Raw genomic sequence first — 72,089 nt, 5'->3', positions numbered from 1 at the left:
AATGAGCGAATTTTTCATATTTTCTTACATTTTTTGAAATCTCTCATAATTATACATAGGACCTGTTCTTTGTGATTTTAATTTTGATGCAAAATATTTCCTAAAAAATCAGAGCTTTAAAAATTAGGGTTTTTTATTGTTTTGATTAGATCTCGCAAACAACTTTGAATTTTGGCATCAAATTTGTTTTTCAGGTCAAAAACATTCTCAGAGATTGGCAGTAAAAAAATTAGATTTTTTGGAGCATATTGGAAATTTATATGAATTTTTTATGTATTTTCTTGAAAAATTAATTTTGAGAGAAAATGAGTGAATTTTTCAGATTTTCTTACATTTTTGGAAAGCTCTCATAATTATGCACAGACTCTGTTTTTTGTTATTTTAAATTTGATGCAAAATCATTCCTCAAATATTAGATCTTTGAAAATTAGGGTTTTGCATTATTTTGCTCATATCTCACAAATTGTTAGGATTTGTTGCATTTTTTATGCAGGTTTGGAAGACCCTCAAGACTGTCCAGTAAAAATTTCCGATTTTTTGGATCAATTTTGCATTTTATATGAATTTTTTATGATTTTTCATAAAAAATTAATTTTTGGAGCAAATTAGCAAATTTTTTGGATTTTCTTACATTTCTGGAAATTTCTTGAAATTTTACAAGTGGTCTTTTTTTTATGATGAATCAGATCTTTGAATTGGTCCAAAAAAATGCATTGTTGAAGGCCCCTATTTCACAAAGTCTTTTGGATCTAAAATTTACCTAACTTGTGTGCTTGCAAGAAGGGGTGATCATTTGGAACAATCCAAACTACTAATAGATCTTTGTTGCAGGACCTTGGCAAAGGTTTTTGATCTTTCATTGTGTGTCTTGTTTTCATAGATTAGCAAACACTTCAATTGGTGCACTAAAAGTGAACCAGTGTCTTTTGTGTCTTGGGCAATGGGCTCTTTTTGTTTAATCTTTAGAGGGTCTGTCTCCCCGTGTGGTCATTAAGACTACTAGTGAGGAGAGAACGACCCAAGTGGTAGCAAGGAAAACCCACCTCTTCTGAACCACTATAAACAATTGTATTCATGGTGAAAACTATGGATAACGTGTGTTGATTAGTTCATACTGACACTATGTCTCCCCATAAACCAGTTTGATCAAATTTATTTGATCAGTTGTAGGGCGTAACCCCTACCGGCTGGGAGCCTTCTGTATTTACAGAGCTCAAAGTGCCGCATGTATGGCCACACGAATGGATGCCCTTACTAGCACCTTTTTATTTTAGAAAGCCAAAATCCTTCTAGTTGTTGGGGCAGGAGGTCGGACCTCTAGAGCGGCCCACACACATACGGTTCTTAGTAGAGATACAAAGTTCCCCACGGAGAGTTTTCGTGGGGATTGATGCTTGGCTTCCCCGAGAAGTGAGTGTCGAGGGTGGACCCAGTGGGGTCAATCATATAAGTATACACTCTGAATAGCGTAGCCTCATGTGGGATCAACAACTATTGTCCTGGCCAACCATAATAATTGTGTTTGTCTTATTTTGAACTATCAAACATTCAAGATCAAACATCAAAACATAGTGTCTTTTGTGTCTTCAAGTGTATGCAAAACATTTTTACATCAAACAACACACTTTTCTTTGAGTCATTGCAAACATTGAGTCTTCATCAACATTGTGTCCTCTTGTAACGGAAATACAGTCAAAATTTCAGATTGGGTCACAACAAAACAACTTCACAAATTGGATAAATTTACAGTCCAACAAACAAGAGCAATCAGTTTCAGAATTCTTGAGCTTCCTAAGTTATTTCTCTAGATTCTCATATAGCATTTAGCCTATTTCTGGGTCTCACAAAGTCCATCATTGTTTTACACCTTACATTACATTCACATTTGTCTAAACTTGAGTCAAAAGGTCACTTGCTTGTCCTCATCATACTTTGTCAACACATTACATACAACAACATTTTGCTAAGCGGTCCCTCATCAAGGTCTATCACCTTTGGGTCTCATTTGGTCTTACTTAGAGTCTAGGTCAACTTACCTCATCAAGAGAAACTATCATCTCTTTGGAAGTCACACCTACTCTACTACATACATACTTGGTCTTACACTTTGGACATTGCAAGTACACCTCATATTCATTTACATTCCATCCAACTCTTGGTCTTTCATACTCTTTCCATTTTCATCTAGTCTCACACATCTTGGTCAAGACCTAGTCCATGGTTGAAAACTGTTACCAAAAATCTAGGAGAGAAGCTAAAGAGGCTCAAGAGTCCACAAACATGAGTGCCTATGAATATGACAATGATATCTTTTTCAATTCTGATCATACTACATTACCTCACGTGGATGCCTATAGAAACATTCCAAATGTTGAGAACATGGACACTATAAAAAACAATGATACACACAATGACAATATGGACAACTTTTCCGTACATTCAGCAGAAGTGGAAGACTCCATTATGGATCCCCGTTTCAATCGATTGGTTGAGGAAATAATGAGGAGAGATAGACAATACTTCTTACAAGTGATGGCACAAAGTGGAGCCAAGATTCCTCGTGATTTTGACATGTCTCAAATAATGGAAAATCAACCTTTGCAACAACCTCAACTCAACATGGATCAAAGGAGGCCTAATAGTGGAGGCAATAGAGGACCACATCTTGTGCCTGAATCACCATCATCATTGTTTGAAAAACCAGAGGTCCCATACACACATGGTCAAGCATTTGATACTCACCTTCGCAGACCATTATGGAAGTCTTATGCAGAAAAATATAGTCAATCACATACCAATACTAAGGATCAACCACCAAAGCAATTGGATATTCAAAGCCATGTTCAAAATTTGGACACAAGGAAACCCGGTGTCAAATTTGGGGGCAACACATTAGAACAAACTCATGACATGCCTGTAGAGTATGGTATACATGGACAAAGTAGATATTCCATTCCTCGCCATGACTCTATACCAAGTGGTTCATATACGCAGCAGCATTATAGACCTCCTCCATATGAACATGTGTATGATCAATATCATCCATATATGCAACATGCTCCTCCTCCACCTGGTGGTTCAGGCATGGGGTATGGTCCAAGAAGTCGATCTCCACCTAAGAACAATTTGGAACAGCAAATCAAGGACTTACAAAAGAAAATGGACATAAATACACCAAAGCCAACTTACACAATGAGAGACATATGTCCCTATCCATTTGATAAAAGCATTCCAATGCCTCCATTTCCTACACACTTTGTGACACCTAAGTTCGATAAATACAGAGGCAAAGGGGATCCTAAGGCACACATAAGATAGTTTTTCACAGCTTGCATTGAGGTAACAGCAGAAGCGACATATTTGATGAGATTATTCCCACAAAGCTTAGGTGATCAAGCTATAGAATGGTTCTCCCAACTTCCACCTGGAATTAAGTCTTGGGGTGATCTAGCAGAGGATTTTATCCAACATTTCTCATACAACATAGAGATAGACATATCAGTCACTACCTTGTGCAACACCAAGCAAAAGGATGGAGAATCTTTTTCATCATTTTTACAAAGATGGAGAAATCTAGCCAGCAGATGCTCTTGTGAAATTCCACAAAAACAAATGGTAGAGATGTTCACCCAGAATGTTAACAAGGACATTGGTTATGACTTGAGAAAAGCTTGTTTGTCCACCTTCAAGGACGTCATTGAAAAAGGCAGCAACAGAGAAGGTCCTAATTGAGCAAGGCATCATCAAAATATTCAAAGAAAACAAAGAGGACTATAAAGGAAAAGCCAAGCCAACATTTTGGAATAAAAACAAGAACACAGTCAATGATGGTGTTGTTGATGCCAATACAGTGCGACCCAAAATCATTTTTTTTGGATCAAGTTCTACAAACAATCAAGTGAATACTCAAACAACTTCCAAATCACGAAGGAAGTACACCCCATTGGGAGAACCACTTGAGTCCGTTTTCAAAAAGCTAGTGGAAAACAAGATAATCACAATTCCATATTTTCCTCCATATGAGCCAAAGGTTAAACCAAATTGGTGGAATGATGTTGAATATTGTGAATTTCATAAGAGAAAAGGACATAAAACAAGAAATTGCCATCGACTAAAGAACATCATACAAGTTCTTATTGATAGAGGTGACATTGAAATTGAACGGCACTCATCCAATCAAGAACATGAGATGTTTAAGGAACCATTCCCAAAGCATGACAAAGGAAAAGCTAAAGCCACAGATGACCAAACCAACTATACCAGAGCATCCTGTAACTATGATTCAACTATCAATCACATTTCGATGGACAATTATGTCTCTACCATTATCATCAAGGACAAAACTCCTGACAATTCTACCCAAAGACCCAAGATTGTCCTAAAAGGCATTGGATCTTCTTTTGAACCAACCTCTGAATGTAATGTCACAACTCGTCGAGGTAAATTCACTTTGCAAGGTGCTCCAACTAAAAACACCACTTCCGCATCAACCAAACCTGAGTATGACCTTGTAGAACAATTAGGGAAGACACCCGCACTCATCTCCATCCTTGAGCTCTTACGCATATCCCCCGCACATAAAGCCATTCTTGACAAAATCTTGAGAGACACTTATGTCCCTACTGATCTAAACGTGGACCAGTTTCAAGCCATGGTGGGATACATTTCCATTCCACACTCCCTTACATTCATAGAAGTCGATGACGCCTCCGTAAGTCAGCCACATAATGCATCGTTACACATTGAATCCTTCCTACACAAACATCGAATAAAATGAGTCCTGATAGATGGAGGAGCTGGTCTTAACATATGTACATTGAGCACTATCAAACAATTGGGATATTTGGATAAAGCTATGAATTCTACAAACAAAATTACCTTCAAGGCATATGATGATGAAGAGCATTCATCCAAAGGCACAGTCACCTTGCCCCTCAAAGTTGGGCCCGTTACAAAGGATGTGGTTTTTTAGGTCCTTGTTCTAGATCTCACATACAACATACTCTTGGGATGTCCTTGGATTCATGAGATGAGCGTAGTACCATCTACATATCATCGATGTATCAAGTTTCCACATAATGGAGTTGAAGTGACCGTCAAAGCGGATCCAAATCATTTCATATATTGCAACAATCTGCAACCTCGATCAGAAATAACAATCCCAGTCAATCGAGAAGCTATTCCTTCATCAGCATATGTGGATCTAGAATCCTTGAAACCTTCTACATCAAAGCAAGCAGAGCTCAAAGAAAAATTCAAGATTAAAGATCTAGGATGTGGTGAGTATATCTTTCATGTTGATCAACTCCCACTATCTCCTAAGGTATTCAGCCGACAGGAACAATATATAAATAATTTGCAAGGAATTGGATGTGAACCACCTAGTGTTGTGGCTACCGAGTCTGAATGCAAATCTCCTCTAGTGGTGCAAGCAACTCTTGATATCAATAGTCCTAAGAGTGGATCCAACAAAGAATCTATTGAGTGTATCGCCAACCCTCTTGAGAAATCACATAGCTTTACCATTTCATCCACTCATTCCATTTCCACTTCGCTCCTAGACTTGGATCAACAAGAATTAGAAAATCCCTTACTAATTGGGGATAAAAAATCAAGCTTTGAAAAGAAAAATCTAAAAGTCAAAAATAAAGAGAAGTCCTTTAGTCCAAATCAAAATCAAAAGCTATTGGACTCTGCAAAAATCAAAGTCAAGGATAAAAATCCTATGAAAGAAAAGGAACAAGAGTTGATCTCCCCTAATATCAAAATAACTGGGGGCAAAAGTTCTACAATTTCAAGTAAAAAAGAACACTTGTTGATCCTAAGTCTCCATCATGCTATCCTACTTTCACTTCTTTTCACAGTCATAAGCCTTCATAACTCATCCACTTGTTCCACACATCCATCCCCTTTTGGTGATACATCATGGACCTTTAATGGAGCTTCCTTGAAGGACTTTGTTATCTGGGATGCCCAAACTTCTTCATGTGACACGCATACGGGCTTGTGTAATCCACACACTAGTAATTATATCTCAGTTTCTTCATCAAGGAAGACAGTCACTCGAGAAACACATCATTCAGTCAAAGAACGTTGTAGTTACAATCATAAGGTTAAGCCTTGCACATTTGAGGTGGGTGACTTAGTTCTCAAAGAAAATCCTACAAATCAGCAAGACAGAAAGAAGAAAGGCAAGTTCGAACCAAATTGGCTTGGTCCTTACATCATTACAGCAGCCTATGGATCTGGTGCATATCAGCTCTCAACTACAGAGGGTGAACCTTGGGAGGATCCTATCAAGAGCATGCACCTTCATAGGTTTTACACATAGCTCTTCAGAGTATCCTAATTCAAAAATTACAAAAAAAAATTGAAAAAAAATTTGAATAAAGCAAAAAAAGTAAAGATAAAATATTTCGTCCAACGATGAAAACCACTTCAATGGCGCCCTGGGCAAGTACCATGGTGAAAACCGGGTCACCGACGCCATGCGTAGAGACATTGCTCCTCCCTCCTTCAGAATTCCATTTCATCCTTCACTTTGCACACACTCACAACCTATCCATTCATAATAAACTTACCCATTCCCATCATGGCTTGTTGTTGAGCTACCCAAGATTGGTTTGCCATTCATATTAATCCCTTCTTTTCACCCTTTCCGTCCATAATAAATCAGCTCCTATCTGTGGCTAAGGCAAATCCTACATCTAGTGATGGGTGTGGAATTGAGAGCATCGCTTGTTCTGAGGAGTACAGTTTCTTCCAGTCTTCTTCAGTCTATCCATGCACAATCCACAATAAAGTAGCATTTGCATCACCAGTCCGCAATAAAATTTCATATTCTCCTCAATAAAGTATCAGTTTCATGGATTCAGTCAGTTTCAGATGAGACACAGCAGCAGCAATGGGCTTCAACAAATCAAATCTTTCAACAAACTCAAACAACATTATGGTTCAGTGCTATCTATACTTTTGTGAAAGTAAACATTGTGACCACAATCAAATAAGACTTATACAAGTGACAAGAGACACTAAACTTGAGGGCTACAGAGGATGTTGGTGTCGAGTCTTGGTTTTCTTTTGATTTTATCTTTTGGTGACATGTCTTTTAGCTTTTCTAGGATGTCTTTGACTAGAGATTCTATCTCTAGGATGTCTTTGACTAGAAAGGCGAGGATGGGGTATTGTCACCTATTTTTCTTTTGTTGTCTGTGGATTGTCTCTTAGTAATGCTATGACTTGTCCAAGGATATGAGGACACTATGAGTCTAGTATGAACTGGGGCATTCCTTGTTTGAGACTGTCTTATCTCCATGCAAACAGGTACAATGACTTTCTGGGTCGAACATATGCCTCGATTGTCATAACCTACTTGTCATAATAAAGCTCAATGATGATAACGCACAAGAAGCTCTTTCACTTTCATATCTTCTATCTTCCATCCCCCTTTCTTGATTGACCTCCATCATCCTTCTCATGTCCATGTAGCCTGCTATCACACGACTGAGTATAATGACACGCCAAAAACATTTGCATTTCATGTAGTTTGCACCTGCATTACCACATATCTCATTTCATACATACATATAGATATCACAATTGCATCACATCCTGCACACAAAACATGTTAGCACATCTTACATTTTTATCATGTAAATAGTTATTTGCATTATCATATTCATTTGCATTTCATACATTCACATTTGCATTGGCATAACATATTAAAAACATAAAAGAACAAAAATATTGCATGTCATCATGTACATATTGGCATCCATATCATAACCATCATATAGAAACATACATCATGAAACATCTCATCACATAGGTACACATGCATATAGTTGCCGCAAAGATGAATCATCTCATATATATCTCAAAATCATAAGTGCCATGATACAATGATGTCAAAATCATATGGCTAAAATCACCCGAAGGTGTCTACATCATCATACAAAATGGTACAAAACCGATACATAGGGATCCCTCTAAGGCTATGATGAACTCCCTCCCTAGGAACTAACTCCCCATCGATTGGTATCCTCAGAATCCTGTAAACATCCTCTAAGGTGACTGTCATCTCACCCATCGGCAAATGGAAACTACAAGTCTCTGAGTACCATCTCTCAGCCAACGCAGTCAACAATCCCATGTTCACCTGAAACTCAGGCACATACAGAATATGGGGCAGGCCCATAGCCTGAACCACTGCTCTCTCCTCAACTATCAGCTCTTCTCGCAAGCTATGTGTCGACCGAAATCTCTCCCGTGACTCCAGCATAGGTAGGTCCTCTTGCAGTCAAGCAAATCAACTGTGTCAATCATAGTGGCATTCCTTGTTCATTACAAAATGTTGCTTTTTATCTATCATATGGTACTCTATCCTAGTGGAACTCCCTGTTCATCATAAAGTGTTTCTTTTTATCCTAGTGGTACTCCCTGTTCATCACAAAGTACTACGTTTTTGCACTCCTTGTTCATCACAAAGTGCTGCTCTTTTTAGTACTCCATGTTCATCACAAAGTACTATGTTTTGGCATTCCCTATTCATCACAAAGTGCCTTGACCTATCTTATCCTAGGGCCTCTGCTTGAGTGTATCCTTTTGAGTAGTTTCCTAATTGTCAATGTATGTTCTATCACATAATTGTCAATCCTAGCCCTATCTGCTATCGTAGTCTTCCTTAGAGGACCTTCTTGAGTGTATCCTCTCAGCAGCTTATCCAATCGACAACGTATGTTCATCATAGAACTATTGATTTGGCCTAGAAGACATAAACGCGCTTTCAGACTGCACATACGCGCCTAGCTTACCCAGACGCACCTGGCACCAGCACAGACACACCTTAGCATTTTTTTACCCCCACTTGACATATCTAAAATGCATTTATTGCACTACCTAACATGCATTTATGACAACATTTTATGCGACAAAGTACAAGGAGGTTTTGTGGTACTCACCATCTCTCCTGCATCTGCTGGCCTCTGAAATCGATGAACGCGATCAAATCTATGCACCAATGCCATCGCTATTGACTGTTGCTGCTCAATTCTCTCTCTGCACTCTGATCTCTTGGATGTGTGGATGACAATGAGGATGTGTTCCCTCGTGGTCTATCTTATAGACTACCCTAGCCCTAGCCCTAGCCCGAGTCAGTCTTCTTTATCCCGTGACTTTGTCACTCTATCTTGTCAGTCCTTTCTATCCTTTCTTTCTTATCGAGAGATTGTCTGCAATCTTTTCAGACATTTTCATCCAATCTCTCGAGGGGGCATATCATTCCTATCTTGGGGCAACTTTGTATCAGTTCATGTTATCTTCTTTGAAACAACGCGACAAGTTGCATTGTCTCAAAGAGGGGAAAAATGTAGACACCTAAAATTGTCATGTCTAATTAAATAAATATTTTTATTTATTTAATTATCTAAGCCTAATTCTTCTATTAATTAAATAAATCTTTATTTATTTAATTAATTCATTTATCCTCTTCTAGCCTTATTTCTCATTTAAATAAATACATTTATTTATTTAAATTATCCTTTTCTTAAATTAAATAAATATGTTATTTATTTAATTGATCCCACTTTCTCTATTAATTAAATAAATCTTTATTTATTTAATTAATTCATTAACCTTTTCTACCTATGACATGTGCCATTCATCTCTTAATTCCTACACTACCTACCCTCTCATTATTTTCTTATTTCCTCTACCTACCCTCTAATCATAGCCGACCATTTATCTTTTACACCTCTTAATATTATCCCTCCATTCCTTATAGTGTCTTCTATATAAGGAGATGCTTCCTTCATTATCAACCCTAATCAATCAATCTACACACATCCTATGCATTCTATTGAAGCAACCTAGCATTCAATCTTTCATATGCAATCCTACTTGCAACCATATTTCCGTTCTTTGTTGAGCTCTTGTGCACACATAAAATCTAAGAGCAAATATATCAAGCAAGATCAATGGAGATAGGAAGAATGGAGATCCAAACCCTATTGGACATGTGATGGTATAATCTTTGTGATTTCATTTTATTTGCATTGTCTTAGGTAATCTTCATATGTTATGGTGGATCTTTGTTGTTGTTAGGCTAGGGTTTTGTGGTTGAATTCATTTAGTCTTTCAATATTAGTGTTGTATCCATTTTCACCATATACAGGTTCTTCGAATTGTATTGCAATGGAACTTGTGTTCACTAGTGTGTGACGGTGTTTGACAATGTTTCTATGTGAAATGCATGCTCCACATTTCTCCACTTTATGGTTCTTTTTGATTGAAAAATAGGTTTTAACGACCCGAAACCATTACAACATAGATAAAATAAAAAGCTGAGAAAATAGAGTCCTCATACAAAGCGACTGGTCCAAAAAACCAGAGAACAGAAAAAACAGCTAAACAACAAAAAACAGCAAAGAACCCAAGGAGACACTACATAGTAATTTTCTTCAGCAGATCCTCTGCCTTAGTCACCAACTCATCATAGGTCGCCCCAACTGCTTTTAGCTCCTCCAGGTCCTTATTCACTTTCTTTTCCTTTTCTCCACTTTATGGTTTCTAGTGTTGCGGTTTTGGATATAAGTTGGTAATGTCCTTAGCTTCATTTTGTTTAGTTGGCACGAGTTCTTGGGCTTCAGAGGTATAGTTTCAAAGTTTGATGGTGTTTACTCCAAGTTTGGCCGACCTCGGGTGTTTACACTTCACATTGTTTCTCCAATGATTATGGATCAATGTGTAACGTGTATGATGTTTTTTTTGGTCTCAGTTAAGATGTGTTGTGGTCCACTTTACATTATTTTTCACCTTAGAAATTTTTATTGTCGACCTAATTTGAATTGTGTTTGGTTAAGATGCTTAGCCGACCTTGGGAGATTTTGCATATGTAAGGATGATATAAATAAAGGATAATTTGTTAGGGAAAAAAAGGCAAGAAAGTGTGAGTCGTGGCATATGTGTATCGGCGTATGCGATAAAGATGTGTGAAAGAGGATCTATCTCCCTGATTGTTTGAGTTGGTAAAAAATGTTGACTAGTGTGGACTTTCATGTGTTAGCTATCAGAAGCAGTGAACTGAAGGTATCTACATATCATACGGTTGCAAAGGTGTATCAATGGTAGATTCTTTCTCTTTTATTCTTCTTCATATGGACAGTGAGCCCTGCGACAGTTAGCCTTTGTTTCTTTCAGGCAATGAGCCTTTATTGTAAAAATCACCTTAACTGGTGTCACCCTAATAGGTGTTCATATATTGAGAATAATATTCTATGATATTTATCTTAATAGGGTTTTCCATGTCAAATCTGGTGTTTCATTGTGTATGATGTGTTCTTTTTATGTTCTTTCATGCTCATCTTTATGTGGATCAAGTGATAAAGTTAAGTTACTATGGATCTGATTTAAGGAAAAGTTTTTGTAGTTGTGTGGACAATTGATTCATTCCCTCCTCTCAGTTGTCTTGTGCATAAGAAAATTCAACAAAGGCCTCATTACTAGCATTCTAAAAGTATAAATTCATATAGGGTAAATTATGTTGCTCTAGGCTTTGATCATCACTAAATTCCCTAATTAAAAGTTCTATCAAGGAAGTTCTTGAAGTTTCATCATATTTGTCTTCTCCTCTTCCAAGAAAGAGACCTTCTCCTACTCCTTGAAGATTTCATACTCCTAGAAGATCTTCTACTCCTCGTACTTTAATATCTCCTCCGACACCACTTAGTATTGCAAAGGATCATAATGTTTTGTGACAAGGTCGGCAAGATACACACAATGAGGAAAGCACCCAATAGGCCAAGGCATCTACTTGAAGTAATCCGCAATGATTTTGTCAAATCATTAAACAAAAGAAAATATTACTCAAACCTTTGTTAGATGACTTAGCTTGATTGCTATCAATGATTTGAAGCTTCCTCTAAAAAGATCAAGAATGGGATTATAGATTCCCAAGGTGTTAGATTAGAATGGATTATGACCCCTCTATCGAATATGTTAGAAGTGGAGATCTCACCTTCATTTTACATATTAACAACTATTTGATTGGGAAACCAACCAAGGAAGAAGGAAAGTAGATAGAAAAACTTTTGTTGAATAGCTAACTCAAAAGATGAAGAAAGATAAAACTTCTAAGAAACAATTGAACCAAAAATTAACATATCTTATAGCCTTCATTGAGAACTGAGTCATCATAATTGATCCTTTAGTTATAATTCCACAATCTCAATTTATTGCTAGCATAGAGAACAAATATAGCAGTGATTTGAGAAATGTGGTGAATTGCTTGCATTGGGACATAAGACCATTAAATAAGTGATAAGTCAATGCAATCAAGTTAGTAAAGAAGAAGATGCAATGAAAATGATAGAAAAGAATCTTGGTAAGGATCTCAAGTCTATTGAAACTATTTTTTCATATGCACTAAAACTCAGTAGACTTCATTTTTAAACTTTGGTTAAAAATCTACACACTAGGAAAACCCTAAAGAGGGAAAAGTCTAGCCTCCAAAGACATCCACCGCTCATGTATCATTCAATAATGAAATAATTATAATACATCTTCAAAGTCTCCATGAACAATTTTGAGACATCAAGCTCTCTAAATGCACTCCATGTGAACAAGCATGTAACCACACATTCCATGCCATCCTTCAAAACCTCACAAATGCAATCAAGAGATGCTCTCACTAATCAACCCCTTAGCTAAAATAACAAACCTTAGAAAACTACTCATTATTTAGCTTTTATAGACATAAGTTTGCAAGAAAACATGCTTTCTAAATGCACTCCATGTGAACAAGCATGTAACCACACATTTCATGCCATGCTTCAAAACCTTACAAATGCAATCAAGAGATGCTCTCACAAGTCAACCCCTTAGCCAAAATAACCAACCTTAGACAACTACCCATACATTAAATTTTATAAACATCAGCTTGCAAAAAACCAACCTATCTATTTCACAATTAATTAATTTATCTTAATTTAGTATCAACTTAAAAATAAAAGGATGTACATTAAATTACAATAATGAAGTTCAAACCAACCAACCCCTCCCTTAAGTCTAGTCTAGGGCTAAATAATATTGAACCTTTTCACACCATCCTAACCAATAAAAGAGTGGCAATACTTTACCAACTCAATCAAAGGCAAAATCAATAATGGCAACTCAATATATTTGAAGACCCTTACAAAAATAAAAACATGTGAAGGAATTCAAAGCTCTTCCAAAACTTGTTAGATAATCCTCTAAAAATATTTAGGACTTATAAAGTAGAAATATCTATAGCAAATATTTGTTAGCATCTTATAAGAATTAAATTCTTTATAACTTGTGGAAATCACATGGGCTTCATCAGTTTTTAAAATATCTAATAGCCACCTCATGTGGATGATATTTCCACCTAGGGATATCTATAAGTTTTCATAAAATCTCCAAACATAACTAGAATATAAACCCATGATTAAAAATAAACGATTTGTCAATTTTGTAATTTAATTAAAATCTAAATCATAAAATCATCTCCATAGACTCAACCCATTCCAAATAACTTGGAACCACATTAAAACATCATAATTTAACTAAATATGACATACGCAATAATCATAGGGCTAACACAAGGGTGCCTAGGTCACATGACCCAAGAAATGTGGCACTAGGAATTTGCACAGTCATAATCTAATCACCTCATGAAGTAGAGCAATATTTAATAAAATCTATGTACAATTCTCGATGTGCCTCATATTGGCTTACTCTTATATCTTCTGCACTCAACGCACACATTAAATCTTACCATGAAACAATAGCCAAAACAAATAAAATTATGTCAAGGAAATACACAAGCACGTGCAAGATACATCACATCTCTAGTGATCTTAAATACTACATGAAATTCATCTTAATAAAACATCTCATGTAAATCACACATAAATGATTCTCAAATCCATATGATAATGAGGAAATATATAAATACAACAATCAAACATCTCATAACAACAATTTTATAGTGAATCTCATAATAATTTTATAACATAAATAAAATCCTCAAATAGATCCAATGCCCATTTCAATCATCACAAGATACATAAATTAGAATATAAAAAAGAACAAGATTATTCAAACACTAATCTAGATCACTCTAGTGGATCAACATCATAGTATAAGTAATCAAATCATAATCTTATATTATATAATACACATAGTATCTCAAAGCATCATATAGGTATTCAATGAATATATAAGCATCTCTAATCATTGTATAAAAGTCAAAAGTTATATAATTGTATGCATATAACAATGGTCTATCTCCTTCAAGCCCCTCTCAGAACATCTGAATATCATACTAAGTTGGGTTAGGCTACCAAATCTTCTTATCTCATTCTAATAAGACTCCTAATATGAGGCCATTAGTAATGCATTTGGTTGATTCTTGAAGGTTGCCTCTACTACTTTCTTCATGGTTCATACATACGCTTGCATTCTAGTAGGCATTGATATCTTCAAAGCTCTTCATGAGGATATTGTTTTGATGGTGGGGCTAGGCCTTGGACTCAATCACTTGAACCTAAGGCTCTTCCCTTTAAATTTGGATGATTTTTTTCATCGGTCACATGGCTTTGACTGTCCATTGTCTTAGTGCAAGGGTTTGGCTATGTAGTGGAAGAATGCTCATAGCGATCACTTGACTATTAATGTCTCTTAACTCTCAAGTTGATGGGTACTCTAAGGATGATAAGTCTCCCTAGTATGTTGGATCATCTCTTCTTGTTCCACCATATGGTATGTCATGTTCTAGGAGGGTTCTCAAGTAGGTAGCACAACTTGAAATAGATATGTGCCTACAATTCCTTCAACTCCTATTGGTGAATCCTACCAAGCTCCTAATCTAATTGCTCATTAGTTGGATTCTCCTAATAGATGATCCTTTATTCACATTGCAACCATGGATGTGCCCTCTGAAGGGGCATCTTCCCCTCTCCTAAGTTTAAGTTCTTAGAAGATAATGTTTCCTAGAAAATTGTTCCAAAGGAGGAAGGTTTTCCTAAATCTATTACAATCGTACACTAGAGTCAAGGGTGTGATTTTAAATAGGGTAGAGTCTAGCATTTCTTAGGGTGGATCCTTAGGTATTATTTTGTTCTTAGCAACTTGGTTGCAATTGTGTTTTTTTTTCTTGGTAGCTTGGTTGTAGTTGTGTCCTTTTTGTCCCACCTAGGAACTTGTTGTACTAGCAATGTGATGATCTTTCTAATGTATAGAGTCTACAAACCCGTTTAAAACCAATTTATTTTAATCAAAAAAGTTTCACAAAGGATCAAATAACATCTCGAGATAATCCTAATACAATAAGTACAAAAAAGGGTCTCAAAACAAATGAGCATTGAAGTATTATTTATCTTACCTTACTAAACAATACAAGTGAAAAAATCACATGTTACAATAACCATATTGCCATGAAAATATGTGTTCTTACAACATTTGAAAAATGTGATACCGCAAGCTTTTGATTTTCCACAAAGCGTAAGGATTTAAAAAAATCTCTAATTCCAAATTGACCTAAATATCACCAAAATGTGCTTGCAGAAATTAAGAGTTGAATACTTAATTGACTTCACTCTTTGTATTCAAAATAAATAATTGTTGGGAAGGAAATAATGCTATTCAAGAAAGTGAACACTAATTTTATCCTAGAAAACCACCAAAGATGAAAAACCATCTTGGTAGGGAATTACACCACTATTGAATTATTATTGGAACCTAGACAAATACAATGAATTGTAAAATGGTATGGAATACAATCTACCTTGCTCCACTTGGTTAAATACACATTGTTAAGTCAATGGCATGAATTACAATTGTAATTATATTTCTCATTATTCTACAACTCAAATCTACCTCCTATGATACGATCCAACTCCCTCTTATCTATAAATAAGTGTTGGGATGTCCTTGTGCACTAAGAGGTCCAAAAAGAGGAACTAGAAGGAGAAATGTTAAACTCTCTGCTTCAAATTCTATCAATTTGCATCAAGAAGAAACCATCACTTTTAGATAGCTATAGTTTACAAATCAATGACGAAACCACCACAATTGTTTCAGAATTACCCCTATTTTCACTATCTTAGTTTTCAAATTGTTTATAAGAGTTATAACTACTAAAAAGGATCCTTGTAATAAATTGTAATGTCCTCAGTCCTTTATGGTTCACCAATACCTTGATAAATTTATAAATAATAAACCCTTGATAGTATAATTACCTCGGTTATTATGTTTATCAACCTATCAAACTCATGATGACATCAACAAAAAAGGCTTAAAGTTTCAATTTACTCAATATTCTAGTGAAGTTAAATCGTAAGTTAAGAATAACTTAAACCTTAGTATTATGTTAGCATGTTTATGATTTTTTTGTATCTTCCTTAAATCCTTGAGTGACTAAAATTTTAAAAAATGGTAAAAAATGTAGACTCAACTCTCGTATCCATAAACAAATTGAACTCAAGAATTCAAAGTCTGTCAGACCCCATATAATGAGTATTTAAAGTGTGGTCATTTTAACCAATCCCAAAATGCCCATATAGTGAGTATTTAAAGTGTGGTCATTTTAACCAATCCCAAAATGCTTGAATATGGTATATGGTTTAGAAACTTATTTTAGGATATCATGATTCAATAATTGTCCTAACATATTTCTAATAAAAAGAGCTAGAGTCAATCCTTGGAATATGGACAAGTGTCACAATCCCAATAAATCAAACTCCCAATACTTTTAATAATAAATAATTCATATCCGATTTATTTGATATCCCAAGTAGGCCAATGCTCATCGTAGATGATATGCCCAAGGTTCATCTTGGTTATATCAGGGACACTAATTTATCAAACGTCGAATCTTTTAAGAATAAGTGGACAAAGGTAGAATCTTAACTCAAAACTTCGTTGGGGCGGCATGTGGCAAGAAAACTCCTCAAAGATTGCAAGAGATATTTCTACTCAAACTATCAACCCTTTGCGAGATTCGGAGCACTTGGTAAGGGAGCGAGTAAATGTTTATCCACGAAGTCGTCAAGGAATGGTGGAATCTATACTAACATGGGTTTTTACCATGGAATGTAGACTATTTTGAGTTATTCCTTGCTTTTCTTTTTAAATTACAATTTGTAGAAGGCTTTGATCTTTAGCATTTTTGTTGCATCGTCACCTTAAGATGAGCATAGTATGAAAATCACAAATATAAAACTCATCAAAATAACAATGCTCATGTTTATATCGCTTTATACTATTAACTATGCTCATGTTCATATTGATTTATAGCATTAACATAATCACAAGCATAGGCCTCTTCATTAACATTGACCAGGTGTGTGAGGCATGTAATAGGATTCACAATAAGGAGCATCATTTTTTTATGCATTAATATATCCTCACTTTGAAAGGATTAGGGGTGTCCTTCCCATGAGCAATCAAAGGAATCTATATTTCAAGTAAAAATATTATGGTTGTATTGAGAAATTGTGTTTCATTTTGTCTTCCATTTTGCAAATATTGCAGTCGAGGGGGTCAATTCCTGGTAGGGCATTGCACAGTTTTGAAGACATAATTATGAGGAATTGATTTTAGATACGTAAGGTGTTGAGAAAATTTGTTGAGCATGTATGTATATACATAAAGGTAAAGCAATCAAAATAAAATGTAATAATAGTGGCATTTTTTGAAACAAAATAAAATGTAATAATATTGGCTTCAAATTATAATCTAGGTTCTTAAATTCCCCAAAAATGAAGTCATTTTATTGGTACTTCCAAATGTTCATTATCATCCTAAATGATGCAGAGTCAAAGCTTAATCAGTGGGATAAAAATTGAATTAAAATGTATGGTCCTAATCAGTTCATAGTAGTAATAATCTTATCCACTCTACAAGCTTTGCACCCTAAAAGCTTATTCTTCCATTACCATCCATGCAAAGATACCTACCTATCTTTTGCTTTGTGGATAATCATGATCTTTCTATGAATCTTCCAAAATTCTGTTGTTCCTGATTACCCCCATCCCATATTAATTCATCAAAATTCTCTTGGGAAGGTATGTTAGAAGGCAAAGATATATTTGCTCCAATGTACTTGCTTCATCAAACAATTCCTTGCCATGTCATTTCATTTTTTACAAACATTTGAATTCATTGTTAACTTCCATGTAATCATTTACCATAAGACCCCATTGTCTAATGATGAGTTCTCAGGAGCTCTCAAATCTCAACTTGATTTAGTAGAATATCTTCTAACCAAATCTAGCTTCCATTCCCATCTGTCTACCTTAATGTAATGACCCAGTCTACTCAACCCCAAAAAAATCGACTATATTTTTTTTTTTTATTTACTCTTAATTGTGTTTGATTCATTCGCATACTCTGGGCATCTATCCAAACGGAATAGGCATTCATTTATCTGGGATGAGCATCTAACCATACGGGTTAGGCATCTGTCCATACGGGACAGGGTGTTTCATCTATGCAATTTGGGATAGGAAGTGCTCTGGCCAGAGACTTAGACTCATCGGGACCATCTGGGTCCTGAGTCACTCTCTAAGAGCTACACTCCTCTACAAGGAGTGCACCGAGGTCGCCGTCCTTAGGAGTAAATAAATTAACATAATACAAGCTTGAATTCCGCCTTAGAATTTGGCCTAAAGCCTCGGGAAGTCAAGCGAATCCATACAGGATTCCTTCTGAGTACGCGTTGAATTTTTTTTTAAAAAAATCTTCCAATTAGTATCTGCACCATTTGATTAAAATACCAAGGATCTTTGAGAACAAACTACTCACCCAAAAACAAATCATAATCCCCATCCCCAAACGCCTGAGTACAAGGGAAAATTTCGCCCCTAGACTGCCTACATACCCGTTTTGACACAGGATCAAGGCTAAAGTATGTAGTTCTAGTTTCTAACTATGGTTTAATGTAAATTGTTTGGTGGGTATGCAACCCTTTCTAGGGTCAATGTCCCAGACAGTTTCTCTGCGGTTGCTACCCATGATGGTAGCTCTATAGCAAAAAGGCTCAAGATGGCCTCATGCTTGTGGCCTAAAATGACTAGGTCTTATTTCCTATTAAATACGTCACCCTTAACCCATTATCATCTGCAAAAATCCATCAAGATATATAAATTCCAAAACATCACACAAAACCAACCCTAATGGGGTTTTCTAAGGTTTAACTAAGTGGATGTAAATTCTTTTAAAAAAATTCTTTTTAGATTATCGATCCAAGGGGGATTACCCGCCCCTTGAATTTTAACTTCCATATGACCCTTATTTCTCCCCGACAGTTTATAGGGATGATGCCACAAACATCGTTGTTGCAGCTTTATTAAGCGTTAAGTGCAGTAGTTCAACACTACGGCATTACCCGTAAGCGTGACCCGGAGGCACCATAGATATCGAGCGTTGCTAGTTTTTGGTTTCAACTCCACTTATTTAGTAATCTAACTAGGAATGAACCATAAGTTCACAAAAGCTTGAATACAAATTACACTTAACAATTACGAAACTATTACATGAAAAAAAAAAATTATTGCTTGAAATTGAAACTAAGATATAATTAAAAGGAACATTTGACAAGAACGAAAAAATAAACAAATCAACTACTTTGGGGTAACGTTCTCATGAAAGAAACTATGATAAAAAATAAAATAAAAATTATAATCTTGAACTAAATACACGAAAGTTTCAATTTCTTGAAAGCTAGGATTCTCGTAGGAAATAACTTACAAAATGATTTGAATTACTAACTATTTGAATAAGAACTTAATACATGAAAGATACTGAATTGCTTACAAGAAGGCTAACAACCAATTTAGTGCTTACTTGCTTGAAGGGGGAATGATCTTGATAACCACATAATTCATGTTTGAAAAAAAAAAAGGTTAGGAGAGACGGATTTCATGCTAATTAACCAATATGAATATGACACTCAAATAATCTCAATCGATCCAGTTTTAATTAACCAATATGAATATGGTTCCTAAATAATTCCAATTAACCAATATACCAAAAGTTCTAAATAATTCTAATTATTCAATATACAAAAAAGTTCCTAAATAATTCCAATTAACCAATATACAAAAGTTCCTAAATAATTGTAATCTTTTTTTTTCTAGTTGTTCTTGAACCAATGCCAAATCTTTTGCAGATTATAAGAAGATAACTAACTAACCCTTCCACTTGAAGCAATTTAACCCTTGCAATTTTTTTACAAATAATAACTATATCAATCTCAAATTCTTAGATGGGGGCTAAGGTTTTCTCCTAGATCTTCCTCAATTAAAATTGTTGTTTAATCTTCTAAGTGATCATGGAAGAGGTTTCTCAAAACCCACATTAAAGCAAGAATTCAACAATAACAATTTATAACTCATTCTATCTTTGAAGCTAAGTTTCATTAGACATTTACAACAAAAGACGAATACTTGATTTGAGGTTCACGAGCTAAGTCAAGTCTCATGGTAAAATGATTTCAGATTTGATAACTCTCTTTGATTTCATATAAAGTTTCTGCACTTCCCAATTAATTTCAATGTTCTAGATTATACCATGTAGATTATATGAAGCTTTACTATGAGATTCACCCCTACATTTAAATCTAACTTCTCCCTTTTACTATTCTTAAGTTTCCTTAAAGTTAGAAGATAAATTTGACTATTATTAGGTTTGACTATACTAAATGCCTTGTTTATTCTGCATCTTAGAATCCAATAAAGAACAATCCAATATCCAACCTACTACTACTAAGAGATTTATATTCAAAATGATAAGGACTATTATTTCTAGCTTCTTGCAACTTGCATGATAACATCAATTGTGTAACTTGCATGATAATCATAAATATGTACTTGGTATGATGACAATAATGTGTAACTTGCATGGAAACAATAATTAAGTAACTTACATGATGTAACTTGCATGATAACAATAATAATGTAACTCATATTAAGATTAAAAATGTTCATTTTCTTAAATGAGGATTAGTTAAATTAAATTTGAATCATTTGCTTGAAATAAACAATTGACTAAAGTGGCTATGATTTCTTAAAGAGGACGTCCCTTTATGCAATCTTAATCAATATAATTTAATAATTTAAAATAGGATAAAAATGCCAACCAAATAACCCGATTAAATATAAAACTATTTAGATGAGTCTAAACTATACATATAGTTACAAGTCCATCTACGAATTTAGTTCCCTTGATTTAGCAAGATTGAAGGGCCCCAATCCTTCCACAAAAATAACTCTCCAAATTTATCCTCTTTAATGGTAAAAAAAATTACAAATTTTCATATTAATAAAATTTTATTCATGAACGCCTGCTAATGGGCTTTTGAGGGTTAATCTTCAAAGAAAGGGTGAATCAATTCAAGAGTGGGCTCCGCTAGATAAAGGGTGGACTAAGATTAATTTTGATGGCGCTTCGAGGGGCAATCCAGGGGTCTCTGGAGTTGGGGTAATAGCTCGAGATGATTGTGGCAACACTCTGGCCATAGGTGCTAAAAGATTGGTGGATGGATCGAACAACGTTGCTGAGTGTCAAGCGGCGTTAGAAGCTATTCCCATGGCTAAGAAATTGGGAGTGAAGAAACTCCATTTGGAGGGAGACTCTCAGATTGTGGTGAACGGGATAGCTAGAGGCCGGATGGAGGCGTGGCACTTAGACAAGCATGTTCGAAGAATGCAACTTCTGTTGAGTGGTTTTGAAGATTTTAAAGTGACTCACGTCCTCAGGGAAGCAAACTTGGACGCTGACAAGCTTTCAAATGTGGGAGTGAATGGCTCCTTGGAAAATAATTTTAGATTGTTTGAGGACTTTAGAAATTTTAGTCCTCATGATTTTGATTTTGGTTGTATGGCTTAACTTAGAAAAGTGAACCCAAGCTTGTTTTTGAAATGACTGTTTGTATCCATGAACCTGTGGGAAGTAATGATCCTCGTGGATTGTGATCTGCGATGTTATTGCAAGTGGCCTAGCGGTGATGGGTGATGATGGAGGCTATCGGTGTGAATGACTGGCGATGATGCTTAGTTTTCTGCGATTCGTGTGGAGCAATCATGACATGTGATGGTGGTGGCTTTTAAAGGCCTTGGTGTTATGTTCCCTAGCATTTTGTAGTGGCTGGATTTTGGTGGTAGGCAGTGTGTTCAGGATTTGGAGCAGAGGTGAGTCGGGATGGAGGCAAACTTTTCCTTGATGACGGACAGGCAAATGCCTGTTTTTCGCAGCCTAATCTCGAGCAATAGGTTGATGAATGTCTTCAGGGTGGATGGTGAGGATTTTGGAGGGCAGTGAGGTTGATGTTTGGGAAGGAATTATTGACGTTGGACTGTCGGCCGAGAACTAACCTTGACATTTCGTCGTTGTTCGTTGCCTTGGCCTTGCTGGTGGGAAAGTCGGCGGAGGAAGTGCAACGGGTCACATCTTTGGTGTTGAGACCCAAATGGGCGGGTGGTCTGCAGGAAGTGGTGGCTCAAGCCGTTATTGGCGAGGGGTTGAAGTCGATGGTAGGACCATGGCGGAGGATCGGTGTGGATGTGCGGGTGTTGCAGCCATATGTCATTTGGTCGACTTCCCGGCCTGTTGAATTGCAGATGGATGCAAGGAAATGATGGGGAGAGATTGTGCAGTTTGTGCATAACTTGGGGCCGACTGAGCGAATGAAAATTCATGGGAAGGTGACCCCAATTCGATCTGAGGCCCCTCTGGATGAGGATGGGAGGCCTATGGTTCGACATCAACTTCCAAGGAAGCAGACAAAGGTGGTGGAGCGCGGTTCTCTGTGTGGTGGCAGGCCGGGAAGAGTGCCATGTGGAGGGAGTGAGATGCAGGAGGCAGGGCCCAGCCGGGGTATCCCTAGCTTTTCAAGGGAAGAGGCATTGGGGTGGTTCGGTAGATAGGTTCTCTAGGTTAATCGGGTCCTCCTTATTGTGGGGTATGTGTTTGCAAGTGGCTTTTTTGTGGTTGTTGGCCTTGTTGGGCTGGTGTCTATTTGGGTTCCTTTGTTGTAGTAGGGGCGAGACCCCATGTTGTGGCAGACTGTCTATCTGCTTTTTGGATGTAAATCTTTTCTATTTTAAGCAATATATTATCTTGGTTATCAATCAAAAAAAAAATTATTCATGAACTAGCCAACTCAATTTGCAATTAGATTTTATTTATAAATCACCCCATACAAATCAAGTTTTTGTATTAGAAAACAAAATTTTATATTAATAATTCTTATTTTCACTAATAAATACGAAGTAAGATTAATGCATTTTTAGTTTTTAAAACAATAAGAAATAAAATCGAATTTATATATATAATGCAGTCTTTAATTCTTTCTTTTGAATAAAAGAAATATGGGGGAGTGGGGGCCCGTGGGCCCCGCCATCCTTGCAACCTCAAAGCATTAAAAATGCTAACATAATTAAAACGCTTGAACATAATAAAAATGTTCGAACAACAGAGAGGCTAAATAGGCTTAGAAAGAAAACAAATAAATAAATAACACAGATAAACAAATATATATTCACAGAGAGATACAACTTATTAGCCGATGTATTCTAGAAGATAAAATTATTGGCAGGGAGAGATTATTTGTTTTCTAGAGATGATTTTTTATTTTATTTCTTTTTTTTTTCCACAGGGATTAAATTTACAATACATTTGAGGTAGATTTGCAAGTTTTCTTAGAGATATTTTCATGCATGTTTTGAGGAGAAAATAGTCTCAAAGAAATCAACCACAGACAATAGAAATGGTTTCAGAGAGAGGTAATTTGGAATAAATAAATATTTTGTGCTAATGTTTTGAATTAAGTAAGAAAAATACATAAACAATTTCCCAGAGGTACATTTCAAGAGCGCTGAAAATGAACATTCACAGATTTCACAAAAAGATGAACTTGGATTTCCACATATTTCACAAAGAGATGAATGGTTCTACATCATATTGAAAATAATAACAACCAGGCTTGAATTAACATAGAGAAGGGATTTCTCCACAACACAAAAAAAAAAGTTGTTCAATATATTTTTTTTTGTTCTATGCACATTTTGAGGAAAAGGAGAAGAAAACTACTCACATTGAAAATCAAATACAAAGATTTCTCAGATCTTTTTCCTAGATTTTTTTTTTTTTTTTTTTTTGAGAAAAGCAAAAAGTAAAAAGAAATCTGATTTTTTTTTTTTTTCTCTAAAACAGATTAAATAAATAAAAAAGAATTTGCATATGCATATTTGGAATGAACTTTTATCAATGCAAAAAAATAGATTTTTCCTTTTGATTAATCTTTCTAAATAATTAAAAGATGAATTCTTGAAGCAAAATTTTCATAAAATAAAATAAAAATTAATTAAAAAAAAAAATCTAAGAGATGAAATATGTTTCGTTTTGAAAATACAAATTTCACACATGCAAATAAGCGAATGCAAAGAAGGGAACCTAGATTGACGAAACTTTTGACGTTGAATCCTCTCTAGCCTTCTTCAATCCTTCCTTGTAGCTTGGTGCGAATTCTTCAAAAGCAAACTTAATAATTCTACAATAAAATGTGGCTACAAACAAAATCCTACTATTATTAACAAGAACTTGAGAAATTATTTCACACCAAAAACCTTGAACTCCCCTATCAAAAGTTTGGCATACAATATATAGAAAGAGTGCACCATATTCCACTTTCGAAAGAATTAATTGAAATGGAGATTCTTTTCTAAAATTGTTTTTCATGCAACATTGATTGTTGACATAGTGAGAGTTACATGCAAGAACAGAAATTTGAAAAGACTCTTCTAGAAACTTCCCTTTTTTTTCTACGCCGTGCTAGAATAAATAATTTATAAATAAATCTTATGACCTCATATGTGTCTTCACTTATTAATTCTTTTTATTTAAAATTCCAATCATATTCAATTTATCTTATCTTATATTACTCATAGAATCAATACTAATAAAAATAATAGTAGTTGTAATAATAATAATAAATATAATAATAACAACTTAGGAAAAGAGGGTTATGACACTTAACTGTTGTTCGAGAATCCCACAATAAAACTCAATATGGTAGAGCCCCTCAATCGATTAAGTTTCTTGAGCTAAGTGTCAGAGGCTGCATGGAGAATTTAGACACTGCTTACAGGATTCTTACCCCTTCTTTTTGCCTCGCGAATTCTCCATAGTAATCTTGCTGCCAATGCTCTGTTAATGTCTTCACACAGCCTAAACCTAATCCCCTATGGGATTTAAGCAAGAAAAAAATTCTCACTCCACTAAACTGATCTTGTTTTTACTTTTCATATCTTTCCAAATCCAAAAATAGTAGATGTTGCCTTCGCAACAAAGCTGTGATTTTAACAGTAATGTCATGCGAGCAGGCAATGCTGAGATGATTGCATTAGCGTATCTCTGGCACCTAGCGTTGACCACTTACTTTTCCATGAAAATAATTTGTTTCTAATCCTTTCTAGATCCATTTCCGTACTTGACATGAAGCATTACCTCCACATGCCACATTTCAGGGCAAGAACAATGCAGATACCTGTAGCCAGATCCCAACAACTTTTGATTTCTCAATAAAAATGTTTCTAGACCATTTACAACACATCTTGGATTTTCTAAATTGACCTCCTCTATAATTTCATGTCCATATTTAGATGTCCTTAAATCAGCCATATTTCTTATAAAACAACAGAAACAATCAGCCTTCAAAAAGATTGAAAAACCTCCAAAGCTGCCATACAGCTTTTTTTTCGACATTCACGTTTTTGCTTCAAAGAACTACTAGGATTCCAAACTGAAATGCAGAACATAGTTACCTATAGTGTATCATGTTTATCCCCCACAATATGTACCGATGACAAATAAATGAATCTTGTTTGCACAAAAGGTTCTCATATCCCAGGTTGTTTGGACCTTAAAATATCCATTTACCATTCATGTTCTTTCTTGCTGCCTCTTGTCTATTTCCTCTTATTTCGAAGTTCATATGAAGAGAAATTTCTAGGGGATTGTGATGTAATGGTCGCAGGGAGTATTTGTATCAGTATGACTCAAGTTCAAATCTTGCCACTTTAATGAGGTGGCCAATATTTCTGAACACGTAGGAAGCAGGTGACCTAGCAATTATAAATTACATTTAGCAAATGAGTTTATATAATGTCTAGCAATTTTACGATCACATTAAGTCATGAAGATTTCCTGGTAATTGTGCTTCCACACTGTTTCCAAGAATGTTGCCTAAACTCCACTTTTATTATATAATCATTTTCTAGAATTAGGCCCTTCAGGGGGAACTATTATACATGCACACAAGATCCAAATGTATATTGTACATAAAAGAATATAAGTTATAAAGATTGTACGCATGCACTTTAAAGCACTATGATACAAGAGCGAAGTTGAAACGCATACTAATAACAAGTTTGGCAGGGGAAATATACCCTTCTGATTGATAAAACATTACATGCTATATTTATCATTAAGATCATGTTCATGTTCACGTTCATGTTGATTCTACAACTATACGCAAAGACAATTTCTCTCTCCAAATAAGAAAAAAAACAATTTCCAAATACTCATGTATTTTAAAATATACACTGTTTCATTTTTATTATAAATTAGTTAACCATTGCAAGAATAATCTCACTTGACAAGCAATCTTAAACATTGAGATTGCATCAAATGTTTGGAAATACATTTTCAGGATCGCGTTGATTCTACAGCTGTAGCTAAAGAATCTTTCTGCCTCTCCTGCTTTTCAAAAGTGTCAATAGCAACCTGCAATTCATCAGTGCCTCCAACTGCCCGCATTGTGTAAATATACACACCTGCAACAAAGCCTGTTAAACCTCCTGCCACAACCATGTTCTTTGTTCTACGAGTCAGGCTTGAGAATCCAGGCATAGCTCAGACCCTGAGACAGTAAAAATTTAAATATATGAAGTTGAGATCAGACAATTATATGCCCAAAATCTCTGACAACAATAATGAATGGTGGAAAAGGACAACCATGAATTTTTAACGCTTAGGGCCTGAATAATCCCAAATTTCAACGAACAAATCTAAGCAAGAGACCAGATAGCATGCAGAATATGCTACAAAGTAGATAATTACACACTAAATAATCATAACCCTGAGTAACACATCCTTGTTGTCTTGCATGACACTAGATTGAACATGATATGATCATAAGACAACGATAAAATTTGGAGTTGCATTTCTTCAATGGAACTATCATAAATCTTATGGCTGACATTAGAAAATCACGGTTGCTTGTGCAGACACTTTTTCCAGCCTCAAAATGGATACGACTCATGAAAGAAGACAAAATGAACGAAGAAAATATGCAGGATATAATACAACCAAATCAGTGTCCTATCAAATACTACAAAAATGCAAAAATATTTGACACAAAATGTAGCTTGAAGAACCTTGAAAAGATAACCACCACTAATGAAAACAGACAAAGGTAACTAAGACAGGACTATACAGAACATAAGAAAAATTGCTACCTTAGAAGCTATAATTGATATCATGGTACGATAACACAATCATAAATACGATTAAAGAGGAACCAAACTCATGCATTATTGTCGGTGAATCTCTTGGCGATGTAAATACCAGCTTTTTCTGATGGCTCTATGACTTCTTAAGAGGCTTGTATCTGTGAAAAATCTATTACAGTTACTGATTATTATCCTCCTATCTTTGATAGATTATTTGAGCAACAATTATTGGAAAATAACACAACTGCAATTTCACAAACTCATAAAAAATGTGCAACACAATGAACACAATATTTTCGGACAATTGTCCCTGGAAAAACCCCCAAGGGAAAACCAGTATTGCGGATGAGAACTATATTAAAACTTCAGCAAATTAAGAGATACAAATACTGCTTGCCTGTTACTGGCAGAGCTTCGACGACCTCCCAATTTCTCCTGCTGAGATTCCACCCCGCTACTATCCCAACGCTATCACTGTGCCCTTGCTAACACTGCAAGACTACTTGTTAACACTGCAAGTTCTTCACACAATTCATTCATGCATTCCTTCATTGTTTTCCAAATGCCCCCTGACCCCCTTATATACTACTCTCATTGGAAAACCAACGGCCGAGATTAATTCTCAATCAACGACTGAGATTAAAAACAACTAAACAACCCTAACCAAATTGGTTGCTAGAAGTTTCTAAAAAAAAAGTCAAATAATTAATAAGAATTGTTTGAACTCTAACTACAATTGTTAGCAAACAATCATTTACTAAATATTTAGCAAATGGACAAACAGCTGTCCAAGCTAACAAACTAACAAACTAACACTCCCTCTTAGTGAGGAAGCTGTTCTGCATGACACCCAACTTCTCTCTGAAGAAGATGAATTTCGCCTTCCCCAATGCCTTTGTCAAAATGTCTGCTACCTGCTGATCTGTAGGTATAAACTGTAGTTGAACAACTCCACGCTATACACAATCTCTAATGAAGTGATACCTGATGTCTATATGTTTCGACCTATCATAAAACACCGGATTCTCAGTCAACTTAATGCAACTCTGATTGTCGCAGTGTATCACTATAGTCTCCACCTTCTGACCAAACAAGGCTACTAGCAACTTCCTAAGCCATATAGCTTCACATGTCGCCATGCTAGCTGCTATGTATTCCGACTCTGCAGAACTCAGAGCCATAGACTTCTGCTTCCTACTGAACCAAGAGATAACTCTTGATCCTAGACTGAAACAACACCCTGAAGTGCTCCTCTTGTCTGTTGTACTGCCTGCCCAATCTGCGTCAGTATAGCCCATCAACCTGATTCCTTCACCTCGAGCATATCTAATCCCATACTCGATTGTACCTCGCAAATAACGCAGCACATACTTTGTCGTTGTCCAATGCACTCCCTTTGGTTCAACCATGAACTGACTAAGAGAGTTAACTGCAAAGGCTATATCTGGCCTGGTGTTGACCAAATACATGAGAGAACCAATCAACTGCCTGTATAAGGTGGGATCTACATCCTTCTCCTTGAATGTGTCTACCTTCCTCCAATTCGTGATCATAGGTGTAGACATGGCTTTGCAATCTTCCATCCTGAACCTTTTCAAGATTTCAATGCAATATTTCCCTTGTCCAAGGAAAATCTCTCCATCTGTCTACCATACCTCCATGCCTAGAAAGTAGTGCATAAGTCCCAAATCCTTCATCTCGAACTCTACTGCAAGGTCCCTCTTGCACTCTTCTATGAGCTCTAGTGAACCTGTTAGAAACAAGTCATCCACATATAGAACAAGAATGAGAATCTCACCCCCAGCCACCAAGTAGTAGAGATTAGCATCCGCCTCACTCTTCACAAAGCCCATTTCCTGCAAGTAACTATCAATGCGTTCATACCACGCTCTGGGAGCCTGCTTGAGTTCGTACAAAGCTCTCTTTAATCTACACACGTGGGTCTCTATGCTGTGTGCTACAAAGCCATCTGGTTGTTCTATGTATACCTCCTCTTTCAACTCACCATTGAGGAACGCTGTCTTGACATCCATTTGATGGATCTGCCATCCCATTTGTGCTGAAATTGAGATTACAGCTCGTATAGAAGTATACCTGGCAACTGGAGCAAATGTCTCCTCATAGTTTATTCCCTCCTTCTGAGAGAACCCTTTTGCCACAAACCTTGCCTTGTATTTCTTGATGCTACCATCTGCATCGTGCTTGATCTTATAGATCCAACGTGATCCAACCACAGCTCTATCCGTTGGTCTAGGCACTACCTCCCAAACATCATTCTGCATAATTGAGGTATACTCCTCAACCATTGCATCTTGCCACACTTGATGTTGTGCAGCCTCCTAATAGCTAGAAGGTTCACTATTTACCAACTGACTAACTAATGCAACATAGTCATCAAACTTGGCTGGTTGTTTCTGTTGTCTACTACTACTCCTAGGAGTACCTACTAACTCCTAAGTATTTATTTGTGTCTGCTGAACCTTACGGTTGTTGCTGCCAACTGTAGAAGATGAAATATCAACCTCCATGTCTTCTTGATGCATCTCTTCTTGCACCTGTTGCTCCATACTCTGAGAACTCTCACCTCTTGAGACTATGCTTGTACTAGTAACTGTACTAGAGCTTTGCTGACCTTGATTCGGTTGAGTGATCCTTGAGCTTGTGTTGGCTGCTCACTCTGATCATCTGTTGGCAAATCTCTGGACCTTCTAAATGCCTTGTCCTCCATGAACTTGACATCACGTCGAACAATAATCTGCCCGGTCCCTGGAATGAATATCCAATATGCCTTTGAGGTTTCACTGTACCCCACAAAGTACCCTCTTTCTGCAGTCTGATCTAACTTGGTACGTGTATCCTTTGGAATGTGACAATATGCCAAACTCCCAAAGATCCTGAAGTGACTTAACATCTAGCTTCTTCCCAGTGAATGCTTCCTCTGGTGTCATCTTCCCTAGCACCTTATGTGGAACCCTGTTTTGTATGTATACTGTCGTATTACATGCTTCTGCCCATAAGTAACGGGGCAGGTCCTGATCATGTAGCATAGCCCTTGCTGCCTCCGATATGGACCGATTCTTTCTCTCAGCAACCCCATTCTGTTGCGGGTTGTAAGGAACAGTCCACTCTCTCTTGATTACTTCCCTGGTACAAAACTCTTGGAATTCATTCCCTTTGTACTCGCCTCCATTGTTTGACCGAAGAACCTTTATCTTCCTTCCTGTTGAGTTCTCCACAAGAGCCTTGAACTCTTGGAAGCGATTGAAAACCTCATCCTTGGTCTTCAAGAAGTATATCCAAGTCTTCCTGGAGAAATCATCAATAAAAGTACTAAAGTACTCATACCCTCTGAGAGATTTCGTCGACATTGGTCTACATACATCTGAATGTACTAGATCAAAAACACCCTTGGATCTAGTGTCACTCCTTGGAAAAGTTGCTTTCACAAACTTCCCCAACACACGTCCCTTACATACATCATCATGCTCTATGCTCACCTCTGGAACACCTGTCACAGTCTCATGAAGCAATTTAAGTACTCCATGATGTATACGGCCCATCCTCCTATGCCATAGCTCTCCAAGATCTCTAGGATTACTGTTGCTCATGAGTGCCTTAAGAGTATCAAACTGCAACCTATAAAGTCGACCACTCCTAACTCCAATAGCTATGGGTGATTTCCAATCCTTATGCTTAATCAATACATTTGCCCCTCTAAAGAGTACATTGTACCCTTTGTCCTGAAGGACAGATACAGAAATCAAATTCATCCCTAAGCCTGGAACATGCAACACATCATGAAGAGGAATCATCTTACCATTCTCCCTCTGAAACTGAACAGTCCCTTTCCCAACTGAGTTGAGTTTGGACATGTTTCCCATAGAGATCTGGATTCTGGTGCTCTCCTCCTTATAACTGGAGAAGTATTCTCTAACTCCTGTCATATGAAATAACGCCCCACTATCTATGTACCAAACACTCTGTGAGGTTGAGCTAACCATACACGCTATGAGTGCAAACTCATCTTCCATTCTATTCGAGAGCTCATCTACACTTGATGAAGCTACAACTTGCTTCTTGCCTTTCTTGTCATTCTTCTTCCTTTTTGGGCAATCGCTAACATAGTGGACAAACTCGTGACAATCGTAGCACTTGATCTTCAACAAGTCTTTCTTCTTCTTCTCACCTTGTGGATTTGATCATTTGCTGGACCCCTCCTTTACCCGCTAGGGCAACGTTCTCCTATTCTGCCTCACTTTTCTGACTCTTATTGTTGGCTCCATTGACAAGGCTTAGTCTAAGCTCCTCCTGAGTGAAGTCACTCCAAAGTTGATCCCAACTTGGTAAGGTGTCTCGTCCATTCACAACTTGAACAAAGACATCCCACTGCTTAGAAAACCCATTTAGGGCTATCCGTACTAGCTCATCATCACTTGGTTTATCTCCAACAGCCGCTAACTCATCCTTGACAAGTCTGAGTTTGGTGAGGTAACTCGTCACGTCTTCTCCCTTATTCATTCGGGTATTCCTCGGCTTTTCTCTCAGAATCAGCTTCCGATTAGTGGTAGCATTGATGGTACAGATTCAAAATGGCATTCCACATCTTCTTTGCAGTATCTAACTCTGCAATATGTGGAACTATATGGTCCTTGACACCATCAAGGATTAGCCTCCTCGCCTTGGAATCATCCTTCTTGTATGCTGCAAGCTGTGTTGCATCTGTAGGTACAGTCACAACAGTGGTAACATATTCCTTGATACCATTCTCTTCTAGCAATAAAGAAATTCTGGCTTTCCAGACACCAAAATTAGAGGCTCCATCCAATCTGTCCTGATCTCTTAAACCAACTGAGGCCATCTCAAAGGTTAAAGCAAATAAAAATTCTAAAGAGGTTAAACTAGGTTTTATAAACCCTCAGTTTCCTTCGCCTAGGGTAAATCTCTTCTACCCTTAACTTAGCTCTGCTACCATGTGAAAAATCTATTACAGTTACTAATTATTATCCTCCTATCTTTGATAGATTATTTGAGCAACAAATATTGGAAAATAACACAACTGCAATTTCACAAACTCATAAAAAATGTGCAACACAATGAACACAATATTTTCGGACAATTGTCCCTGGAAAAACCCCCAAGGGAAAACCAGTATTGCGGATGAGAACTATATTAAAACTTCAGCAAATTAAGAGATATAAATACTGCTTGCCTGTTACTGGTAGAGCTTCGACGACCTCCCAATTTCTCCTGCTGAGATTCCACCCCGCTACTATCCCAACGCCATCACTGCGCCCTTGCTAACACTGCAAGACTACTTGCTAACACTGCAAGTTCTTCACACAATTCATTCATGCATTCTTTCATTGTTTTCCAAATGCCCCCTGACCCCCTTATATACTACTCTCATTGGAAAACCAACGGCTGAGATTAATTCTCAATCAACGGCTGAGATTAAAAACAACTAAACAACCCTAACCAAATTGGTTGCTAGAAGTTTCTAAAAAAAAAGTCAAATAATTAATAAGAATTGTTTGAACTCTAACTACATTTGTTAGCAAACAATTCTTTCCTAATTATTTAGCAAATGGACAAACAGCTGTCCAAGCTAACAAACTAACAGTATCCTTGCCTGAAACCCTAGAACTAGGGTTTTACCCTCTAAGGGGCAAAAATTGGTTGATGACTGTCAGGGAAGTGGTTTCTGCACATATAAGACACCCGTAGAATAAATACAGAGATACAAGAATAGACAATTGCTTGGAAATGGAAAAGCTGCTTATCAAAATGCATTTTGCTAATCACGTCAAACAAACGTCCATGCACTATAATGAATCAAACCAGCACTTAAAGAGACTTACAGGAAGTATTTTGCACCTCATTTACTGACAGTACAATGATATCTCTCAAGTGATGTTTCACAGGGCCTCTTGCAAAAGGGTAGATATGAGTGCGTGAATGAACAAAAAAATATAGACTATCATTTATAAAGTACATGCTTTATGCATGGCAGCTCAATGGCAGAAAACATTTTTGCCATCATGCCTCAAACGTCCCAGACAAAGGTAGCCAGCCGTTTTAAATTACTCTGCAGGGCAGGATTTGAAGCCAATCATCCAGGGGTTGAATGGCATACAAGCAAAGCATTCCAGTTGCTTGTGAGGCATTCAAACTGGATGGGAAAAAATAATAGCACATCACATCCTAAATTTTGCAAATATAATGATCTGTAACTGGCCTGGATATTCCAATGCATGGTTCACCAGCAAAGTTGAACATTTTTCTTATGTGTTGTTCCAAGTTCTACGGGATAGAAACAACAATTTAAAGCTGCAAATTGATGTTGCTGCAATTCTGTCTGTCATCTACATCTTATATCCATCATGCAATTGGGTACATGCTCGCATGAATGCTAAATTCATTGAATATCCTATTCCACACTCCTATGATACTACAAATATCATAATATATGACTGTTCATTATTCCACAAAACCAATAGTGCGACAAAATGTAGGCTGTTTCTTTAATTATGTGAATGAATTTAACTTCTATTTGCCACCATAAACAAACACCACGCTTGTAATCAGCTATACATGTCAATTAGTATAAGTGTAAATACCTCACACAAGAAACTACCTTCTAGCAGGTAGTTGGCCCTATCATGTCTTCAACACCTTTGACAGTTGCAATTGTATGGAGCAAAGTTGGCATCAATTATGGGCCTTACACGTTAGTTTATGCTCAATATTTGCATGGCCCATACATTATTACCTTATGAATGTTGTGTGTATGATTTTGATAAGAGGTGTTTTACATGCATAGAAGAAATCCAAGAAAGAATGGAAATACAAATCCCATGCCTGGCTTAGCACAGAACTTCACTACACCCTGAGATGTACATTTTGTTATTTTAATTTTTAATTTATAGGTAACTGAAGAAGCTCAAAAGCAATTAAGGGAAAACTTTGTGTATGCATGCATTTATAAAACATAGGGTTAACACAGGGATGTTTCCCCCCTAAAATCCAGATGTTCCCCATCCCCGGGACATGTAGATGCCAAGATGGATATGACAACTATGGCACAGGAGGACCCAATTTTGTGGTGGAAATGCCATGGACTGATTTCTTTGACTACCCTCTAGCCATTTGATTGCTATCTCAGGTTTCTAGTTCTTCAGGTGCTGAGAGGAGTTGATCTACTTATAACTTCATCCACTCTCTTAAGAGGAATAGACTTACCTCTAAGAGAGCAGAGAAGCTTGTGGTTGTACATAGTGCTTTGTGTCTCATTGACCACAAGACACTTTTGTACAAAGAGAGTCCAGCAGCACAGTGGGATGTAGAGCCAAAGGAGCCAACACAGATTGATGAGGATGTTACATTTACAAAGGCAGAGCTGGTTAGGATTAGCTTGCCGGAGCTTGACCATGTGGAGTCCAACAATTCCAGTGATGAGGAGTTTGACTTTGGTGATGATTAGAGGGGCCTCATTTCACTCCATTTTAGCATTTTGTTATTTTGACATCATATAATCATTGTACTCATTGTAATCATCATTATAAAATCTTAAATATAATATAAATTTCCAATTCACAATGTTAAATTGTTAATGTTCACTTCAAAGTTCAGCAGTATTTAAGTATTTTACTAATTTGCCAAAGATTCATTCGTAAATTTAAAATTGTAATTCTTAAGCATCTTTTTATAACTATTTTTTCAAGTACTATATATCAATGCCACCAACAGCGCCTCCCCCGCCACCATCCCTTCGTTGTCCCCAGGCTTAGGTCCTTGGTCCCCCGGTCCACTGTCAGGAAACTCCATAGAACTATGTTATGAACTTGTGTCACATATGGAGTGATGGGGAACATAAGTAAGATCGAAATTGAGAGTGAGGCTCTTGATGCCAAATGGTCAAGATTGCTTGCCTATCAGGATAGTTTAATAGGTATAATTGTTAGATATGTAGTTTCTCTTTACTTTTGTAGAACTGGTAGAATCAGATATCCTTGAGAGTCGAAGTTTCTTGATTACATCATGTGCCTATTATATTTGCTATTCTTTTGATAATAAAGAGGAATGAAGCACTCAAGAAGTCCCTTAAAGATCCAAACTAACGTAACTCAAGATGGAATCTTTGATTGAACCAATTAAATTAAAATGTTGGGAACCAAGGAAGGTATAAGGTTCTAAGATGTCAAATTATATGACAAACTCAGACATATGAAGCTTGAGTCAGAGAATGAAAAAAAATATTTTTAGAAACATTTTTCCATTGTTCCACGGCCGTTGGGGACGGGGAGACGGGGACAAAGGGAAAAAGTTTCGGGGACGGGGGGACTTGGGACTGGAGGGGGGAAACACGTTTCCGTGGAACACTGTATTTTTCATAGAAATATTAGAGACATAAAGGTGCCCTAGAAGTGATCAACAAAAAAAATAAAAAAAGAAAGAGAAACGCCACGACTATGATGGGCATGCACGCAAAGGGGGGAAGCATATGGAAAAATGAATAAATGAAATGTAGTTTCATCCTCTGTCACATTGTTGGATATGTATAATATGGACTTGATGAAAAATCCTAGGAGATTTTTTGGTAAGCATAAACTGTAAACAAACTTAACCTTGGTCGACTTGCTCAGAAATATTAGAGGATTCTAAACATGGGTATGGGAAGCCACTAAAAATTTATTAAGAATCTTTTTATCAAATAAAAACCCAATGACCACTTCTCTACCTTGCCATTGACTGCCTTCCCTCATCCAAGTTATCATATTGTCATTATTGACATGCTCAAAATACTCCTCTTGTAGGCCCTACAAAGGTGTTAGCTTAACAATGACAACATCACTTAAGAACAAGAAACAACGTGATATTGGCTTACAAATTGACAGAATAGAAAAAACATTGTATGGGTACAACAACGATATTGTTGAATGCCTATATAGATACAATCATGCTAACATAGATATCAAATTTCTCCAAAATCGCTCAAGTAGAACTGGTTGATAGAGTCAAATATCCTTGAGAGTCTAGGTTTCCCAATTACATCATGCACCTATTATGTTTTCTATTCTATTGATAATAAGGATGAAGCACTTGGAAAGTTGCTCTAAGATTCAAATTAAAGTAAACTAGAGAAGGAATCTTTGTTTGAACCAATGAATGTACAATGTTGAGAACCAGGCACGATATAAGATTCAAAGATGTATAAATCATACCACAAACTCGGAAAGATTAAGCTTGAATCAGAGGATGGTACGAAATATGTTCTGAAAACATTTTCAAGAACATATCAGAGACATATAAAGACCCTAGAAGTAATAAATGAAAAAATCGGGAGGAAATGAGACGCCACAACTATGATGTACATGCATGCAAAAGGGTGGCCTATAAAAAGTACTCAATTTCTTGTGATAAAATGAATTAACGTAATGCAGTTTCATCCTCTGTCGCATTGTTGGATACATATAATAAAGTTGTATATACATCCCGAATCTTTGTTGAACTAAAAATTAAAATCCATAATGAAGGCTTCTAAATGTCACATGAAGAAACATAACTATCTCACCAATTTAGAGTCAACTGGTGTACCATAAATTAAATCCCCTTCAAGCGTGCCATTGGAATTATCTCAATTTTGGTAAGTATTGGAAGCAATAAGAACAACTTTAAAATAATCGGTAACACTTGCAACTGCTTCAAATCAAGATAAATAACTTCAATCCTTTTCTAAATTTCAAGAATAATGTATTATGGTTCTTCTTTTTCCTTCTCAGAAATGAACCTTATACAAGAACACGTTAGTTTTCTTCTGTGTGCCCATAGTTGCTAACTTTCAAGGAGAGGATGAACCTCTGAATTGAGTTGCAAATGTATCAAGCACGAGACTTGAAAAAATATAGAATAAGGTAATTAAATTCTAGAAAAAAATTCTACGCAGCCTACATCTCAAAATCTATTGAAAACAGTGTGTTAAGCTTGTGGTCCCATGGAGAGTACATGCAGCAATTTTATGTGCAAATCAATAACTACACTTGCATTTTGCAACAAAATAAACAAATTAACTTATCTGAAGTTGCTGCAAACTCTCAATAACCCACCGGGTTGAGATTACTCTTCCTAAGCCATCACACTACTACACAGGTTTTTTTTGTTTTGCTTTTTCTGTTAATTGCAATTAGAAATGCAAAAAGTTACATAAGAATGTATGTAAGATATCCACAAAACGCAAAATAAGAAAATTAAATTATGGGCAGATCATACCAAAACTTATTTATACAAACAATTTATTTGTGCAGAGTAAGGAGAACGCAAAGACTAGCAAAGAGTGACTATAGGCCCTTCTTTAATAGATTATACACTTCATTTTAAAATTATTTTTATTAAGTAGTAAATATTTATTGTTGCATATAAGGCAGCTTTATTTTCCACTCTTATTAAGTGGGCAGTTTGTCATAAAGATCATAAATCTGATTTTGTGATTGGGAAGCCACCATGAATTCGTAGTTTGTAACTCCCAACGCAATTTAAAAACAAAACAAAAAATTATATATTCAAAGTTATTGTGGCAGTATTGGGGAATAGGCCCAAGGGCTTTGAGAGTTTTTCCATGAAATCTTTACTTAAAAACATGTATTCTCTAAAATAAAGTAACATCGTAAGAGGGTTTTGTAGAAAATAAACAAGGGAGGTTTTGAAACTTGCATTTGAGGCAGCTGCTACTGCTACATGATTAATGACCATGGACTTTGCAGGGTAAACAGAGATTTGTTAAGAGAAGCGAGATTCAAGGGAGGTTTTGAGACTTGAATTTGAGGCAGCTGCTACTGCTACATGATTAATAACCATGGACTTTGCAGAGTAATCTGAGATTTGTTAAGAGAAAGGCAAGATCTAGAAGAGTTATGGGATTATCAATTATGTTATATGTACAAGCAGAATTGGCGATTTCATTTAATTGTATAAACAACACTTTTGATCATCATATTGTGGTTTACAATAATTTTTAAAATGTAGATCTAGAAGCCAACTCCCAACCAATGCCCTCTAGCTTGCACTCTTTGATGGCTACTAGAGGTTAGCAAATAAAACCTCTTGCACACCACCGAAGCCCTATGGTTTGCAATCTATGCTAGCTACCAATGGTATTTCGCTGCCATTGAAAAGAAAACTTCTACTCAAGGTTTGTTGAACACACAGTAGGACTGAGAGGGGGGGGTGAATCAGTCTGGAACTTCAAAACAATTTAATTATAAACAGCATCAACTAACTTAGCAACAACACATTAATCATCAACACATGAGCAACAACCATCAACACATGAACACCAGATTTATGTGGAAAACCAAAACAAGGAAAAACCACGGTGAGAATCTAAATCACAATATGAATAAGAATGATTACAAAGTTTAAGGCTCATTGCCAAGGAGCAACAACACCTGAAAGACTTGCAAGGCTAAGGTACACTACCTTAGGGCGAGATACAAGGACTTGCACAACCACAACTCATTGCTTCAAGGCAAGATACACACAACTGCCAAAGGACTCACCATCAATCAGCAACGAAGAAAATAACTGAATTGAAACTGAGGATTCTCCTAAACATGAAATTGTCCTTGAACAACTAGATCAAGCAACCAACATCATGGCAAACATCTTTGATAACCTCTACTGTCACAACACACTATTTTACTGAATATATCACCTTCAAAGCTCTATCTTCCTCACTGTTCCAATCTCATATCTACTTGCATATCATTCACATACACTTCTCATCAATTCACACATACTCCACTTCATGCCACATGCCACATACCCCACTACCATGTCACACTCAACTCATACATCCACACTTCTTAAATATGAGATAAATCATTGAAAACTTAATTTGGAAAGCCAAAACAGAATAGGAAATATTACACAAAATAAGCCACCCGAACCAAAATTACTCAAAGTGATCCTCTCTAGGAGAAAGAGGGAACCAAAACATATTACAATACATCCTTCCAAGATTAATCCAACGATCCACACACGCTAATACATTATCCAAAGTCATTACCAAACATAACGTGTAGATATAGCAATCAGTCAGCCACAGAACATCTTCCGATGCAAAATACTTCATGCAGATCTCCACGCACCATGGTGACACCCATAACAACATCTCAAAACAACTTCCAACTCATATCTGGACCAAAAAAATATGATCCAAACATCGAGTCATAACATAATTGAATATCTTGAACATAAATCAACAAAGCTCTCTTGCGAAACAAAGAAACCATTTAAGAAACATACTGAGAATACTGTGCATGCCATGAAACCATGTCCACTAAACCAAAACACAATCTGTAACATATCTGGGAGGGCACTAAAGGCTTCCTGGACCATTCTGACAGACACACTTCCTACCAGAGAACAGAGATAACTACAGAATGCCACAACCAACACCAAAAGTACTGAACTCAATCTACAACACAAAACACAACTGCAATAATTGAGCATATCCAGACCAACATCCATCCAGCTAACCAAGTTTGACATCAATCACAACCATACAAGCTCATGCTTCCAACAGGTATTATATTGCATTCCTAAGTTCTCTAAGTGCAATGATCTAATGGTTCTTATTAGACTTCAAATTTCCACACCTAGAGGAAAATTGAGCAAGCACACCACACTGAAATATAAGCGTTTGTTAAGAGTATGCCTGTAATGTCCCCTTTAAATTTTCCTTATTTTTCTTTAAATAATAAAATCTAACTCACAATTATAACAGCACGATCAACTATAAATATAATATAAACCTACCCTCTAGCTTACACTCTATGATGGTTGTTTATGCTGAATTGTAACCTATTTATAAACCCGAAATGATCCACCACTAAACCCTAGATCTACAAATTCATCCAACAAAACTCAATAGAGAATCTACAAATACATGAAAACACATAAAATAACCAAAGCTATACCTTCACATGCAAGAGAGGCTTCTCTCCATTGTTCTCCTATCCTCCATGATCTTGTATTGATGATGATTTGCTCTCAGATCTGTACACACTTGCACAAGAGCTCAAGAATGGATGCGGTTGTGATGATGTATGGCTAAAAGTGTGATGATGTATTGCTAGAGTGATTTTGGCATTATGTAAGTATGATTGCTTGTAGATGTGATGTAGAATTAGGGGAGGAAACCTCTTTTATAAAGATCATCCTAAAAATGGATAGTTTAGATTAAGAGGTGGGACTGTGAATGACCAGGATCACATAGGTGAAAGAGACTAATTAGGATTTGAGGGTAGATAGAGATGAAGGGAGAAGCTTAAGAGATGGGTTGACTTTGAAGAAAACACAAAGTGAATGAAGAGACAATTGACACTTTTCGCATGCCTTCGAATTTAGATTGTGATCCATTTAACAAGTTGGAAGGCTAGGATTTAAAGAGGAAAAAGGTAAGAGAATTAATTAAATAAATAAAATGTTTATTTAATTAATAAAGGAAAGAGCTAGCTAAATTAAATAAATATAATATTTATTTAATTTATGAGAGGAGGTGGAATTAAATAAATAATATCTATTTAATTTAGAAAGAAGAGGCTTAGTGAATTAATTAAATTAATAGAAATATTTATTTAATTAATAGTGGAAGAGGCTAATGAATTAATTAAATAAATAAAAATAAAAGACATTAGGATAAATAATTAAATAAATAATAAATATTTATTTAATTAAAGTACAATTTTAGGTGTCTACAATGGCAACCAAAGGTTGGCCAATAAAACAACCTCTTGCCTACCATCGAGGCCCCCTATTGTTTGCAATCTACACTAGCTACCAATGGTATTTTACAGCCATTGGAAAAAAAACTTCTGCCCAAGGTATTATATTGCCTTCCTAAATTCTCCAAGTGCAAGACTTCAAATTTCCACACCTAAGAGGAAAACTAAGCAAACACACGAAACTATAATAGAAGCATTGTTAAGAGTATGGTTGGAATGTCCCCTTTAAAATTTCCTTATTTTTCTTTAAATAATTAAATCTAACTCACAATTATAGCAGCACAATCAATTATGTATAATATCAACTTAAAGAACTGCAATTTTAATTGTTTGTTTCGATTCAGATATAATATTCAAAATATATCTCAAACAAAAGGGAACTTATCCTTTGTATCTGTTGTTAATTATCCCAAATCTGCAATTATCTATCTTCACTAAAATGTCTTTGAATTGTATCCAAATCTCCCTGTATTAATGGTTTTTATCTGCTGACTCAACAATGGAAATTAGGGGGGTTTTGTCCTCCAATTTCAGGCTTTGAGGAGTTTTTCCCTAAGGTCGCTGAAAAAAAATCCATGCTTCACAAGTTGTAGTAATTAGATACAAAATGTATTCAATGATGATGCTCCTTCTCCTTGCTTGGTCTCTCTTAAATACCTTTTTCCTAGACATACCTCTTGATGTTATTAAAGATAAACTTTAATTATAATTTTATTTTAACTATTACATAACATTTGTTTGAGTATAATTTAATCTTGAAGAGGGGAAATTACAATCTGCTCTTCCCAAGATTTCTTGCACTCAAGCAATCACAAACTCGGATGCTCTTAGAGTTACCAAGATCCCAAATCCTCCTTGGAGATTTATAACTCTCAATCCTTAATCATCCTTGTGATGTAGTTAACTTTTGCAATGCTACTGTTAGATAATTAGGAATTGGAAACTCTACACCAAGTGATGCTTCTCCAACTGTTTCAATAATGCTTGACTCTATAATACAATGATGTCCTTGAAGAGTTAATCCATCTTGGAGAACAACGAGTACCGAGTATGTTTTGCCAATCCAAGCAATTAATCGCTATAGACTTTAAAAGCCGAAACATGAGATGAAAACCCACTACAATTAAACCCATGTTTCCTCTTCAAATAAAAGAGTTGCAACCTTTGCAATCGATGCCCACTTGCTAATGAATTATTCAATATCTGTGGAGAAGATGAATGTTTCCCAACATATGTCATTTCTTCAAGCATTCCTCAAACTCTAATCTGTGAGAACATCTCAATGAGGTCTTCCCCTAGAAATATCTTTGAAGAAGCACTATCCTACGTTACATTCCTCCAATTGCTGGCCATACATACTCTATGAGGTCTAACCATGTCCTTTCACGACATAAAAATCCTCATACCTTGCATCATATGCAAAATTTTGGGAGCATAATTATCTCCTTCCAGCATAGGTATATCCGTGTACTCTCTATTCCCTCTATCAACATAAGCATGATAAGCAAATGGCTGCCTACAAAAAGGATCTGTTGTACCAAGTATCTTGTAGTCCCCAACTTCTCTTGGCATCTCTATGCATGTCATTTCAACCTCATAACATTGGTTGATTGTGATCATATCAATATGAAGTATAGCTGCCATTTGAATTTCATTAGCCCAAACAGCTATGTAGGTGAATTTTGAATCAGCTATTGGTTAACTCTTCTATGCAAGAACCAATACGCTACTTTCTGCCAATGCTTGCCTTCCTGCCCACTTATCCAAAATGTAAGACATAGGAGCACTATACCTATGCACTATGGATGGTACTAGCTGCCTTAGAATAGTGGTAAAGATAAATTCTTCCTCCCCATTTCCAATGGTGACAAAAAGATCTTCACTCTACAATATATTCCCTTAATAGATAGATGGTAGGAGTATGTTCTTATTATAATTCCATAAACTAACCGCCATCTGCAGTATGAACTTCCATATGCTAGTGTGAGTTTTGTGGGATGATGTTACTGTTGTCATTTTATGACACCCTTGGTCCATCAGTGAGAACCGATCAGAGATATGTTCCATGGACCAGCGCTGCCCCAGTTGATCAAGGAGAAAAGCAATGGAATTATGAAGTGTGAAGTGTTGTCTTGTCAGAAGGAAGTTCCTAAGTCTTCAACCTCGGAACTCCGGAACCCCCAGGTTCCCAAGTTCCTAGTTCTTCTACCCTGGAACCCCCAGGTTCCCAAGTTCCTAAGTCTTCAACCCCAGAACTCCGAAACCCCCAGGTTCCCAAGTTCCTAGTTTTTCAACCCCGGAACTCCGGAGTTCCCAAGTTCCTAGTTCTTCAACCCCGGAACCCCCAGGTTCCCAAGTTCCTAGTTCTTCTACCCCGGAACCCTCAGGTTCCCATGTTGCTAAGTCTTCCCAACTTCGGTCCCAGGTCTCCGAAGTTTCCCCAACTTCGGCGACCCAAGTCTCCGAAGTCTTCCAAACTACTTCTGGCTTGCAACACTTCCGGATGGCGTGATTGACACTCAAAGCTTTAAATGCTCCAATAGCTTTGGTGACTTATGCACCTTCTTTTGTGGAGCCACAAGTGTGCATTTAATGTTTTTGGCAGGATTTTCATCAAGGGAAGTACGAGGCCATGCTTGTTGTAGTGACTTATGGCATGTCTGCATACTCTGACTTTGGAAGGTCAGTCAATCCACCCTTCTCAGAATTGCCTTTTGTGGAAATGGCTAGGTTGCTTGCATGTACAAGTCAAGTGCATGCACTTCCCTGCACTCCCAGACTGCCATACAGGGGTCATGATCACTCTTGTAACCATTTTTCTATATAAAGGTTGTTAAGCCTCATAGTAGAAGGTTCTCTCCCTGCTGGCTTGAGCTATTCCATGCTATCCCACTTCTCTTGTATTTATCTTGCATTGTGCAACTGTAAGTTTGGTCATTGGCCTTATAATTAATTGAAATCACCATTTTTGCCTACTTTCAACTTATGTATGTTGTGTATGTTTCCTTACCTTCATCATAGGTGTATGTTTTGTGGTTCTTCTCTCATTTATGATGTGTTAAATTTATTTATGAGTGTGACTTGTGGGAAACCTTCTCCCCTCTTGGCATTCAGTGAATTCTAACCTTCATACATGCATTGGGGTCACTCATACAACTGAAGTTTGTGCATCTCCTGGCTATTTCAGTTGATTTTTGTGTCATTTCAGGTAGGGAGAGGAACAATCTCTTCTTGGTGCATCACCTCCTTTTATTTCAAGCATTTCTCTCTTCCCTTTACCTTTTCAAGTTGTTAGAATAGGCTTACGAGTAAGTTTTGAAGTGTTGAGTTGGTTCAACACCTGCACTTGGACTGAGAAGGAAGTCGGCCTTCTCCGGAGATTCAACCCCCTTGCGCAAGGTCCCACACTTCGGGGTTGTTTCCATGTTTCACAAGGTTGCTGAGTTGATAGCTCAACAAGGGTGCGAGCTTTTGTGATAACAGTTTTTGGCATGCCCGGTGGGACTTAGTTCGACATACATGCTAAGGATTCAGTGTTAATTCTTAGTGTTTCAGCCTTTAGAGGCAGTCATCTCTCAAGCACTTGGCAACTCTGCTCAACAAGTCCAATTCTTGTTCATACGATGTTCCTAACTCTGGAACCCCGAAACCCCCAGGTTCCGAAGTGCCTAAGTCCTCAACTCCGGAACCTTGAGGTTCCAAAGTCATGCAGTCCTAAGTGCAAGCCAACTAAAGATTCGATGTGTTCTTTAGTTCATCAAGCCTTTGGAGGCAACATCTTTCAAGCACCTCGCGACTCTGCAATCATTTGGTGGATCTATGGTATGTTATCAGTCTCTAGTTGAGAGGGTTCGTCTGCTCTCTTTAAGTATTTTGTTAAACAAGCTCCATCTCTTTCAAATGCTTTAATATGAGTTCGTATCATGGGTGTAACTTCTATTCACCCCCATTCTATGAGAATGTCTGCCATTTTTCCCCTCCTTACCAACAGGACCGAACTAGGACTGCTCCTAGTTTCAACCCAAACAACTTCACTTCAGCAATAGGTGGGTACTTTCCTAACGCTTGCCACCCACCCACCCCTGCTCAACCTTATTGGCAGCCCAACTAGCCCCAAGATGACAAAAAAAGGCAAATTGCAGAAATCAAAAGTGTGTTGCTTGATTTCACCAAGCAGCTCAAAGAGTTGAAGAGACAACAGGAGTGGGATTTACAGCAAGATCAGCTTGCTTATCAGGCTCAACTTTAGCAACAACAGATGGGAGCCCAAAGACAACATAGGGAGTTCCTTGCAAGGCAGCTTGCCTTTGCTAGGAAGAAAGAAATTGAGCAACTAGCAGCCATAGAGATGTGGCTTATACAGGAGGAGGTTTTTGCCCCTAAGGTTCCTAAGTTTGAAATCCCAAGCTTCAAGTAGGAGAGACCTCCCAAGCCTTCAACTTCCCCCCCTAGTTTTAAAGTTTCAGGTTTCAAGGGAGCTCCAGTTGTTGTTATACAAGAGCCTTCTCCTCGGTGCCTTTTGCAAAACACCCCACCACCTAGGCCCTTTCCTGATGCTATCTCCCTTTTTAAGGGCAGACCTGTTGTATGGAGGACGGATGGTTCCCACCCTCATGATGACGAAGGGGTTCAATCATCCATTGGTGAATCTTCATATGATCTAAAGGAGGAAGAATCGACAATGCTGCAAGAGGATATTGAGAATTAATCAGTTGCAACAGTAGATCATTGAACAAGAGTGTGAAGGAAAAGAAGAGGACATTGTCCTCTCATTTGACAATCTTCCTTTATTGATCATGAGGAGAAGGATATGTCTACACCTCCCCCGGTGGTAGCTCTGGAGCAAAATGCTAGTCTTGAGGAGGGCACAAGGGGTAATGTTTGTACTACAGATTGCATGGCGGATGGATCATGCCATGAACCTGAGGTTGTTGCATTTTGTTGCCTAGAGGAGGAAACAAAAACAAAGAGACAATCTAAAGATTTTAGATCTTCTTGTGAGGTGTCTCATAATCCTAAGATATGTGCTGATGAGTTGGATATTAGCACATGTGATTATGATGTATGTTGGTTCTCCCATATCCCTGAAAGTGATGATGTTGAGTATGAGGTCTTCATTCAAGGTGAAGATGTTTCTTTTGGCATTAGGGATGATGTGCCTGAGCTTGAATGTTTCACTTGAGACCAACATGCCAAGTTTGACGACATTGAGCATCAACATGTTGGTCATGCCAACAGTCTTTTGGTTGCTCAACTTGACAGTATACCCGAGATTCAAAGTTTCCAATTTTATGTGTCTGAAGAGCCCCCTTGTGCAGGCCAAGACAGAGATATGGTATACTTTTCATCACCGTGTGAGTTCGAGGCCTTTTCCTTTGGTTTTGACTCACACCAAGAGGAGGTCGGCTATTGTGAAAAAAATGATGCCCCCTTGTATGATAGAGATGCTTCTCTTTTACAAGGAATAGTTCTTTTGATGCTAGCCAACTCCTAAAAAACTCCCCCCTTGCTACTATATGTATGCTTCATGCATCCCCGGATGTCTCAGGTGGCTATTTTCTATGGCTTCCCTATGGTGGCAAGGTGAATGGCGAAGTGTTCTTTCACCACATGAGTAGTATGTATGATCTAATGCATGCATACAAGAGATTTCAACCATTGCAGCTAGATGGTGAATGTAACAATGGTACGAGGGGGATCAACTCCTTCAAAAGGCTCCTCTTTGACAGAGGCAATAGCATCATTTGCCTCTTATTGTAGCAATGTAAATAATAGTTAGGTTTCTTGTTTTCCAAGAAGTGCACGAGCACAGGCTGTTCCCCTTCAGAATGGTTGATCTTGATTCTTTGCAGATTACAGAAGAGAGAGTTTTCTTCTTTCTTGCAGTTGTGACTCTGTGCCCAATGGATTACACAGGCTTCTGGACTTCATGCTTAGCAGGCAAGCATCCCGCAGAAATCGCCAAAAATATTGTCATTTTATGACACCCTTGGTCCATCAGTGAGAACCGATCAGAGATATGTTCCATGGACCAACGCTGCCCCAGTTGATCAAGGAGAAAAGCAATGGAATTATGAAATGTGAAGTGTTGTCTTGTCAGAAGTAAGTTCCTAAGTCTTCAACCCGGGAACTCCGGAACCCCCAAATTCTCAAGTTCCTCATTCTTCTAGCCCGAAACTCTGGAACCCCCAGGTCCCCAAGTTCCTAGTTCTTCTACCCCGGAACTCCGGAACCCCCAAGTTCCCAAGTTCCTAAGTCTTCAACCCCAAAACTTTGGAACCCCCAGGTTCCCAAGTTCCTAGTTCTTCAACCCCGAAACTCCGGAACCCCCAGGTTCCCGAGTTCCTAAGTCTTCAACCCCGGAACTCCGGAACCCCCAAGTTCCCAAGTTCCTAAGTCTTCAACCCCGGAACTCCAGAACCCCCAAGTTCCCAAGTTCCTAATTCTTCTAGCCCGAACCTCCGAAACCCCTAGGTTCCCAAGTTCCTAGTTCTTCTACCCCAGAACTCCGGAACCCCCAGGTTCCCAAGTTCCTAAGTTTTCAACCCCGGAACTTTGGAACCCCCAGGTTCCCAAGTTCCTAGTTCTTCAACCCTGGAACTCTGGAACCCCTAGGTTCCCAAGTTCCTAGTTCTTCTACCCCGAAACTTCGGAACCCCCAGGTTCCCAAGTTCCTAGTTCTTCAACCCCAGAACTCCCAAACCCCCAGGTTCCAAAGTCCCTAAGTTCTTCAACCCTAGAACTCCCCCAGGTTCCAAAGTTCCTAAGTTCTTCAACCCTAGAACTCCCCCAAGTTCCCAAGTTCCTATTTCTTCAACCCTGGAACTCCGGAACCCCCAGATTCCCGGGTTCCTAATTCTTCTACCCCGAAACTCTGAAACCCCCAGGTTCCCAGGTTCCTAATTCTTCTACCCCGGAACTCCAAAACCCCGAAGTTCCCAAGTTGCTAAGTCTTCCCAACTTCCGTGACCCAGGTCTCTGAAGTTTCCCCAACTTCGGCGACCCTGGTCTCCGAAGTCTTCCAAACTACTTTTGGCTTGCAACACTTCCGGAAAGCATGATCGACACTCAAAGCTTTAAATGCTCCGACAGCTTTGGTGACTTATGCACCTTCTTTTGTGGAGCCACAGGGGTGCATTTAATGTTTTTGGCAGGATTTCCATCAAGGGAAGTACGAGGCCATGCTTGTTGTGGTGACTTATGTCATGTCTGCATACTCTGACTTTGGAAGGTCAGTCAATCCACCCTTCTCAGAATTGTCTTTTGTGGGTATGGCTAGGTGGCTTGCATGTACAAGTCAAGTGCATGCACTTCCTTGCACTCCTAGACTAACATAGAAGGGTCATGATCACTCTTGTAACCATTTTTCTATATAAAGGTTGTTAAGCCTCATTGTAAAGGGTTCTCTCCCTGCTGGCTTGAGCTATTCCATTCTCTCCCACTTCTCTTGTATTTATCTTGCATTTGTGCAACTGTAAGTTTGGCCATTAGCCTTATAATTAATTGAAATCACCATTCTTGCCTACTTTCAACTTATGTATGCTATGTATGTTTCCTTACCTTCATCATAGGTGTATGTTTTGTGGTTCTTCTCTCATATATGTTGTGTTAAATTCATTTGAGTGTGACTTGTGGGAAACCTTCTCCCCTCTTGGCATTCAATGAATTCTAACCTTCACACATGCATTGGGGTCAATCGTACAACTGAAGTTTGTGCATCTCCTGGGTGTTTCAGTTGATTTTTTGTGTCATTTCAGGTAGGGAGAGGAACAATCTCTTCTTGGTGCATCACCTCCTTTTATTTCAAGCATTTCTCTCTTCCCTTTACCTCTACAATTTGTTAGGATAGGCCTAGGAGTTAGTTTTGAAGTGTTGAGTTGGTTCAACACCTGCACCTGGATTGAGAAGGAAGTCGGCCTTCTCCAGAGATTCAACCCCCTTGTGCAAGGTTCCACACTTCAGGGTTGTTTCCATGTTTCACAAGGTTGCTGAGTTGATAGCTCAACAAGGGTGCAAGCTTTTGTGATAATAGTTACCTTCAGAGCAAAGGTTCCATCCAATGAATACCATAATAAGAAGATGGGAAATGTTGTACCATTGCCACTTCCCCTACTTGCAAGGGAACCTTCACAAGTTACCCCTTGCTTACAAAACTCCATTCTCAAGTGCCATCCTCTATCATGTGGCCTTCCTAGAGGTACATTATGAGACAATATGCTTTGCTCAGCCCAAGTACTATAAAATTTATACTCGTTCATATATCTGACACTATGTCTATCTTTCAACTACAATTGGGAACACTTGTATTAACAAAAGCATAAGGGAACCTTCACAAGTTACTCCTTGCTTACAAAACTCCATTCTCATGTGCCATCCTCTATCATGTGGTCTTCCTAGAGGTCCATTATGAAAAAATATGCTTTACTCAACCCAAGTACTACAAAATTTACGTTCATTCATATATCTCACACTATGTCTATCTTTCAACTACTATTGAGAACACTTGTATTAACAAAAGCATAAGGGAACCTTCACAAAAGATCCTAGGCAATGAATACAAACTCTTGATTGTCGCAAACATCCAAGCCAATAGTAAAGTGTTGCATCCTCTGCCCTAAATACCAAGATCCCACTTCTTTGTGCATAGATAATTTTGCATTTGAGTAAAAGGATCTAGGTGTCCTTTACTACAAGCCGTATCTTTCATTTTTCCCCATGCTTGAAGTACTTTCCATGATGACAAAAATATTAAAAGAGCATACATAAAGTAAATATATGTTATTATTATCTCTTCCATATTTTAAATTGTACTTGTAAGAATGATTGGATTTCTTTCCCTTTTCTTCCTTGATGATGTTAAACAAACTAACCTTTGTTAAGCAAGCTAACCTTTCTTAGCCCTTGGTGAATTAAAGGATCAACCACTCCAAATTGCAAACCTAAGACTAAGTGCTTTGTCATCATCTCCCAAGATTCCCATATAGGATGTAGGAGTACACCTAGTTGTTGCCTTAACTCTTGCTTTTCATTATCCATGGGAGCAAAGTTTTCCTTAGAGCCCTATAGATGTTTTACTCGAGTAGTTATCAACTTAGCTTCTTTTGCCCTTTACCATTCCTCACATAATTTCAATTTCCACATTACATTTTTTGCACTTGCCTGAAATGAGGTAAGCTTCCCTATTTTTTCTAATTTGAAAGGATTTGAAGTGTTACAACATTCCTTGTGACCTGAATCTATATCATGAGGAATAGTGGAGCCCAATGCTATATCCTCCATGCTTTTATGCTCGTCAACAACATTGTCTTGTAGATTAATTTTATTCTACTTTGTTTCATGGATTCCTTCTATTCTTGCTTACTGATCTATTCCTTCTTAATATTTGGTAGCTTTGGTTTTAACCACTTTACTTTTGGCTTATGATCTACAAATTCTTCCTTGACCTCTTCCTTTTGTAAATTTGAAACTGGTGTATTTGTGACCGGTTCCAAGGTCTCCTTGGTCTCTTCTTTTGCTTTTTCTAAGTCCTTTTCAAAATAAATTTTACTCTATGGTATTAACAAATCTAGAAATCTATGCCTCTAGATCACCCTTGGCTCAAACATTTCTTCTTCTCTACGAATTAAAGTAGGTCATAGAGGTCTACCTACAGAACCAACAACTGCTCTCTATGTGCAATTGTTTTGATTTTTGTTGTTGGTTCCTAAAGTGCTTGCCCCACTATTCTGATTTTTGGACACATTCATATTACTTTGCATCATGTGGAGCATTTGACCCAGCATGTCGATCATTACATCAATCTTATTACTTTATCAAAATCCATCTTTAATTAATAGTTCATAATGAGAATAATCCTTAGATTTTGTAGGCAACTCTCCTCAAACAATTCATATAACCTCCACTAATTGGAAATGACACTGCATATTGGAAACCTAGAGTTCGATAACAAGAAGCTGATATTGTTTTGATTAATTGATGATATTTGTTGAACAAACTTTGACACTGATATTGTAAAACCGATGTGATGATGAACAACTTAAATAACCTCTAGCAAAGTCAACATGTTTGTTGTTTCAATGTTGATATCTGAAAATATTTTTAATTTGCTCTCAAAACCCTCATCAAATGACAAAGGCCACTTCTTTGCTAATAAAGAGTTACTAATATGCTGATGTGAAACCATAGCAGCATTATTCGTTTGGGGAATCAATTGGCAAAGCAAAAAGTATAAGGTTTATTTTTAAATTGGGAAAAAATCAGACTTACAAAAAAATGTAAAAAATTGAAGAAAAACAGTCAAATTTTACTCTTTCTTTATATTTAAGGCCATTTCCATAGTATAGAGATACTGTAAGCAAATAAAACTAAGTTGTGAATCAGGTTGGGTACAAGTTCGGGTACAGCAAAAAAAAAATTGGAAGTTAGGTACATTTAGGTACATCCGTATTAAACACATAAAAATAATAAACATATACATTTTTACAAGACAAGAATTAAAAAAGTGTAATTATAATGTTAATTATTTTATATACAACTTAATAAATTAATATTATAATAAGAAATAATAAATATAAATTAAAAGATTATATATCATATAATATTATATATGTTAATTTGGGCCCGTTCATGGGCAAGATAAGGTTAATCTTAGTACTGAGAGGGGCTCGGACAATGCCTAGACTAAACCAGAGCAAGGGTGGATCAAAACTAATTTTGATGGAGTGTCGAGATGTATTCCGGGCATTTCAAGTGCAAGGTGTGTTGCTTGTAACGAAGATGGTCATATTTTGTTTAAAGGAGCCTAGCGTCTACAAGATGGAACAAACAATGAAGCGCAAGCGCAAGCAGCCTTACTTGCGGTCGAACTAGCGAGTAATTTGAAGGCTCCGAAGGTGCATTTGGAAGGTGATTCTCAAGTAATTATGGAGGCAATTGTTAAAGGATCTTCTTCGTGTTGGTGTATCAATAAGTTTGTATCATTTGTTCAAAATTAAGATCCTTTCAAGACTTCCGAATTTCACACATAGGCGGACTGGTAATGGGGTGGCGGATTACCTATCGAATGTGGCTTGTGAGTTGCATCATTTTGTAACTAAGTGGTGGGGGGCCATTGATGAAGAGACACACTGGGACGCCTAGTTGGCTGTTTGGGCCGAATTTTTAGTGACAAGATGTACCACTACCGTATCATGGTTTGATTTTTCATTTATGAAACGGAGGCTGCATTAAGGGAAATGTGCAAAAGTGGTTGGTTTGCAATGCTTTCATTCCTGGAGATGTACGAGCCTTTAATGCAAGCTTTTATTAATGCATTGGAAAAAATGTGCTATCATTTCGGACTGAAAGGCAGCGGTCTACGAATTTTTCCAATGTTGCCTTTATTGTTTTCTTTCCAGTTGGTGTAGTGTTTTGAAGGTTCTTGCCCCTGTTTTCTAAAGGTTGGCAGAGTATTCTGGTTTGAGGTGGTGGAGAGTGCGGCGGTTTGGCAAGGATGGAGGCCAACTTCACGCTCAAGACCAAGAAGCAGCTTTGTCCGTTTCTTGGGCCTTTTATGGCAAGAAGGTTGAATGGGATGTTTTTGTACAAAGATGAAATGTTGGTGAAATGCATCCAGAGATTAATGGGGGGGGGGATTGGTTTTGTGGAGCATCGCTACAGAACGAATATGGATGCTTACTCCCTAATTGTTGCAGGGGGGTTGGAATTGGAGCAATCTTTGGAACCGATAAAAAAAGGTGGCGGAAGCAATTATTCCAAAAGATTACAGCTTAAACCTAGAATCCATCTTTGAATGGGCGGTCCCTGGTAGGGGCTTCGACTTGTGTGAAGGCATTGTGAATTTTCATCGCTTGTCAGGACAGAAATACATTCCTTTCCTGAGGGGACAGAATAGCAGATGTTATGCTCGATTCAAGGCAGAGGCACAAATTGGGTGGGAGGCCTTGAAGTTGTTTGTGAACTTGATGGAGGTCGAAGAGGAGCTATAGTGTGCCATTGAGGAGGCCAGAGCCCTTGACAATGTTGGTACGAGTGCAGATGGACGAGACCGAGCAAGCAAACGGAGGCGGTTGGACCCGAGCTCATCTTCTGGTTAGATCTGTTCATGGAGTTTTGACTGGTTTTGTGGTTCGGGATTAATTCCCTATTTTTTGTTTCCAATGCAGTTTCGTATAGTGTTTTATTGTTTAAACTCTCTGTTATTGATATTGTTACGAGCCATTTTGGAATGCTCGGACTGTTTATTTTTTGTTTGAAGATATAGTGATGGGTACTGGTAAGGGTACAAGGTGGTTTTTGAAGATGGTTTGTAAAGGTGGTTTTTGAAGATGGTTTGTAAGGGTGGTTTTCGAGAGGGTGGTTTGGGACTGTTAGACATTTTTGGCAGTTATTGTATACTTTCTATTATAAATTAATAAAATCTCAAATATTACCATCAAAAAAAATATATATGTTAATTTGAATTAACAATATAATATTAATAATTAGTTATTATACTATAAATATAGTTTATTATGAACATATATTATTAAACATTTATATTCATTATAAATTAAATTATAAAATATTAAATATTAAACTATGAATCTATTACAATGTATATTTAATATTTTAAACATTTATTGAACATTATTAATTAAATTGTATATTATAATAATTATATTAATTAATTGAAATTATATATTATAATTTATAATTAACAAATAAAAATTTTATAACCTAAAACTATTAAAAATAAATCTATGTGAAACAACTAAATCGAATGTTCACATTTGTCAAATAAATAAAAATAAAACTCTTTGAAACAATTAAATCGAATGTTCACATCTATCTGTCAAACTCCCAAGTATATACATACTGCAAGCCCTTCATGCTCGATGAATGGTCGGACCTCAAAAAATGATACAAAAAACGGGAAACCATGCTCAAACCTTGTCGGAATCTGCCTGGAAACCCCACGTTGATAATGGATTTGATCAGATACAGCTAGAGATTGTATGAAACTTAGGAACATAATAATAAAATAGTCTTTGTCATGAGACCAAAAAAACTTTGATTTTGCCTTCTTTCATGTCAATTTTGCCTTCTTTCTCCACTACAACGACCGGAATGATCTATCTCCTACCACACAACGCGATAGATAGCAGATTCATGGCTTATTTGTGCACTTTCGTGAGCATTTTAGGTTTTTGCAAGCTTTTTAGGGATGCCTGATATATTTGTGATTTTTTCCCAATTAGACGCGGGATCTTTCGCAATTAAAATGCAATAAAAATCATTGACAATTGTTGACCCGATTTTGGCGATTTTCTAGGAAAAAAATCAAGGCCAGAGACAATTCCCAAATAATCGCATCTGATCACGATTTTTTCCAGTTTTATGCTTCTTTGTGTGAAACAATGGTGTAGAGAAGCTTATGTAAACTTGAAGCTCGATCTCTTTAGTGCCCTAGTCTCCCACATATATCACTTGCTTTCAAACCATTGATTTATATTATTTAGGACTTGATTTTCCTTTACCTAGTCACTACTATTACGAATAGAGCTCTTGAGTTTAAAAGGGGAAAAATATTGGGAATTGATGTCTTATAAATACACAATTATCTTTGACAAATATGTTCTGCCATGTTATCAAACGTCCCTTTAGGCATGCATCATTTGTTGGTTTCTCTTTCATAGACTAGCAAGAGCTCTGACACCATTTGTAATGTCCCCTTTAAATTTCCCTTATTTATCTTTATATAATAAAATCTAATTCACAATTATAACAGCATTTTTCTTTATATAATAAAATCTAATCCACAATTATAGCAGCACAATCAATTATATATATGATATAACTACAAAATACTGCAATTTTCATAGTTTATTTTAATTCAGATACAGTATCTAGGATAAATTTCAGACAGAGAAAACTTCTCCTTTGTACCTATTGTTAAATATCCCAAGTACGCAATGATCTATCTTCTCACTAGAATGTTTTTAATTTTAAATCGTCTCCAAATCTGCCTAAATTAGGGGTTTTCATCCTCTAATTTCAAGCCTTGACAGGTTTTGACAGATTTTGCCCTCAAGTGATTGAACCACAGTCTACGCTTCACAAGGAAAAAAAAATAGATATAAAACGTATTCAACGATGATGCTCCTTCTCCTTGTTTAGTCCCTCTTAAATACCTTTTTCTCCAATAGAAAGAAACCTTTGCATACCTCTTGTTATTATTAAAAATAAACTTTAGTTATAATTTTATTTTATCTATTCTTCGTTTGGACACAGTTTAAGTTTGAAGAGGGGACATTATGATGGTTCTTTTCCAGGTTTCTTAGATAAGAAAAATGCTTTGAAATTTAAGGACAGTCTATTATGTCCAAAGATATTTAGGAGTGGATAAGCTAATTTACCTAATGCTTACAAGGTTACTCCTGCAAGAGATTTTGGGGTCTTTTGGAGAGACTGAAGACGGACTAATAGGAACCTTTCTTCTTTAATGACACTTATACTCTATTAAACAAGTATGGACACAAGATTCATGTTTTCTGTCAGTTGAGTAATGAGGGGGGCGCAAAACCTGATGATTAATGATAGTATAGGTGCCAAAGTATAGAAGACTAGAAAGTGAAAATGCTTTAAGTGGAGAGTATTGAGTTGGTTGAAGAAGCTAAGGCTCACCAACATTACCTATGTTAAATGACATTAAGAAAAAACAATGCAGTGCACCATTTTGCAGTGAAAAGTAGCTAAAACCTTTTATGGGTGCATAAAAAGCAGATTATAGGAGACTCTGTGTGCCTTGCAATGGAAAACAACACTGGGAGAATAAATCTGGATGATTGGAGACCACATGAGATAAGTGCCAAACTGTTCGAATTTTTTATTTTTTTGCATATGGAAGACTTGAATCAAATTTTTAGAGAGAAAAATTTAAGGATAGATCTACAGACACAATCATGTCTTCTAAGAGAATGTTGAATGATCACAAATTGATGCAAAAACAAAGATGCTAGCTTCTATTTGTCTATGGAAAGATGATCTCTCAAATGTAGCACCCTTGTTTTTGTTGATGTAACCTAGACACATGGTTTCAAAAAATAATGTAATAATATGAAAGCATATTGGCACCTAACTATACCATTGAACCCTAACCAATTAATGAACCATGTGAGAGGATGTACCCATCTGGAAAAACAAGCTGTTTGTCACTCTTATTCAACACAACCTTTTAAAATTTTAGTTATTTTTGTCATGCCAATCCTTTGCCTTGTGACGATTGGTCTTTCAAGTAGAAGAGCCAGTATACTGGCACAAAATTGTGAAGAAACATGCTGTACAATGTACAAAGTTTGTGAAGAAGAATGTAATAGGATTAACATATGAAGATGGTCCGATCTCTACTATTCACTCTGTGTGAAAATAGCTCTGGAAACTAATGCATTTACAACATCAGCAGTAGCTGGTATCATTCAATACAAAATACTTCTGAAAGAAAATTTGTCACAAAAATAACCTCAAGACCAAGGAAAACAAAATAAACAAAAATTTAAAAACCTCAAATAATAATAAAATTCATTTCACAGTTCAAAATGTCTCTTCGTGAAGAAACAATAGATCTAACACTTGGTATTACAATAATTTCATATTTGAAAACAGTCATAGATAAAACCACAGAACCAATGCCTTCATTTCACAGATAACAGAAGAATTGTTTTAGAACAAAATAAAACACAACCAAAAATGATTCGGCCGCGTACAGATTCCCAAAAAAAACTCACTGAAGCCTAGCAAGTGAATTACCTCGAGATTCTGTACAAATTGTATCGTGCTGTCAACGTTACCGGCGAAAAAAAATGGGAGGAAAAATATTACAAAACCCGACCAAAGCAGATTTTTTTTGTAAATGAGACGAACCAAAACCAATCTCCCTACGCCTACTGCTTCAATCTATTCACAGCAAACGAAAAGTAGATCTAAAAGTATCGGGACTTTAGGGCTACTAGATTTTTGACCTCGAAACAATATTTTTGAACCCTTTAAAACGAAAATATTGGTTGCGAGTTACAATTTGTTAGAGTGAGGCGAGGAATGTTTGAACTTGCCTGAAAGTTGCTTTTTTCCGGCGTGAGACAAATTTCTGGGTGAAAGCTGCTACAAAATATAGCCCATCGACTAATTAAATAAGTAATACGAACTCTTGGTCAAAATAACGCTACGAGAAGATTAATGAGGCGCAATCACGACTTGTTTAAATAAATCAATCATGAGAAGCAAATACACTCAGTGGAAGTAAGTGGAAAATCGTTGCCTCCTTATTTGATTTTTTTCATTTCTATGAAAATCACAGAAATTACCTGTAATGATTTGGAGCTCCGTTACCAAAAATCGGATTTCAAGTACTGCCCCAGTACTTCGCCTTTCCTGCAGCCTGTATTGTAGCCAAAAATGCTGACTGCTACCCAATATGGAATAGATACAGGGTTTAAAATAAACCCTGGGCACAGAATATATTTAGTTTAATTAATTAATTTACCAATTAATATCAGAAATTTTTTATTATTTTTTATATCATAAATAATGTCAAATATTTTTATGACTTTAAATAAATGGAACGGTAAAATAGAACACTGAAACAAATATTCAACAAAGAGGGGAAAAGGTGCTTTGTTATGTGTGTGGCAATTGATATTTTGTTAAAGTGTATATTTTTGTGATTCGATGTAAATTTTTGCTCACATCTATAATAGTGTAATTCTAACAAGCTAGGAAATGAATTATGTTTTGTATTTGGAATTTTGATGTGTTATTCATTTTTTAAAAATTATTAGAGAGGTTTTTGATGAAATGAGACAGTGAGGCTATTTTAATTCATATTAAATCTATGATAATATGTTGGTGAAAAGTTATAGAGTTATGTGTACTAGCTGTGATAAGTTGTGGTGAGATTTAGATGTTGTAGTTTAGCATGAAAAATTATTACAATTGTAGTTATAAATTATTTGAAAGTGTGAATGACGCACATGAATATGTAACATTGTTGGAGTGCATGTGGTGATGACTAAGAACATGGTGATGTTTTAGCGGATGTTAAGAGATCACACAAGCAACTAGGAGCAATCAAATGTTTTTATCTTCCACTATAAACCACTATAAACCATGGATGGTGTTTGGCTATAGTATAGGAAGACATGTAAGTGATTCAAGTGAAAATAGTCAAAAAGTCTTTAACCAAGTGTGAGAGATTGGTTACTTATATACAGTGTTTATTCATGTGAAGAAGTTGTGTTTGATATAATATGCAATATGTTGGCCTTGTGATATAAAATCATGTTTTGGTTGTCTAACTATCGGTATTGTGTGTGGTAGTTAGATAGTTGAAATTACATTAAGACATCTTCATGGTTATATCTACTTGCTTGTAAGGATGGAGCGAGGTTTGAGATGTTGATTGTTCAAAATGCATAAAAACTCATTGGAGGTCATGTTGGAGCTCAAATTTATGTTGCCCTTTTCCACTCTAGTTCCCTTCCATTTTTTGTGCCTATTGCATGACCCTTCATTGATAACCAATATAAGATAGGCTGCAAATATCATCATGTTAAAGTTTGTCCATGGTTGTGTGCTCCCTCCCTTTCTTTTAACTAATTCATCAAAACTCAAAAATTCAAATATTGGGTAAGTATGGAATATGTTTCTACCCTCTAACTTTAAAAGAGCTAAATGGGTATATGTGTTTCAAGTTTGCCAAAATTTGGAGTTGTTTTGAGCAACTCATGGACAATCAAAGATTTCCCTAGTTTTAGGAATCTCCACCAGCACTGATGGCAGTTATGGGAACCATCAGAACTATCGATGAGTTTCCAATTTCTTCCCTTTCATCGACCATCTACTTCCTCTTTTTTCCTTGGTTTTTTTTTTTTTTGACATTTCATTCAAGATTTTTCCTTATTCCTAGCACCATCAAAACCATTGATGGTTCATGTTCATGTTCTTGATGGAAGTGTCGATAAAAGGTAAAGATTTTTTTAAGTGTTGCCATCAACACTTCTTACTATTCTTTGAACTATCAGAACCATCGACTTGTTCCTAGCCTCCCTTACCACACCAACAAAGAAGAAGAAAAAAATTTAAGTCTTCACATCAAGAGATTATTTTGATTTTAAAACTAGCATATACCTCTCACGTGGTTACTAAAACCTCCTCCTCTATTGACTTTGTTCCTAAGGGACCCAAGTCGCCGATTTGGATGAAAATGGTGTGGCATGTGCGATTTGAAGTGGCCATCTAGTAGCATAGCTCAATGAGTGTTCCTAAAGTTCTTTTTGGTTAACTTTTGGGCAAAGATGGTTAAGTTTTAGAGAGTCAAGATTTTGGTGGTTCCAAGAATCACTAGAACCTCCGACTCATAGTTCTTGCCTGAGCACCAATCACCAACGAAGAGGCCTAATAATTTTCTAATTGCTACAATGTCAGACTTTTTATGTTCCACTTGGTTTTTTTCCATGTTTGGCATGCGATATGGCATAATCTCAACATCCATCACCTAATGGCTACGTGCCTGGTCAAGGTTTTTTATTAATGTTTGATTGTGGTTGAGCACGATTGCCAAACATTATGTGATAAGCCCAATGGCCATGCATTACATGGTAAGCGTTAAGCCCAGGCCGTAACCCACAATAGCTCCTTTTGTCAAGGGTTTGAGTTATTTAATGCCAAGAGGCATTTTAGGCCTATTCAAGTGTAATTTGAGTTTTTATGGAATTTTTGGGCCTAATGAGATGTGAGTCATGTTTTAACATGTTTTCGAGCCTATCTATTACGCATACCCATATTAATAACACCCCTCTTCTCAACTATTGAAATTGAATGTGAATCTCTCTCTTTTAGCGGGGATGCCCATTATGGGCATGATTTGTTTTCAAATCATGGATCTAAGTATGCTAAAGTGAGTCATCATAGGATTTTTCTACCTTAGGTATATGTTGGTTGTTTTTCTCATTTTAGAGCCTGGGTTTATTCAACAATAGTATTTTAGATGTCAAAAAAGTTGTAGCGCATCTATCAACACCATTGTTTAGTCCATTGAGAGACTGCAAGCTCGTGGAATAGATGAAAACTAGTATTGTAATGGGATTTTGTGTTGTCAAATGTCTCCATGACACTTTGTATGCATTCAATAGGATCTTTGATGGTTGTAAATATTTTCTCTTGCCACACTTGTGGGCATAATGCAATCTAGAGTTAAATGGATATGATAATATCTTAAAAACATTACAAGTATTATAACAATATTTCTTATGTTATGTATGAATATTCATTAATTAGTGTGTCATTTGCAAGGTTTCATATTCATTGGTGTATAGTAATACATAATTGCATGTTCTTATGTTCATGTTTGTTCTCCTTTCAATGATGTGACTCTATTTCCCAGTAGATAGGCAACAATCTAAAACCATTCATCAATCTCAAATCATTCAAATCAAACCATTAATCAATACCTTGGTTAGGTAATATTTTATGTACCTATGGTTGTTGATATAACTAGGGAAATATTCTCAAGTGAATAGTCAATATCTATATTTTATGTGGTTCATGCTTCCACGGACATATTAGCTATGTAAGGGTTACATGCAACTAGTTTGCCTTAACCTAATGATAGTATTTGGGATTAATATTGCATTTAGGTTTGGTTATAGTTGTTTTGGTTATCCATTTTGTTTAATTTGATTTGAATGCCTATTGAGGCATACTCACGAATCTAAGATAAGCTCAAAGTGTAGGAGTAATAACCCACTCTCATAAAATTGGTCATTAAACTTCCACATTTTGTTAATGAGTTTATTTCACTTGCATGATGACAACCATAGCCTCGTGAGTAAGGTTTTATTATAGGAAGTGGACCTACATTTTTTGGTGTCAGCAAATCATATGTTGTAGTTTGTACATTGATATCATCTACAAGAGATACCTAGTATATTAGATATATTTTCACATGAATTTAATTTTTGTTGTTCTCTTATTGGTATATATTTTTTTCATAGGGGTTCCCTACATATACATGTGTCTCATGTGTATATTGTGGTTTGCATGTAGGTTCATGTGTCTCCTTTATTGTACTAATTAAATTAATATAATAATCATAATTGATTTTTTATCACATAATCTTAAGGTTATCTAACATTCTAGCCTATCAATCGATCGTAAACGGGATTGCATGCCCAGCACTATATGCTTTAAAACTATACACATAATCTTCATCTAGGAATTGCAACCTTAAACTTGAAATTGTAGTTTTAACCAAGTAGCTCTAATCTTTAAAAAATGATTACCTTTGTGTACCCAAATAGAATGGTGCTTAAAAGTATTAATAAAGCATGTAATACCATCTTGATGGTAGTCAAGCCCTATGTATTAATTTAATACTTTTAAAACAAGTACATATCAATCCAATGAAAATGTCTATGTATACATCATTTTAACTATGGATGTTGATGCGATATTATTTATGTGAATGATATATTAATCAAGTAAGGTGTCAATGTTTGGGTAGATGTCTAAAATGACCTAAGGGATTTGTCCTTTCATACAAACTTGAACATTCAAATATGAATATAGCATGCTAGAGTTAGTGGAAAATAGATGGCTAGAATGAATCCATGACTAAATTTAATTTTAGCTAGGGTGGGTAAAGGTCATGTATGTGTAGTCATGAACCAAGTTTAAGCCCACCCTAGTGGTCTTAACCCTTAGGAATAAAAATAACAAGATTAAGGGTTGGGTCCAAACCACTAGGGGATGGGGACTCAAGTTCATCTCAAGGTTAAGTTAAATGACAACTTTTGCACAAGAATACAACATTCGAGTACTAGGCTACTATGCTAGAGATAAAGGGTCAAAGAGACACTAAAATGATCAGGGAAATTTGTGAATGATACATTTTCGTCTCTACAAACTTACATTATTTTAATGTAGCTATTTTCCCGCTCACTAAAAAATTATAAAAAATACAAAATGATGATTAATAAAAATGATTGAAATGCAAAGAGCCTAGAGGAATTCATTAATATTTGGTGAGCTAAGATGGATCCTTTTTGCAATCTAAGAGAGGCCCCATTCTATGAGGATTGGCATTTGAAAATAATATGATCACATTCTCAAACTTAAAAAAGATTGTGTTTAGTTATAAGTTGAAAGGAATTATAGTGAATAGTTTCAATATGTAGATATAGATAAATTAATCACAACCTAAAACAATCTAAGTCAAATAAAGGGGTAAATGAATAGTCAATTAGACATTGTAAGGTAAAATAATGCTCCTCACATAAATATCCTATGCAAATTGATTAGATAACAATAATAAATGGAGAAATAAATGTTAAAGGGTTAAAGGTTGATAAAGATATCGAAATATATGCTTATAATTTAAATAGATAAAATAATGGTACTTAGCTCTAGGTGCGATGCCAATTTTTGTTTTGACAAATGTTACCTAATGATTTGTTAATGTGTCAAAAAATTAGGGCATGTTGCATGATTGCCTTGAGACTTAAAAAATTGTTATTTTTTGCTCCATCCCACTTTCATGACTATAAAAATGACCTTTAGGCCTATAGATATGTATATGTCTAATCATAGATTATGGATCTAAACTTCATTGATTTTGATGTTTGGAACTTGTTCACCTTGATATTTGTAAATTATTTTTAAAAGGAGTGGTATTGATAAACATCATTTAGGAGCTTTCTAATTTATTCTTTAGTCAAACCCATTTACCAAGTAAATGATATGAAACAGACATTGAAGAGAGAATACAATCATGTAATATGCCCAGGATGTTTATATAATAATGATGTCATTTTCCAATGATGGTGTGTTGTGCAACAATGCTCCCTAGTACTTTTTAAATGTGCTTATTTGATTATCATAATGATTATGGTGAATCATTTCATAAGATACCCTAATGTGTAATTTTTTTTTTTTCTCATTATTCAACACATAATGGCTCAACGAAGTGAGCTAGCATAGGCCTAATTTGAATTTTAAAATTTTAGGGACTATTTTTGCGTCTATAAATTTACCTTGGGATAATGAATGGAAGTTATTTACCAACTTTTTTGTTGAAGCTTGTTTCTTGTATACTAGTCATTTCAACAAGGATAACCCTACCAAAATGGACCTATTATGAAGGAGACAAATGTAGGGTATGGATTTTTCATTATTACAAACCTAAACGAATGAGTTATGACTAATAATATAAATGTGAATGAGAGAGATCTTAGTTATTTTAATTACAGTTGTTGAATCTACCCTTTGTTCAACTTTTACATTATGGTTGTTGTGGCATGACATGGATCTAATATCAAATAACATTTAAATAGTAAAGATGAAGCAATATTGATTTTTCTATCACTTGGGAGAAACATGACCCGTGATCTAGTCCTCTTGCCACAATTTGATCCTAATTAGACAAATATGTGATGTTAGCCATTATTCTACTCGAGTGCAATGAATAGTTTTACATGCATCTAGTGGTTGAAGGTTAAATATAAGACCGCATACATGCTAATATGTCTCCTTATCTAACCCATTTCACATTGATTTATTTACCCTTTGCTTAGACCTGCACACTATATCATGTCAGCTATATTAAGAACATAAAATAAATATATGAACAAAAAGCATGAGCATCTTTGTATTAATCAAATGTGGAGATTATAGATCATCTCTTTGTTAGAAGTACGATTGTCATTGCACCAAAAGATCGACCTATTAATGCCCGATACAACCACTAGACTTATAGAATCCATAGGAGGCAGATAAGCCATGTCACAAACCTAAGCACTATGCTACACAACACTAGGAGACCAAGGGCACACACCTTGCAACAATCCCCTCCAGCGCAAGCGAGGGGGTTTTGAACTTGCGACCCAAGCTCTTATACCACTTGTTAGAAGTTTGGTTGTAATTGCACCAAAAGATAGACTTTTTAATGCTCGATACAACCACTATACTTATAGAATCCATAGGAGGTGGTTAAGCCATGTCACAAACCCAAGCGTTGCACTACACAACACAAGGAGACCAAGGGTGCACACCTTGCAACACTCTACACCAATAGACATTCCAAACCAACAACTATCTGAAACAATAAGTTTGACATCAATGACAACCACAACAACATGTATTCTTCCAACAATCGCCCCCTTTGTCATTGATGGCAACACTTGACAACACTTGACTAAACTCAACATGCAACCAAAAGTTGACCAAACTACAAAACAATACTACTCTGTCAAAAATACTGCAAATATTGCTCTTTCTCTCTCGAACTTCTCTAACTTTGTCTCTCCCCCCAAAATAAAAACTTCTCTATCTATATCTCTCCCACTTTGCCATCAAGGACAAAGGCCACAACAACACTACACACACCAATGCTCCCCCTGAGAGTAGCCACAACATCAATCCAGGAAAAGAAATAGGCATGAAAGCTCCCCTTGGAAAGATGCTACTCGTGCTTGGAATGCTTTGGTAATTAGATTGAAGAAATGGTTCAAAGATATTTTCCTAGGTAATGCTGAATTATTTCAATGTTTATAATGCCTTGTGTTTTGGCCTTTGTCTTTGATGGCAAAGGGGGAGAAAAATATACTGAAAAATGTTTAATATTCATTTTGGAGACATTATTATTGGAGAGAGTTGTTATAGGTTGCTATTCAAAGGCTTATTGTGTATGGAAACATTTTTGGTTGCTTGCCATTAATGACAAAGGGGGAGATTGTTACAAATGTGTTATTTGTTGTCATTGACATATCAAACAATGTGCTTTGGATATGTTCTGGTCCGAACATTAGCTAAGTTGAATACAATGTTGAAGTATTTGCAGTTATGCTTTTGATCGGAGGTCACTATGATTGGTTTTATGGTTTGATGTAGACAAGTTATGTTGGAAGTTGATCCTATTGATGTTAGCTTGTTTTTTATGGTGAGGACAGTTGGAAGCTTTGGCTGTGTGGTCCACATGTTTTTTGTTTTGGTCTGGACTCTTTCATTTGTGATATAACTGGTTCATGCATTATGTCATGATATCGGAGTTAGATGTATCATATATTTGTTGGTCTGGTGATTGCACGTGAATTATTCTTTTGGTCCTTTTTTTTTTTTTAGGTCCGACTTTTGTTCTATGTGTTTTATATTTTGGTCTAGTTGTATATCTTGGGTCAGAAATATGTATACACATTACAATCTTTCTTTTGGTCAACTTGGTGAGGATTTTTTCTTCTAGGTTGGTATATAAATGTGATGATTTGATAGAAAGACTGATGGTATGATGAAAGAATAAGTATCTGGTAGAATATTGAGAGGGGGGGTGAATCAATATACTAAAAAACTGATACAAAGTTCCCAAACTCAAATTCAACCACACAAAGTAAACTTATCACAGTTAAGATCAATATTCATAAGAATACTTGACATCAACCGGTTTGTCTGTTATGACAAGTTAACAGTAAACAACTTCAATCTTGTAAACATCAACAATGCTTAATCATATCTCAACATATTCATCTCTCAATGCTTCCAGTTATCATGCCTTATCAGAAGTTAATCAAATCAACAAATAAGATCATAACCACAAAAGCATTCACCACTTGACACAAATGTTTATACGTGGAAAACCCAATAGGTAAAAACCATGGTGAGATGAGACTCATAAGGATAGTTATCTGAACTCTTCTAAAGTTCTCCCTATTAGGAGCCAAGCCTATTAAAGCTTTACAATAAGTCATGTTAAGAACTAATTCCGGTTAGGAATCACCCGGTTAAGGGATTTACAAATATGCCTTGATGAAAAGCACAATACCCTATTAGGAGTAACCTCACTGGAGGATTTAAGAATCCAAGCTAATAGACCACCTTGTTAGAGGATTTAATAAGTAACCAAGCTTGTTAGAGCTTACCCAGTTAAGGGATTTCACTTCTGTTGTAATTGTTAGAAAACAACAGGTTTTTAAGATTTGTCTGAATAGCACTACATTTGCTTGATCAGATCCTTTTTAAGCTTCAATCTGTCGTATGCAAAGTGCAGATCCATTCACCGATTAGGCAACTACACACTCAACAGGTTTCTGCCAATCTTGCCAACAAAATTTACAAACAACTTCATCAACCTTAAATACAAATCAATTAGGTCAGTAACACAACAAAAACCTAATTCTCATCATCGAGATTACAAACAAGTCGGTACAATCTTGACCATTAGAAATCATAACAATCTCTTCACATTCAAGAAAATTCCAACCGCTCCATCGGACTTTGTAACTCATCACGCGCTATGCATTAGATGCAATCCATTTTGCTCCTTCCCTAGATAACAAACAAATGCGCCAAAACAATCTGAACTTATCCTCATACAATAATCACATGTGTCTCCATCATTACCGCTCATCAGATAATAAACCAACAAACTTGATCGGTTAGGGTTTAACAACTGATAGGGTTTACCAGTTACAATGCATAGAAAGGTTTAACCCTTTGTAGACACCTAAAAATGTCTCATTGATCATGTACTAATTATTCCTCTAATTGATTAAATAATTCTTTAGTTATTTGATTAAGTTAATTAATCATATTCTTCTAATTTCATATTTCCTCATCATCTTACTAATTATTATATTTCCTATTCTATCATCATTTAATCATTTTAACCATTTTCTAATGTTAATTAAATATTTATTATTTAATTAATTCTGATTAATTCCCCAATTTAAATAATCTTTATTATTTAAATAATTCTATTCTTAATTTCTATCTCGATCATCTAATCATTAACCATTTTCTAAATATTAATTAAATATTTATTATTTAATTAATTATGATTTAATCCTTTAAATTAAATAATCTTTATTATTTAATTAAGTTCCATTTCCAAAATAATTAAATAGTTTCTTTAAATTATTTAATTAACTAATCAATTCTTCCATTTCCAAATCCCCAAATTCTAATTTCATTTAATTTCATATTCTTGTAATTTCTTCCAAATTCAAATACATGTGCATGATTTCAAAAACTAAATTGAAAATCAAAGTCAAGGTCTAAATATATTCAAATACTAAATTGAATTAAAATCAATTCAATTATTTGAATAAATATCATGCAAAGATTAAATTGAAAATCTAAGTTTAAATGCAAGCACATGCTAAATTAATTAATTAAATCAATTAATTAATTAAATCATTTATCTCTTCAACTTCTATTTCCATCTTTCTGTTAGCTTTTTCTAAATTAAGCTTTATGTGTCATCCTCTTTATTTCCACCAATCATTCTTTTTCTTCCTTCAATCAGCTTTTTCTCAATCAGTTAACTCAATTAATCTATTCTATCTATTGAGTTCCACTCCTACAATTAGTAGTTTAACTATCAATTTTCATGTGAGCTCGCCTGAGTTCCACCTCTTGATCAATTTGTTCCACCTTTCAATCAATCTTCTCCAATTTTCTATAAATTGGGTATCCAATCTCCATTTTCAATAATCGCGAACTTTGAATCTTTGTGTCACTTGCAGGTTACCAGTGCAATATCTGAGAGCCATCATACCACAGAGAGGAGAAGAACAATGGAAGCAATATGCTATCTTGGGATAGGGAGTTTTGATTTCATTTGATTATTTTAATTCCTATTTGCTTGATTGTGTTATTCCATTGTCTTATTTGTTAAATTCTTTGGTTATAAGGGATTCATGATTTCCTTTTTGCTTCTAATTGATTACTTGTTTTTAAGATGAATTTTACATGTACGACATTTTGGTGAACCTGACGTGAATTAACAATAATTTAACCTTCTTTATTTTTCTATGTGATTTTTGCAGATTGTGCGGATTTTTCATTTTTTTTTCAGGTTGCATGAATTTCGAGAAAAGATTTTTTCGTCACGCAATCGAGCATTCATCGTCATGCAATCGCATAGACAGCAACACGCATTCAACCCTTCAGGGTCACGCATTCATTCTGACAGGGTCACGCAATCGCCCTGTCCAGATCGCCCAGTCGCCCTTTCCAAATCACGCATTCGCAGGAAGCTTTGTTGTTTAATTTTTTCTTCCGTTTGTTATCTGTTCTATTTAATTTTGTCTTAAATTTGGTTAATCCAGGATCAAATTGCTTTTATTTTATGATTTGATTGATACAGTTTATGGGAAGAAAAGTACAGTTCAGGATTTCAGGTGCAAGAAGGATGAAACAACAAAGAAGAGAAGCCAAACGCTATCAAAAGGTTCTCCAGGTAGAAAAATTGATACAGGATTCAGAGGAACAACTGGCCTTTGATAGATATAATAGCTTAGTTCTTTCTCATCAAGTTAAATATGATCTAATCAATATTGAATAGATGATGAGGAATTTGGCTAGGGCTTCACAATTGGTTTTGCAGGTTCTTGATTGGGTTTAGCTTTCTTTTATTTTTTATTTTTTTATTTTTGTTGTTGTCTGCCTTTTGTCACGCAATCGACCTGTTAGTGCTACGCAATCGACCAGATATCATCACACATTCAGTCTGTCAGATTTACGCATTCGCTTTGTTAGATTCACGCATTCGGTCCGTAAGTATCACACAATCGCACAGGTAAAATTACGCATTCGCCTCCGTCAAATTTTGAGTTTTTGTTTTTTGTTAATTTGGTTTTACTACTAATCTTCTGTTTACAGCTTGTGGTGGATTTTCAGAGAGGATTAGATTAGTATTTTTGCATGCACACTTCACACTTCATTTTTAGTGCTTAAAATCAACAATAGTTAAAATGGACATGCATGGATAACTTCACACTTCATTTTTAGTGCTTAAAATCAACAATAGTTAAAATGGACATGCATGGATAATCTCACACTTCTTTTTTGGTGCTTAAAATGAACATGGGTTAAAATTGACATGCATGCATCTCACACTTGGTTTTTGGTGCTTAAAATCAACAAATGGTTAAAATTGACATGTATGCCTTCATACTTGGATTTGGTGTTTAAAATAGACATGCACATGCGTATCTAACACCTAAATTAAAATGAATGTGAATCAGGCTAGATTAGATTAAATCATTTTTTCATTTTCTTAAGGTAAAGAACTTTTTATTGTGTATGGGGTGGACCTACTGTTGCATTAACTGACTTTCCACTCGCCTTCGAAGTCTTGGGAGAAAGAAGGAAGGTGACAATGATATCCAATTTTATTTTTATTCTACATAGTGAGGGGTATCTTTGACTGGGGATTTCATCACCCCACAAAGGTACTTCGAATTGGGATGCGTTGGAGATATCATCTCTCCCAGCGTACTCTCGAGCGGGTTTTTCGAGCCGCTATATAAATATACTGGTCAGGCAGCTAGAGTGTTGAGTGAATTCAATGTATGTGGGGGCCTTCTCTGCACTGATAAGCTCAACTAAAGCCTTAAGTGGCTTGCTCTAAGAATCCATCGTTGGATCGGGACCCCTCGAAACCTAATACTAAGAACCAATTTAGTTGCCAAAAATCCTACATTCAGTGGTTCCGGGAGTGTGTATCGTACCCCATAGATACCCTTCATGTACCTTACACTATGATACAGGAATCCCTCGGATATAAGATCCTCAGATCTTCGGGGTAAGAGAGACTGGCATGCCTGAGAAGTGTGTGTCATGGAGTGGAGCCAGTACTGCCAGACTCTCTATCTGTTCATTTTATCTCGATATTTCATAAGGGCCTCACTGAATGGTGTCCACTATCCAGCCTAAGATTATATTTCGTGTTTTTTTATGTATCGATGTGCTAGACCAGTATTGAGTCAGTCCCTTGGGCTATTTCAGGCCCTATCCCATGTATCTCCGAATTTTCCGAGATTGTATGAAAATTGAGTCAGTCAGCTATACATGCCTACCAACAATTGTTCTCAAATTTGGAAAACTAAAAAACATTGTCCCACACATGAAGTTACAGAAAACAAAGTCCATTTTGAAACCAAAACTCAAAAGTCCTTACATACTTGTGACCCTAGGTAGTCTTTTACATAGTCTTTTGCATAGTCCCACTTACGTCCTCATTATCATCCTAAGTCTTTTGCATTATCATCCATATTAGTTACATAGTCCTACATTATCATATACATCTTCATCTAGACCTCATATACGTCTAAGTCCATTGTCAGTTATAGGTTCATAGCATGCGCCTTCATGGGTCTCCCAGGTGATGGTTTGCTCCCCTTCGAGCAACCTAATTTAGTTCCAAATAGCGGTCAACGAGAAATCATTGATGGTCTAGTTAACTTAGCTTGGGATTTAAGAAGAAGAGCACCTCAATATATTGGAGTCATACATGAGATAAACATTGAGTCTAGGATTTCCCGTATAATTGATAGAGAGATTGAGGCTGAACAACTTCGTCAACAAATGGAAAGACTTGCATTAGAGAAATCTAGGAATGCTCAAAAGGTCTCACGTCAAAATCCTCAATAGAGAGTCTAGTATAGCCTTGCATTTGCATCTATAGTCTAGGGTTAAGTCATCGTCGCAATTTTAGATGCTCGTCACAAGGTTGCAGAAAGCGAAAGGAATAATAGACCCGAACAACACACAGTCTATAAACCCTACTTAGAATTTAGACATGTCAACAGGTCAACACTCAGGTACATAGACAATGTCCACCCTAAACAAATTACAACAACATTTGACAAAGGAAGAAATTGAATTTGCACAACAAGACCCACATGTCCTCATGATCCTAGATGCACTTATACATAGCGATAGGGACAAGTATCTTTCGTTGTTAATACAAAATGGGGCAAAACTGCCTAAGGATTTTGATGTCACAAAGATTTTACCACCAGGAAAAACTTTAGGTCAAGAAAACAGTCAAACACCACCCTTGACACAAATACAAGCAACGACCTCTAGTTTTCCTCAAAACGTACCTATCCAAACAAATGTCAACACAAATGCAAACTTTCAAACAAGTGTGTCATCTTCGGCAATCAATGCTAGTATACCATCATAGAGCATACCGATAATATCAAGTGTCTCAACACCTATTCAAACACAAGCAACAAGTGCAACCCAACCTCCAGTTTCCTATTCTATGGGATCCACATATAGTCAACAAAATGCAAACCTAGGTATTGCCAATAAAACAAGTACAACTCAACCAAACATGGGTTCACATATCAGCTATTTCACAGTACCTAGTGGAACGCACAACACACAAGGTTATAATCTCGGTACCTTCCAACAACCTCCTAGTTATGCAACCATGAATCCTTTTGTGGGACATACACAAACACAAGGTATACCTTTGACACAAACAGATATTCTAACACAACAAATACATAATTTACAACAACAAATGACGACCATGCAAACTGGTAACGATAAAAAGAGCTACACAATGCAGGACTTACGTCCTTATCCATTCGATCACACATTATACATGCCTCCTTTCCCACAACATTTTGAAACGCCCAAATTTGATAGATATCGAGGGAAGGGTGATCCTAGAGATCATATCAGAGAATTTTTTACGACATGTATAGAGGTTGCCTCAGAAGATACTTATCTAGTGATATTATTTCCTAAAAGTCTGGGAGGTCCGACTTTAGAGTGGTTTTCACATTTACCACCAACCATCACATCATGGGGAGAATTAGGTAAACAATTTATTGCAAACTTCTCGCACAACATTGACACCCCGGTTACTTTGATGGACTTGTGTGCTGCTAAACAATATGAGAATGAAACATTTGCATCCTTCATACAACGATGGAGGGCTCTCTATAGGAGGTGC

At 36.4% G+C, this 72,089-nt stretch overlaps 1 protein-coding gene across 4 annotated transcripts; it reads right to left on the bottom strand.

Annotated features, from left to right (window-relative positions):
* Positions 1–26,436: 26,436 nt before the first annotated feature.
* LOC131030395 (uncharacterized) lies at positions 26,437–57,809 on the bottom strand. Of its 4 annotated transcripts, none has more exons than XM_057961203.1 (3): positions 57,652–57,806; positions 57,400–57,445; positions 26,437–26,938 (listed from the first exon to the last, which is right to left on the bottom strand). In XM_057961203.1, the coding sequence occupies exon 3, from the start codon at positions 26,926–26,928 to the stop codon at positions 26,725–26,727; it is 204 nt and encodes a 67-aa protein (XP_057817186.1). In that variant the 5' UTR covers positions 26,929–26,938; positions 57,400–57,445; positions 57,652–57,806; the 3' UTR covers positions 26,437–26,724. The 4 variants fall into 4 exon arrangements, with proteins under 4 accessions (XP_057817186.1, XP_057817187.1, XP_057817185.1 ...); XM_057961204.2 differs by having other exon boundaries at positions 57,400–57,448; positions 57,652–57,792; XM_057961202.1 differs by lacking the exon at positions 57,400–57,445 and having other exon boundaries at positions 57,652–57,809.
* Between the last annotated feature and the right edge of the window lie 14,280 nt (positions 57,810–72,089).

Source organism: Cryptomeria japonica, chromosome 7, assembly GCF_030272615.1.
Source record: "Cryptomeria japonica chromosome 7, Sugi_1.0, whole genome shotgun sequence".
Classification (NCBI taxonomy): Eukaryota; Viridiplantae; Streptophyta; class Pinopsida; order Cupressales; family Cupressaceae; genus Cryptomeria; species Cryptomeria japonica.
The sequence above is the reverse complement of the archived record's forward strand: the minus strand, read 5'-3'. Positions and strand labels throughout refer to the sequence as shown.

Bases quoted from the DNA above. Each gene is read 5' to 3' on its own strand.
- LOC131030395 (XM_057961202.1), bottom strand. From the start codon at position 26,928: ATGCCTGGATTCTCAAGCCTGACTCGTAGAACAAAGAACATGGTTGTG.